Source organism: Mesocricetus auratus, unplaced genomic scaffold (genome assembly GCF_017639785.1).
Source record: "Mesocricetus auratus isolate SY011 unplaced genomic scaffold, BCM_Maur_2.0 Super-Scaffold_100676, whole genome shotgun sequence".
NCBI lineage: Eukaryota > Metazoa > Chordata > Mammalia > Rodentia > Cricetidae > Mesocricetus > Mesocricetus auratus.
The window spans coordinates 69,339,965-69,411,054 of record NW_024429266.1 but is presented as its reverse complement, the minus strand read 5'-3'; the positions used below and the strand labels follow the sequence as shown (position 1 = coordinate 69,411,054).

At 50.6% G+C, this 71,090-nt stretch overlaps 1 protein-coding gene and 1 long non-coding RNA gene across 3 annotated transcripts; both read right to left on the bottom strand.

Annotated features, from left to right (window-relative positions):
• Positions 1-19,776: 19,776 nt before the first annotated feature.
• Positions 19,777-53,040, bottom strand: Ralb (RAS like proto-oncogene B). 2 transcript variants are annotated; one of them, XM_040737781.1, is made up of 5 exons: positions 52,869-53,040; positions 33,216-33,378; positions 27,897-28,105; positions 25,158-25,335; positions 19,777-21,192 (listed from the first exon to the last, which is right to left on the bottom strand). In XM_040737781.1, exons 2-5 carry the CDS (start codon positions 33,327-33,329, stop codon positions 21,073-21,075), a joined length of 621 nt encoding a protein of 206 aa, XP_040593715.1. In that variant the 5' UTR covers positions 33,330-33,378; positions 52,869-53,040; the 3' UTR covers positions 19,777-21,072. The 2 variants fall into 2 exon arrangements, with proteins under 2 accessions (XP_040593715.1, XP_040593716.1); XM_040737782.1 differs by lacking the exon at positions 52,869-53,040 and adding an exon at positions 52,501-52,648.
• A 1,674-nt stretch (positions 53,041-54,714) lies between these two features.
• Positions 54,715-62,795, bottom strand: LOC110340910. The gene is made up of 4 exons (XR_002382741.2): positions 62,521-62,795; positions 62,154-62,381; positions 55,351-55,689; positions 54,715-54,774 (listed from the first exon to the last, which is right to left on the bottom strand). It is a non-coding gene; the product is annotated as an uncharacterized LOC110340910 (long non-coding RNA).
• Between the last annotated feature and the right edge of the window lie 8,295 nt (positions 62,796-71,090).

The following is a 71,090-nucleotide window of genomic DNA, read 5'->3' as shown; positions in this document are numbered from 1 at the left end:
GAAAAGGTTGGCCAGTCCTCAAAATCATGCCCCTCAACCTTAGCGGGACGAGCGGCTGGCAGTGCCCCGGCATGAACTTAGCCACAAGTGGCTGTGAGCTACAAGAAATTGTTAAAGTCTGTTATTAAACTAGGTGTGGACAACTTTAGGTCATACTGAGTGACTTTGTCTCTGATACTGTCTGTTTTCTGAAACCATCAGCCTGATTCTCTTTGAACCTTTCTTGCCTCCTCCCATGAGGGGCTGGAATGGAGGCTGGAGAGATTGCCCAATGGTTAGCACCTGCTGTTCTTGCAGAGAATAGAAGTACAGTTCTCAGGACCCATGAAGGGTAGCTTACACTCACGGCCACCTGCAGCTCCAGCCCCAGGGCGTTTGAAACCCTTGTCTGGCCTCTGCAGGAACCCATGAAAATGTACACACAAACACACATGGACACAACACATACACATGATTTAAAAAAAAAAAACAAACAAACAGGAGAGAAAGCCTACTTTGGGGCTCTGTGTGGGACCAACAAGGCCCTCGAAAAAGAAGACAACTTAATGGCCATAAAGTTGTGGTCATTTTCTATATCCATCTACATTCGGTACAGGATAAGGGGGCAGCGAACCCTGCAGGGCTCTGCCCAGAAGGGTGGGAGCCATCCACTGGACACCTGCCCTGTGCGACGGGGGTGTCACATACATCCTTCACTTAGTATTCACAGCCCTGTTAAAGTAGGTGTTATCATATTTTACATGTACAGCCTGAGCCTCAGAAAGATTAAATCGTTGCCAACGTCAACAGTTCCTGGGTGGCACAGCCAGGACAGAAATCCAGATCTGCCCCAGCCCACGCTCTTCCCATCTGGGTGCTCCGTCCAGGCACGCGACATGTCCACCTGCCCGCGCTCCTGGCCTGGGTCAGCCAGCTCCCACTGGGGAGGCCAGGAGAGAAAGGTGGGCTGGAACACGGTGAGGGACAGGGAGGCAGTGGATTGGTCCCATTTAAGCCCAGTAAAGTAGAGACAATGGGTGCTTGAAGCTCCAGAGAGACTCCCTAAACACAGGAGGGACTTGGCATAGCTAGTGAGACAACAGAGCTGACAGCTGCCAAGTTACACTTGTCATTCCAACACCCCAAGCAGCAAGGCTGGGGGGAGGGCAGGAGGAGAAGGACCAGACCCAACGGGCACAGGAGTGCTGTTTTCTGGCATCAAAGCAGAAGCTGGAAGATACAGACTGTGTTTTGGGAGAAGGGACTGGAGGGCAGGGGTTCCTTTCCAATCTTTCCAACCCTGAGCCAGGAGGGTGAGAAAGGGGAGAGTCACCAGAAAGCCAGGAAATCTCTGACAAGGGCCAGCCCCATCCAAAGGGAGGGCCGGGCTGCCGGAGGGAGACTGAGCGTGGGAACTGCAAAGACACTCTTGAATGGAACCACTGAGGTGGCTTCTGTACAGGTCATGAACCGAAGGCAGTGGGAAGCAAGCTGATTGCGATCTCGGAGAGAGGGAGGAGAGGAGAAGGAGGGGAGGCCTAGGAGGCATCAGGCTTCAAGGGTGTGGTAGCTCATGCCCATAATCCCAGCATTTGGGAAGCAGAGGCCGAAGGAGCACCTATGAGTTCCAGGCCAACCTGGTCTACATAGTGGATTCCAAGGCAGCCCAGGCTAGACCGTCTCAAAAAATATAACAAGGCAAAGCAATATTACACACACACACACATCTATACATATGCATTTATATGAGTAACAATGTTGGGGAGGTTTTTGTTTCTTTCTTTTAAAGAAGTACTTATATTTGAGCCGGGCAGTGGTGGCACACGCCTTTAATCCCAGCACTCGGGAGGCAGAGGCGGGCAGATCTCTGTGAGTTTGAGGCTGGGCTGGACCGACAGCCTTGAAAACAATACAGAGAAACCCTGTCTTGTAAAAACCAAAAAAAAAAAAAAAAGAAGTACTTATATTTGTATTCATGTGTCTGTGTCTGCACCACTTGTGAGCAGGTGCCTGGGGAGGCCAGAAGAGAGTGTTGGATCCCTAAAGCCCGGGTTAAAGGCAGCTGTGAGTGGTCCTCATGGGTACTGGGAACCAAACTCTATTCCCTGCAAGTGTTCTTCTCCCCTGAGCCTGGTGAGTCTCCAGATGTCTGTCTGTCTGTGTGTCTGTCTGTTTGTAAGACGGGGATGACTGAGCTGGTCTGAAAACTCAGTTGGTAAGGTGCTAGCTTTTGCAAGCATGACTACCTGTGTCAAACCTCCAGACCCATTTTTAAAAAAAGCTGGATGTGATTGTTCCCACTTATAACTCTGGCACAGGAAGCACAGAGACGAGGTCCCTGGGACTCACTCACCGGCCAGCTAGCATACTTGTCCCCCAGTCCCAAACCAGTGAGAGAGTTGTATCAAGGGGCGGATGGCACCTGAGGAACACCAGGCATTGTTTTCTGGCCTCCACACACACATGTGCAAGCACACTCACATACACAGGTTCACAAATGCACATACACACAGAAAGGTAGGGCACTTGGAACATACATGCCAGCAGTCATGGAAACTTGAAGATTTAAACTATCTGCAGGGTCAAGTACTTCGGAGATAGAGATGGCAGCATGTAAAGTTGGGCGGGGCCAGGATCTACAGCACGGTGTATAACATCCGTGATAAAGGAAAAGATGCTTTGTCCTGTAACACAGAAGGGGGTGGGAGAGGAGGGAGCTGGAAACACACGCTGAAGGAAACAGCCTGAACCCATACTAAGGACTCTTAGCAGCCCTGGAAAAAGAAGAGACAGGGCACCATGGAATCCAGGCAAGGAGCAGCCTGGGAATGTCTGGTCAGTGTGTATTAGTAGAACAACCAGTATTTGCTGCTATAACAAACAGGCCCCCAGGGGCTTTACCTAAAGAACCTTCCTTCCTTTCTTCTTTCCCTTCCTCCTTCCTTATTTCTCTTAATCCCCCTCCCCTTCCTTTCTTCTTTTTTCTTTTTGAAATAGGGTCGTCCTAGGTAACCAAGCTGTCCTGAAACTCACTATGTAGCCCAGGCTGGCTTTGAATTTGTACAAGATACTCCTGCCTTGGCCTTCTGAGTGCTAGGGTTACAAGCGTGCACTACTGCACCTGGCTTGAGAGTTTAAAAACAAGTGACAGTTTTCTTGTGTAGACTAAACTTTGAATTTAGCCAAGGATGACCTTGAACTTCTGATCTTTCTTCCTAGTGCTGAGGTTTTAGGTCACCACTATACCTGGTTTATGCAATACAGTAGATCAAACTCAGTGTCTTGTCCGTGCCAAACAAGTGCTCCACCAACTAAGCTATAGCCACAGCCCCTGAGAAATTATTTTTTTTTTATTCTTTAGAAGTTTAATGCTGCCTAAGTAGTGGCATGCACACCTTTAATCCCAGCACTCAGGAGGCAGAGGTAGGTGGATCTCTGTGAGTTCGAGAACAACCTGGTCTGCATAGAGAGTTCCAGGACAGGCAGGGCTACACAGAGAAACCTGTATCAAAAAAAAAAAAAAAAAAAAAAAGCACACACAAAAAAAACAGTGCAGTACCAGTGTAGGGGGCACAAGCCTTCCACACAGTAGCCAGGGCCCCAAGCCCTTTCCTGTGATGGCTGCACTATCTCTCCCCTCCCCCCACCCCCCAGAGGTGGGGACATTAGGGAGCCATGTTAGAAACTCCAGGCAGGCCTGGAAGCAGCACACACTCCCACGCCAGGCCGGTCTCAGAACCACACCCAATGGGAAGCCAGCAATAGTAGTCTTGTTGGGTGCCTGGGAGGAAAAAGAAATGATTTTGTTGGGGAAAGAATAAGCATTTCCAGGGGTTAGTCTGTGGCTAGGTAGGTAGAGTGCCCAGCATTGCAGGAGGTCCTGGGTTCCCTCCTTAGGTCCACAGGAAACTGGAGGAAGTGGTTGAGTCTTTAATCCCAGGGGTAGGAAAGGGGGGGTGAGAATTAACAGTTCAAGGTAATCCTTCACTTTGTAGCAAGTTCAAGGCTAGCCAAACCCACATGAGACTGTGTCTCAAAATGGGGAGGGGACTGCGAAACAGTTCAGCATGTGCTACCAAACCTCACCATCCGAATTCAAACCCGGAAGCCACTCAGAGGAAAGAGAGAACCAGTTCCGGAAGCTGTCCTCTGGCCTCCAAGTGTGTGCATGGTACTCACACAAACACGTTTGAGGGATCGGGGGCTATGGCTGGGGAAATGACTATCAGCGAAGTACCCTCCACACAAACATGAGGGCCTGAGTGTGGATGCCCAGCACCCCCCCCCAAGAAGCCAGAAATGGGCTCATCACATCTGTAAGCCTGGTACTGATGGGGAGGGGCAAACAGGTGGGTCCCCGCCCCCCATCATTGACAGTCATCCTCTTTGTGTGTGTAGACAGTTCGAGGCTAGCCTGGCTTATGTGAGACCCCAGCTCCAAACCTTAGAAAGTGAGTAAGAACCCACGCAGGGCTCTCATGCCAGCTGGAGATTGTCTGTCTGAGCATCCTAACACCCTGTGAGAACTCCCAAGTCTGGCCTGCCCAGAGGGCTGGCCCATTGCTCACTCCCTCCCACTGTTTTGTCCTGAGCACCTGTTGAACACCATCACCCTCTGAGACAGCTAAAGCAACCAGGACTGATGGATCCGGAGGACTTAGCAGAAATGGATCCATCAGCGTGTGTGCTCTGTAGATATTGCAAAATCTGTATCTGTGGGGAGGGAGGGGCCGGCAAGAGGAAGAAAACAATCCAGCCCTAGGGGCGTCTGGAAATGAATGCTACCCTGTGTTGGGGTTGCTCAACAGTAACAGCCTTCCCAGGGGCTGTGCCAGGTCTGCTGAGGGCGCATTTCATGCTGGCTGGGAGGCGCGAGGGCAGCCGCTTCAGAGTTACAAGTGGCCTTAAGCGGCAGTGCTCTGGCGATGCCAGGGCAGAAGGAGGGCATCTCTCCCAAGCTAGTGAGAGTGGCAGGCAAGTGCCTACCTGCACAGGTGCGTTTACAGGCGTGAAGTGAGGCCTCTGTCTCCAACGCATGTGGTTGGGCTTGAGAACAGACACTCATTCATTCTCTATTTAACCCAAAGCCTAACCCTGCTCCTTGGGTTACTTAACTGAGAAGCTACCGCTTGGCAAGATACACAGGGTTCTACCGCAGCCCCCCCTTTACGTGTGGGAGCCCTGGGACAGGGCAGATGAGACCCCCAATACCACCCTCCCGCCCCCCCCCACACACATAGCCAGATGTCCATCGCCCGTGATACTGGTCTGTAAAGTTCACCCCAAAACATCCACCGCCCACCATTCCAGTTCCTGCAGCCCACGCAAAACCTGGCAGAGGGAGAGGTGAGGAGGCTGGGTGAGAGCTGAGGAGTCAGGCAGCCTGGCTTTTGGCAGACCCTGGGGATCTAATGAGGCTGTAAATGGGAGACTGGAGGTGTGCAGGGAATGGCTTTGAACTCCTTGGAGCTGCTCAGAAGGATCCCACAGGGCTGAGCCTCCTTCGGCTTCTCAAACCAGCCACAGGGAACGCTTCCTGCCAGCCCTGCTGGCGTCACCAGAGTCCGATGACTATTCATCCAGGGCAGAACGAAGGGACACAAGCCCAGCTGTGCAAGAGTGGTCACACGCCCAACACTGAGACAGGCCAGCCTTGCTTTACCCCTGACAGGGTCGAGGACGCTGAGTGACTTACTTCACTGTGGCTGTTTCTTGGTTGGGCTGGCCTGAGGAGGAGTTCTGAAGCCTTACCGGGCTGACAGCACAGGGAAAGTACCCATCACGGGCTGGCAAGGTGGCTCAGGGGGAAAAGGTGCTTGCTGCCAGGCCTGAGGGCCTAGGTTCAGTTCCCAGAACATACGGGTAGAAGGGGAGAATCAGCTCTCTTTTGACTTTCCCATGTACACGCACTGAGGCAGGTGCGGCCCCCACATCAATACACAAAGCAGTCTTTAAAGTTTTAAAAATAAAGGAGAGGCTGAAAAAATGACTCGGTTCTTAAGAGTACTGCTGCTCTTCTGGGGGACCCAGGTTCAGTTCCCAGCCCCCACAGGATGCAGCCTGTAACTACAGGTCCAGAGGACCCAATACCCTATTCTGGTTTCCCCATGCACCTGAACACACACACACACACACACACACACACACACACACACACACACACACATTCACACATTCACATAGAGACAAACATATACACTTAATTATAAAATAAAATTTAAGGAATAAAAATAAAGATCACCTGTATCCATGCACCAGGTGATACTCTGCCCAGAATAGCAAGAAGTCCAAGCCAGTGAGTTGGGGTTTTTGTTTGTTTGGTGTGTGTGTGTGTGTGTTCATCTATGTGTGCACCTGTGTACTTGCATGGAGAGACCAAAAGTTGACCTCTGGTGTTGTCCTCCATCCCTCACCCTGGTTTTTGAGACAGGATCTCTCACTGAACCTGGAGTTCTCATTAATTAAGCTAGGTTGGCTAGTAAGCGCAGAGAGCGTCCTGTCTCCAGTCCCCCGGTACTGGGGTTACAGGCACGGCCTGTCATGCCCCACTTTCCATGGGTGCTGGCGTCTGAAGCAGGTCCATGCTTGCTCTGTTTACCCATCGGGCATCTGCCCCCCCCCCAACCACAGTTTGCTAGCTGCCTGATCCTCCTACCCTGTGACCTGAGAGCTCACCTTTCAAGCCCTCAGGACATCCCCAACACCTGCCAGGGAGCAGAGGACAGTTGAAGCATGGCAGTAGCTATCTGGAGGACTCCAAAGAACCCTAGCTCATGTCCAGCCACAGAGTGAGTGAGTGGCTGGGAAGCAGTGGCTGGGCTTTGGTCCTTCCTCAGAGCTGAGGTCTGGTCTTAATCTGGCCCCTGCAGAGCTTCTTTCCCTACTAAACAGCTAATGCCTGCAGCTGGGGAAATGCCTTGGAAGTAGGAGCCCTTGTTTCCCAAACACGGAGACCTGAGTTCAAATCTTAGCATCCAGGTAAAGAGCGAGCATGGCTGCACATGTACACCTGTAACCCCAGCATTGAATCGCCTGCCTCCAGGTTCAATGAGAGACTCAAATGAATAAGGCAGAGTTTGATGGAGCGAGACACACAACATCCTCCCTGGTTTCCACATCTGGCTACCGGCACAAGTTCCCACACACACATGTGTAGGTATGTATATACCACTCAAATAAATACACACACCAAAAACAACCCAAAAAAACCCAAAACACCTCAGCACTCACCCATCCCCCGCCCCTTACCTGCTAGTGTCCCTCCCCCAAACGAGCCCATCAATAGGCCTTTGTTTCGGGCTCTGTTCCTACACACCCTTCCCCTGTGCTTGAGAACCGCTTCCCATCTCCGCTGACTTTTCTCAGCTGCTTTTGAAGCACCATAATAAGAAGCCCCAGGCTAGGGTGGATGGAGGGCGTGTGCCAAGAACAGGGTTTGGCATGAGGCCCCCGGCTTTTGAGGCTGGCCAGTCACTGGAGGAGAAGTTAGAGGGACAGCAGGGAGAGAGGCCTTATGTCTTTTGATCCCCTCAACCAACTTCCCTGCTGCTCAGGGACCCCGTGTGACCCTGGCCTACTCTCGGGCCCCTTCATCAGCCCTCCAGAACTACCCAACCCTGCCTCCGACACATCAAAAGATAGCTTCCCGTGCGCAGACGCAGTCCCTTTTCCTGTTCCCCAGAAGTAGAGATGTATAGTTGGTACCCCAGGCAGAACATACTACCAGAGTTGTTGGGCTCAGAGTTTGGGTCCCAGCAGCCTTGACAAGTCAAGCTCAGCTGATATCTTCAGTAAGACTGACAGAAGAGACCAGCAATAGAGAAAAACAGAGACTGATTAGTTCTCCCCACCCCCTCCACCCCCGGGTCTATCTTCAGGGTCCTGACATGGAGTTGAAATGTAAGTCGAGAGCGAGGTGTGTTCAGCTAAGCAGTCCCGGTCAAGGCAGGGTCCCACTCATCACTGACCCATCACCCTCCGGACTCCAGTCTCTACAGCAAGACTGACTGATGAACTGTCAGAACTCTGTGAGGTCTTCCCTGTGAACTGAATTCCTCAGCTGGTCAGCACCAGGCACCAGCTTTTTCCTAATCCCAGCACAAGGCTCCTGGGGGAATGCTAATTTCCCCAGTCCACTGTCTTAGTGCCTCTCCCCATTGATTACAAATATGCTGCAAGGATGGGCACAGCAGGGCATTCACAAGAAGGGGCCTGGGCTCCACCCTTTCCTTCAGCAAACCACTTAACATATAGCTGGCATTTCTCGTCCACCCCTAGCACAAAGAACACAAGAACTCAATGGGGCTGGGTGGGTTGCTCCCTTGAAGAGCTCTGAATGGGTTCTTAGGAGCTGGTCTCGCATCTTCTGTGGCAGAGTGTTATCCACCCTAACAAGGGTCACCACAGATCAGCTTTAACCCCACAAGGAAGCAGGAGAACCATTGCCATCTCCCTTGTTAGGTACATGGGGCAGATATTTCAGTGATGGGAAAGGACCGGCCGTTTCCCTCGGTGGTCACCTACCAGGTTGTCTGGCTGGGGTGATAGGTAGAGGGTCATCGCAGCACAGGAAGAAACGGGAACTACAGACCAGCCTCACTGTTTGTTATGTTTGCTACTGCATCTCAAACAGCTTAAGCTGGCCTTGAACTCAAGGCATAGCTGAGGATGACCCTAAATTTATCATCCTCCTCCTCTGCTCCGTAGTGCTAGGGTCACAGCTACGCTCCAGGACACCCGACTCCCGCATCTCTTAATAGAAGAAGGATGCAGGATACTCAACAGGCATTGTTCAAGAGGTCTCTAAGGGAAGGAAGGGAGAGGTGGGGGCGGGACCAGAAGAGAGGAGGGAGGGGAAACTGGGATAGGGATGTAAAATAAGTGAAAAGAGTTCATTTAAAAAAGATGTCTCTAGCTGGGCGGTGGTGGCGCACGCCTTTAATCCCAGCACTCGGGAGGCAGAGGCAGGTGGATCTCTGCGAGTTCGAGGCCGGGCTGGGCCGACAGCCTCCAAAACAATACAGAGAAACCTTGTCTCGTAAAAAAAAAAAAAAAAAAAAAAGAAGTCTCTAGAAAAAACAAGTGTTGAATGAATGTGAAGGGAGTAGGGTAGGAAGAGTAGAGCAGAGAGAGAGAGAGAGAGAGAATGAGAGAGAGAATGAGAGAGAGAGAATGAGAGAGAGGTGTCTGTATATACCGTAGGAGGTACATGTGTGTGTTTTGTTTTCTTCTCCAAGACAGGGTTTTTAAATGCAGTCCTGCCTGTCCTGGAACTCACTCACAGAGATGGGTCTGCCCCACCTCCTGAGTGCTGGATTAAAGCCGTGTACCATGCCCAGTTAGAGACAGGATTTCATATTCTCTGCTGCACAGACCAGGCTAACCAGCCCCCTTCCAGGGGTCTTCCTGCATCTTTCTACATCATTCTGCAGGTGAGCACAATGCTTGCAGTACAGTCACTTTATCCGTGAGCCGTCTCCCTGCCTGTATTCTGACTCCCGTGTATGTATGTGTGTGTGTGTGTGTGTGTGTGTGTGTGTGTGTATGTATGTATGCATGCATGCATGTCCTCTCTCTGGAGATGGGGTCTCTCACTGGCCTGAACTTACCAAGCTGACTGGGCTACTTTGCCAGTGCGATGCCCCAAGCAGCTGCGCCTTGCCTCGAAGCGCTAGGATAACAAGCACATGCCACCAATCCTGGCTCTCCTGCCTGGGTTCTATGGATTGACCGCAGATCCTTGTGCTTGTAAGGCAAATGCTTTACTTGACTGAGCCATTTCCCCATCCCCTGAGCCAACCTTAGTCATACTCTCTGCAAAACAACTAGGAAGGTGCCAATACCAAGCCAGTGGCTTGCAGAGCCCTGTGACCACCATAGCCCTCTGGAACCAACTGGTATTGGGTCAGTCAAGTTCCTGGCTGCTTCTGTAGAGGGGATGCTCCCTGGTCCCCAGGCTGCCATCCACAGTGTCACTCTCTGTGTCTGTAACAGGATGCAGGCAGGACAGAGCCCACAGCTGGGTGGTGTGTGCCTTTGGTCAAAACTGTGTGCCTTTTCCCAGGGAAACCCAAACAGAGGTAAGCCAGGATCCCTTACTGACCCCTTAGAGTCGACCCCTGGCCCGTGCCCTTGGCAGTGCCAGCCTCGTTGTATGGAAATCTGGAAGCTGGGTGTCCAGCGGGGGCCACAGAGATAGAACATACTTGAGAGTGGACAAGAAAGACACATGTTGGTGGCGCCAAGTCACCAGGGGCCAGGCCAAGTCACCAGGGGCCCGGCCAAGTCACCAGGGGCCAGGCCAAGTCACCAGGAGCCAGGCCAAGGCACCAGGGGCCAGGCCAAGGCACCAGGGGCCAGGCCAAGGCACCAGGGGCCAGGCCAAGGCACCAGGGGCCAGGCCAAGGCACCAGGGGCCAGGCCAAGGCACCAGGGGCCAGGCCAAGGGAAGAGTGTGGACCCTGTGGCATCTTCTCTGGAAGACCAGCCTCGCCAACAGTGGGAGGACACCTCATCCAGCCCATGAGAGTCCACTGCAGAAGTATGGGGGGGGGGAGGTGTTGTTCACACACTCTCTGTGGGGCCAAGTGGGCAGCTCAAAGGGGTCTGCAAGATGGCACACTGGTAAAGACACTTGCCACCAAGGCTGGTGCCCCGAGTTTGATCCTCAGGTAGAAGAGACCTGACTCCCGGAAGTTGCCCTCTGACTCCCAGGTGCATTCTGTGACATGTCTAGATGCACACACAAATACACCACTACAATGCAATTAAGACGAAACGAACAGAACAAAACAGGACTCCCAGGGACAGACAGCAGCAGTACTACAAGTCACCTGGGAGCACAGACAGAGGTGGAGAAGCCTGGGGCTAGGAAGGCCCAGCACAAACCAGCCAGCAAAGATGGAGAAGGCTAGGAAAACACTGCCGTAGGTCACGCGCCTCCTCCACAGTGCAGGTATTCGCAGGACTGGGAGCTGGCAGGGAGCCCCAGCTTCTCTCATTAGGTTAGCCGCACCGACTCTCAGGGTTTTTATTGCCTCTGTGCTGCCTCCGAAGAGCTCAGCCCCATCTGGCTGTGGCTGTTAAAAATGTGCTTGGCTTTCTTCTTTAAAATAAAACCCCAATCAAGGGATAAAAGAAAGTGCTTTGGAGCCCGGCCAGGGAACCACTGGCTGCTTACAGGTGGGGAAAGATGGCGGGCTGGGGAGGAACCCGGGTGGAGGGAGCAATCCGCTGACATAGCACCTGTGCCGGTGAACGGCAGAATCTAAGAGAGGGTTGTTTTTTTTTTTAATGCTTAAACTCAAGGAAGATGGGTAATTTAGAGAGCATAGAACAAATGATCCAGGACAAGGGAGAAGAGGTGTGAACGCGCCGCAAGAAGCGCACAGCTACTTTTAGCTAGGTAACACGAAACTGCTATTAAAAGTCTGCTTTGAAACTGAAAGCAACATATGGTTACAATCCCATCACACGCAAGCCGCTTCCCCCTGCCAGCTATGCCCTGAACCTCCGAAGGCAGGCAAGGCTGAGTTGCAGGGCTTCAAGGTGAGCCTGTTTCCCAGGGCTTACACCCCCCCTTCCCCCAGCCTCTGTGGGACAGTCACTACAGCTCTAAATCACACACGCGGGGCTCGGGTGTTGCAAAAGAATAAGACATGCCTGAGGCAAGATAGTTTGTCGTGACCTGCCACCCACCCAAGTAGAACTTGCTCAAAGTGCCCCGTGGTCACGGTCAACATTCAGCCCAGGCCTGTGGGAGCACCAAGTCCACGGGACTGGCTGGCCCCTGGCCTCTGCAGTCAGCTTGTTTGGGCTAAAAGAGAGCAGTCCTTGAAGCAAAGGCTATCTCCTGTGATGGTAGCCAAAATGACAGAGCAGCTACTGCAGGGACTGATGCCCCCGAGGGAATGTGTCTTCAAAACCAAGGTCTGGGTGCTCTCTGGGGTGGGGAGTGGGGGGTGAGGGGTGGGGGTGGGGAATGTGACTAGGACGGCTTACCGAGACTTTTCTGTGGGCTGCTGGTTTGCACCCGTGGGGAAAGGAGCCTGCCTGGATAGCAGGGAGGACCTCGGGCTCCCCTGTTACTTTCCCAATCTCTCTCAGTAAACAAAACTCACTGTGGGAACAGGCTTCCTATGTTCTGCAATACAAATTGATTAATGCAATAAAAATGCGAGTGAAACCACCAGCCCTCACAGACAGTGGGCTTATGTTGTCTGCCCGTCTCTGCCATAGTGTTTTTCCTTAAGAGTTTGTGTATTGTTCATGCTTTGGCTTGGCACACACACAAAACCCAAAGCCCATAATAACTCAGGTCATTAAACCCAACAACTATGTTTGGACCTTTTTCAAGGGAGTGATTCAGGCAGGAGCTCTGCTCAGGGAGTTACCAAAGCTACCCTCACTAAGCAGGGGCAAGGGACCAACAACCTGATGAGCTCTCCCAGGAAAGCTGACCCTCCTACAGCCACTAGGTGGCGCTAGTTGTTTGCAAATAGCGAAGGATGAGCCTGGTGTGGCAAAGAAATGGTTGTGTGTGTGTGTGTGTGTGTGTGTGTGTGTGTGTGTGTGTGTGTGTGTACGTGAAACACCCTGTCCAAATAAAGACGAATTGGGAATGTGGCTCAGTTGGTAGAGTGCTTGTCTAGTATGCATGAAGTACTGAGTTCTACCCCCAACACCACATAAACCAGGAATGGTAGCAAGTTACACAAGATAGTATCAAAAACTAGTAAGTGAAGAGGGTCTGGGTGTGGTAGTTCACGTCCTAATCCTAGAACAGGGGAGTCTGGGGCAGGAGTACCGACTAAGAAGTCTAGACTACATAGTGAACGTGTGGTGGTTTGGATAAAAAAAAACCAGTCTCCATAGGCCCACAGGAAGCAGCGCTGTTAGGAGGTGTGGCCTTGGAGTGGGCGTGGCTTTGTTGGAGGAGGTGTGTCACTAGCCGGTGGGCTTTAAGGTCTCAGACGCTCAAGCCAGGGCTAGTGGATCAGTCTCTTCCTGCTTCCTGTGGATCCAGATGTAGAACTCAGCACCATGTCTGCGGGCATGCCACCATGGAGACAATTAACTAAACCTCTGGACTGTAGCCCCAATCAAATGTTTCCCTTTATGACAGTTGCTGTGGTCCTGGTGTCTCTTCAAAGCAACAGAAACCCCAAAGCAGAAAGGGCTACACTAGCTGGACTCACATAAAGAATTAGAGATGTGTGTGGGTAGAGAGACACAGACAGAGGGAAGGGAGAGGGAGAGGGAGAACAAACCAGAGTCTCATGTAGCTCAGGCTAGCCTCAAACTGGCTACCCAGCTGAGGATGATCTTGAACATTCCCTGTGCTGAGTTGCTGTTCTGTGCCCCGTTTGCCAGACAAGCACTCAGCCCTCTGAGAATGTTAAAAAGGGGTTTGTTTTTAGCATAGAAACAGTCATGTGTCTTGTTTAAAGAAGCTCAGAAAAATGCGAATTAAGAGTGATAGGCAGCCAGGTGGTGATGGCGCATGCCTTTAACCCCAGCACTTGGGAGGCAGAAGCAGGCAGATCTCTGTGAGTTCGAAACCAGCCTGGTCTACAAGAGCTAGTTCCAGGATAGCCTCCCAAGCCACAGAGAAACCATGTCTCAAACTCCCCATCCAAAAAAAAAAAAAAAAAAAAAAGAATGTTGGACTCCTGCTTGGAGCTGTAACTCAGTGTTGGAATGTTTGCATAGCGTGGCAGCCCCGTGCCTCAAGCAAGCAAACAGAGCCTATCCTATAAGCACATTGAGGTTCTGAATGGTACAATCTAACCTGAAGTGTTTTGTGAGTACATGTCTTCCTTACTTTAAAAAAAAAAAAGCCAGTACTTTGAGCAGTATCAGAGTAATACAGCACCAACCGAAAGGACACTCAAGCTAGTGTTGACCAGGGCTCTGGGTCTGGCTGTGGTACCAATGATTTCCTGGTACCACTGGACTGGATAGAGAAACTTGTAGAGTGTGTGTGTGTGTGTGTGTGTGTGTGTGTGTGTGTGTGCGTGTGTGTGTGTGTGTGTGTGTGTGTGTTTAGAAAGGTTCTCTGGTCACCCAGGCTGGCCTTGAAGTCAATAAGCAGCAGAAGGAGACCTAGAACTTCTGATCCTCCTGTGTCTACCTCCTGAGTACTAGGAATACAGACATGCACGAGGGAGATAGAGATTGTACTTGGCCTTCCTCATGCTAAGCTAGTGTTTTACGCCACAGCCCTAGAGATCAGTTGAAACTGTTTAGTAAGACAAGGATATTACCAACACGACAAAGACACGGGAAAGTCTGCAGATTCCACACCAAGTGTAGAGTCAGGAGTTCACATTCAGATTTAGTTACAGAACCATGGCTGCAATTTAGCCAGGTTTAGGGCGTAACTGGTGTGTTGGAATCTCTTCCTACAAAATAGACTTCCTCCCTCCTTCCCTTCCTGCCTCCCTCCTTCCGTCCTTCTTTGCTTTGAGTCAGTCTCACGTGTCCTCGGCTGGCCTCACATTGACTTCCTGCCTCCATCTCTTCAGCACTTGGATTACAGGCATGTATCGCCATGCCCATTTATGCCATGCTGGGAACGGAGCCCATGTTAGGGGAGACCCTACTAACTGAGCCTTGTTTCAGTCTGCATAGAACAAGCTTCTGAAAAGCCATTCGGAAATAGAAGCTTACAAAACAAGTAAATTTCAAATCCTAGAGAAGATGTGATATTTAAAAGGGGCTATGGACCATGGATGGCTAACGACCCGAGTTTGCTCTCCATGACCCACACGGTGGAAGGAGAGAACCAGTAGTCTTCTGACCTCCACATGTGGCCTGAGACAGGCAGATGTCACCCCAGGAAGCAAAGAAAGAAAATGTGAAAAACAAAAAACCAAAACAACAGAAACGAGCTGAAGCAAAGCAATAGAACCCTGCTGTGTCCATGCTGGGGCCTTCTTCCCTTCCCTTTGCTCCCCATGAGCCTGGGGCGGGCAGCCCAGGAGGTCAGAGGATAGCTTCCTGCCTCTTCCTCCCCTCCTCCTCCACAGATGGCATCATCGGGTGCAACACACACACCATCTCACACACACACACACACACACACACCACCATCACACACACACAAACACACCATCACACACACCACACACCACACACCACACACACACCACACACACACCATCACATACACACCATCATACACACACTATCACACACACACCATCACATACACACTATCACACACACACAGCATCACGCACACATACACACACCATCATACACACACACACCATCTCACATACACACCATCATACACACACACACAACATCACACATACCATCACACACACACACCATCATACACACACACCATCACACACACACAATCACACACACACAATCACACACACACCATCACACACACACCATCACACACACACACCATCACACACATACACACACCATCATACACACACACCATCTCACACATACACCATCTCACACACACACCATCACACACACACACACCATCACACACACTGTGTGTGCAGGACAGGGACCAGGGTTCAGGAGTAAGTTCTCTCTTTCTGTCTTACAGGTCCCAGGGAGGGAACTCAGGTTGCTGGGCCTGGCAGCAAGAGCAGTGGCTCGAGAGAAAGAGGCCATGTGACAGAGCTTGGGTGGAGAGGGTTTTTATGGGGGAAGTGAAGGGGAAAGGGGGAGGGGAGGGGGAAGACTAGCCTCTAGGGACAGGAGCAAAAGAGAAGAGGGAAAGAGAGAGGGGGAAGGGAGAGAGAGGGGGGAGGGAGAGAGATAGAGAGGAGGTGGGCGGGGCACGTTTAAAAAGGGAATAAACATGCACAGGTGGTGGGTGCTCTTAGTGGCTGCAGCTGAGGGCGTATCCTGTCAGAACCCCAAGGACAGGCCCGGTGCAGGTGCCTGAATACTAACAGTCAGTGTATCTTTAAATTACTTTTATATTCCCTCTTACCTTCTGGCACACACACACACACACACACACACACACACACATACACACACACACACACACACACTATTGCTTTTCAGTAAGAGATGATTTTGAAGAAAAAAATCCAGGCTGGTGTTGGACAAAGGCCATGCAAGAACGTGACATACCAGCAAGTCTCCTCTCTAGACAGGAGCCTCCGAGGACCCTGTCCCGGTTTTCACTGCCTTGTTCCTCTGTGTATTGTGTTGACCGCTCATTTTTCTGAGGTACAGCAGAGATGGAAACACAGAGGTTGGGCTTGCTTCCTTGGAGGAGTGCTTACCACGCATGCATAGGTCCCATCCCATGAGCCCTGGGTCCCATCCCAGCACCACACAAGCCAGGTGGAAGGAGCAAAAGAGTCAGGCCAGCCTCGGCTACTCATGGAATTCTTAGGTCAACCTGGGCTACATGAAACCTTGTCTCACAAAGGGAGGTGGGGAGTAATTCCACTTCTACATAGACTTACCAGACTCGCTTTCTCATTGCATTATCGAAGGGTTAAGTTCCTAGTGGCCTTCAGACATAAGCGCCACTCCTGCGACTGCCTGTTAGAGCTGTAAGACCAGGGCTCTGAAAACACGGAAGGCCCTCTTCCCGGGCATAGAGCATCCTGCTCCAGTAAGCGCCTGCTTTGCTGCAGCCGGGCTCTGTCATCTGCTGCAGGTGCAGCCCGAGTTAGGATCCCAGTCCCACCAAATACGGAGCCTGGGGAAGATGCTCCGACTCGTCTGCCCTCTGAATTCCACACCTCCAAAGTCCTTAGGAACCTACCTAGCCAGCAGGTCTGCGGGCCACAGCTGGAGGCAACACATGATGTCTCCAGGTTCTCGTGACGGGCAACTTTCACGTGAAGACAAGCGCTCTTTCTGCATCTCATGTGGGCTCTCTGCTGCTTGTGCTTCCAAACCTTGCACACACAGCCCTCTGCTGGCTGGCGTGTTCTTGTGATGAAACAAGTACACTTTCTATGTATTTCAAGACAGCACTTGAAGCTTCACCTTTGGGCTCCAGAGATGTTGGCTTGCTGGGTGAAAGCCCTTGCTGGGCAGGGACTAGACCTCCCCAGCTGAGCTTGGGTCCCCAGCACTGACACAAACCCTCAGTGGGGCCACCCAGGAGCCTGGAGTCCCGGTGCTGTGACGGTGGGGACAGGAGAATGACTGGGTTTGCTGGATGCTAGCGCAGCTCCGAGTTCAGAGAGAGATCTCATAAGAGTGAGGAGAGAATGACAGAGCAGGACGCCCGCTGTCTTACACTAGTGCCTGCATACACACACACACGCGGGCGCGCGCACACACACACACACACACACTTAAACAAAAAAGAAATACCACTTTTTAAAGCTGTCAGCCACAGTAAATTAGTCACTCTGGAAGATAAAGAACTTCTATTAAACAGGAAAGAAAGAAGGAACGAAAGGGATAGAGGGAGGGAGGGAGGGACGGAGGGACGGAGGGAGGAAGGGAAGGAGGGAGGGAGGGAGAGCCATCTCGATGGCTCAGAGCCACTTGCAGGCCCCTGACAGCCTGTTCAATCTCATGTCTACAATAAAACCTTCCCCTTAACCACACCATGGAGTGATCCTGTCATCAGTTTATGTATAAATGAGGCCCGGTGGAAGTCCCCACCCCAGAAGTGTGGCTAAAACGGGCTGCTCTTCCCGAAGACTCAGTTAATTCCCTGCACCCCCATGTAGGTTCACAACCTTAACTCCAGCTCCAGGGCATCCGAAGCCCCCTTCTGGCGTCTGCCGGCATTGCATCCAGGTGGTGCACAGACAGACAAACAGGAAAAACACCATTCATAGAAAAAGGGGAAAGGATGCTTAGGGGAAAAGGTGCTTGCCACCAAGCCAGATGACCTGAGTTGGAGCCCATATGGTTGGAGGAGAGAACCAGCTCTGCAAGCTGTCTTCTGGTCCTCCAAAGGCATGCCATAGCACATACCTCTCCCCCAGTAAATAAGTCAATGTAGCTTTAAAACATTAAAAATAAAACGAGGTGGAGGAAGACAGCCACCTTCCACCTGTGGCCCCCAGGTGCAGGACGATACCCGTGCACATGCATGGGGCCGGGACTGGAGGCTGGCGAAGGGTCAGGCTGGCAAGAAGCTGCTGGCAGAGGTGGGCTTGCACCAAAAGGGGCACTGTCAGTCTCTCTGGAGCATGAGGCCCTCTTCCTGTGTCCTAGGAAGCAATTGTGTCTACTCTCAGGAAACAAACAGGGAGAAGGGATACTATTTTCTTTACCTATGTGCATATAACCCCTATACACACACAAAGTAAACTTTAAAACTTACTAGTGTGTGTACACATGACTATAGCAGAGAACGACTTCAGAAATCTGTTCTCTTCCACATGGGTCCCAGGGACAGAACTGAGGGCACCGGGCTTGTGTGGCAAGTGTTACATAGATGCTAGCCGCTAAGTGGCTATGTTGCTTTACTCCAGAACAGCTCCTCTACCAGCACAAGAACTGTGTCTTTAAATGATCGTCATTTCACTTAACATTTATTCTTTTTAATTGTATTTACTTGTATGTATTTTTACTTATTTAGTGTGGGTATCTATGTGTGAGCACATGTATGCCACAGCACCTGTGTAGAGGGTCAGAGGGCAACATGCAGGAATCAGTTCTGTCCTTCATGCATGTAGACGGCAGAGACTGAGCTCAGGCTGCCGGGTTTGGTGGCAAACTCCTCTACTCAGTGAAGCCATCTTGCTCCCTGAATTCAATTTGCTTTTGGCCAATGAGATGGTTCAGTATGTAAAAGTGCTTGACAAACAAGCCCGATGGCCCAAGTTTGATTCCTGGAACCCATATAAAGGTGGAAGGAGAGAACCAACTCTACAAAGTGCCTGTCCTTTGACCTCCACATGTACATGGTGGCACTTGTGCCCACACACACCTATCATGCACACCTATACACACAAATGAAGTGAATTTACACACCACAATTCATCTAGCTTAGTAAGTACATTTCTGTCAGTGAAATCAACATGGATTCATTTAATAGGCAGTGTTTGCCTTTGATGCTGTGTGTGTGTGTGTGTGTGTGTGTGTGTGTGTGTGTGTGTGTATGTGTGTGACTATGTTTACAAGACCAGAGACCAGAGGAAGAAGTAGGGTATCCTGCTCCACCACCCCCACCTCATTCCTTTGAGACAGGGGATTGGCTAGCAACCACCAGCAAGGCTCAGCGAGCCTCCTGTCTCTACCCCCTGGCACTATGGTTACAGACCTGCACACAGCCACACCTGGCTTTTTATATCTGTGTGGGGATTCAAACCCAGGTCCTCGTGATTTTGTAGCATGTGCTCTTAATTTTTTTAAAATTACCTATTTATTCTTATTTTATATGCATTGGCGTTTTGCCTGCATGTTTGTCTGTGTCAGATCTCCTGAACTGGAGTTATAGTTGTGAGCTGACATGTGGGTGCTGGGAATTGAACCCGGGTCCGCTGGAAGAGCAGCGGGTATTCTTAACTGCTGAGCTATCTCTCCAGCCTCATGTGCATGCTTTTATGTCAGCAAAATCTTTAACAGACAGGGCTTCCTGTTAGCACTCGAGTGTAATTATCTTCAAGGTTTTATATTTTATGGAGGATGGAGATGCCTCCCAAAGGAGAGATGAAGTTACAATTATTGCATATATTTATAGTTGTGTTTCCCAGCCCATGGGATTCACTGAAGTTTGTCTGACACCGAGGCATATCTGCTAAAAATAGCGACTACCTGCTAATTTCTTCCCATGAAAGCATTCCGTGTGGCGGCACGCAGGCAAAAGGGCAAAATCCTGAAAAGTGTATTTTGCTTTTTTTTTTATTATTCAAAAAAGCCCATGATTCTTTGGAAGTGATACAAGATCAGTTTCCAGGCATCGGATCTCATTCTCCCAACCTCTGCAAAACCGTCCATGCGAAGGGCTCCTGCTCTCCCCACCCAGATTCACATTCGGCACCTGAACATGAAACATTCACTTCTGAAAAATGGGAGGAATGTGTGTGCTCAGTGGCAGCCTGCGGTGCCAGTGTCCCCTTCCCCGTGACGAAAGAGTGGGCTTATCTCAGTGCCACCAGAACCAGCCGGCTGCTAGGGAGGGACAGGTGATGGCCGTTCCACTTGTAAATTGGGAGTTACCGGGTGTCTGGAGAGGAAGCAGACCGGCCGGTGCTGCTACCGGCTTTACGTTCTGGGACATAATTCGAGCTGGTCACATCTCTCAGAAGAAAGAAAAAGAGTTAAGAGAATAGGACTGTCGGGCATGGAGTGATACGAAAATGGCCCAGCCAGAAAAAGCAAGCCCACAGGCCTGCATCTCCCCCAAAGAAAGATCCCTCACCAAGTAGGGTGCTGGGGAGAGGAAGCCCACAGCCAGCACCTGGCTGGCATTTAAACAGAAGAGAACAACACCCCACTTTCACTTCAAACGCCAGGGAGCTTGTTCATGTCTGGCCCAAGCGAGGTCCACCCTTCTAGTTCGGCTTCTACTCCCCGGTTTTCACTGTTACCAGGGCTTAGATTTCTCCATGTACTTCTAAACCGGTAAGAACTGACAAGGGGTCTTACCAGAGACCCTTTTCTAAAACCTAAGAAAATAAGACATTAATTTTTTTTTCTTTTAGAGACAGGGTCTTGTTGGGTAGCCCAGGCTGGCCTGGAACTGGAGCTACCCTCCCTGCCTACTCTCCAAAGTGCTGGGGCTATAGGCGTGCACCACCGTGCCCAGCTAAGACGAGGCATTTAAATTTTCAGACAAAAGATGGTGATGTCTAAAACTAGGGAGAGTAAGACGCTGTGACAATACTTTTCTTGTCATCCCAACTCAGTTGTCTGGGATCTGCAGCACTAGGTCCCTAGAGCTGGAGGCTGTCAGGATTCAGGGAGGGCGGGAGGGGGGGCAGAGTCTCAGAGCTCCTGCCGGAAGTTAACACATCTACTGCGCGAAGGTGTCCTCCTTCTGCCAGGCACCGGCACACAGGCATCGTCCCATTTAAAGAAGTGACGGTGAATGTGGCTGTGGAGAGCGAAGCCAGGCTGGAGGCCGCCTCTGGCCTCACGGTCTGCAGCTCGGCCCTCTCTGTGTTCTGGTTGCCCAGCTCACAGCAGGCAGCACCGCTCCTTGAAGCTCTTCTTGCTCTTGCTGCTCTTCCTGCCGTTCCTGTCCTTGTTTTCCGACATCTTCTTTGCTCGGATTTCTCTCATCAGGTCAAAGAACACCTGGCCGTGGGGAGGAAGGGAGAAAGGGACACAGAGGGAGTCACTGACAAGCAGCTCAACTGGCAGGAAACGCACTTAGATTTTATGGCATAATGCCCAAATGTACGTTCGTTCATTCATTTATTCATTCATTCATGCATTCGAAGCAGGGGCTCCTGTAGCCCCAAGCTGGCCTCCAATTGATGGTGTGTGGCCAGGAGCTCCTGGTCCTCCCTGGGCGTGGCACTGTCGATGGAACTCCAGGGCGATAGAGTCTATCCCCAGCCCCCTGCTTACTTTTATGAGCCCGGCCCATTGAAAACAAGGTGTCAACAATAAACAAATAGATAAACAAGGCAGCTACAGCAATAGGAGTCCACTTTAGTGAAACGGCCCTCCTCCCAAGTTAGCAGCTCTGCCATTCCACACGGCTGTCAACACGGACAGGGTGAGCCTGTCACTGCCCGTCAGATCTTAACGACGGAAGGTTAAAATGAGCTTTTGCAGAGCACAGTTCTAGAATGGTGTGTGAAACTCAAACATGTGGAGGTCAGCGGGCACCTGTGAGTCTACACTTCCCATTTCCAAAGAGCTCACAGGCAGGCGAGATGGCTCATCGGGTAGAGTCCCTTGTCACCAAACCTGACGGTCTCAGTTCAAGAGCTGAGACACACATGGTAAGGGAAGGAACCGGCTCCCACATGTGTCCTCAGACTCCACACATATGTGATGGTATGAACGAGTACACGCATGCACATACACATGCACACACACACATGCACACACACACACACAGACACGCACACACACACACACACACACACACACAAGGGTGAATCTTTGCTTTGTTCCACATCACCACGCCATGTTTGACTACGAGGGCTAGAGTGCCATTGTAAATAATAGCCCCCTCCCCAAACCTTACTTAAAAAGCCACCAGTAGCAAATCTGGGAAGGCAAGGAATGGGGAGTAGGAAGGCAGGTTCCTGCAGTCAGTGGAGAGCTGCACTCAGCCCCACACCTCCCCACCCCCACCCCACCCCTTCACCCCCAGCCCCGCTCCATTGCCAAGAGGAATTTTATCAAGAAAGATGAGCTGCTGTGTGCTATCTGGACAGGCGTTATCGTTCGTCAATGAGGTTTGGGTTTTGCCCTCCGCTAGCAGCAATCACCAAAGGACTGATTACTCTCTAGCAGACAAAATAAGCCCCCTGCAGACACACTAGAGATTCCCCACAGAAACTGGACGAGTGACAAGGAACACAGGCTTTATCTCCGCCAGCTCCAAGATGTAGTTCTCAGACACAGACCAAGGTGAAAGGCAAGCCTGAGGGCTGGGATGTGGCTCAGCCGGTGCGGCACCCGCCTGGCATGTACAAGACCCTGGGAACCATCCCCAGCATCGCACAAACCAGGCGGTGCACACCTGTAATCCGAGCACTCAGGGGCCAGAGACCGCAAGCTCAAGTCCTTCTCAGCTACATATTGAGCTGGAGGCTAGCCTAGGGTAGATGAAACCCTGTCGGTTTTTTGTTCTTGTTTTTAAATAAAGAGAAAACAAACAAGAAAAAAAGAAAGACAAGTCATGTGTGATGCCACGGATCTGGAACAGTTCAAAATTCAAGGTCATCCCTGACTAAATAATAAACCGGAGGCCATCCTGGGCTACGTGAATGACTGCTTTAGAAACAAAGACAATGAGACTGATCTTCTGGCGTGGCGCTCCAGAGGAGGTTACCACAGGCACAGGGAAGGGAACCCCCGGGTGTCCAGCTGACCTCTACACCCCTTTTGCTAGCCATAGCCATAGATTCAAAATGACAGACTCTGTTTCAGACCTTTTGTGCTAAAAGGCAGGGGTGGCGTCTGGCTGCACTCATTTGAAAAGGCCTGCTCTGTTCCTGCGCTGGGCTTACCCAGGGCCTTTCTGTAGGGAGGTGTTTACTGAAGCAGACCGCGGCCTGCCCGTTAGAAGTTCCTGCTGGGTCTCGCCTGGCAGGGGAAAGCTTGTCCAGAGGAGGAGGAGGAGGAGATGGGTAACAAACACCACAAGGGACCCCAGGCTCGATTCTCATCCCCTCCAAAGCAACGCCAGTGTTTTCATGCTGAGAAAGTCTTTCTGTTTTGTTTTGTGGTTGTTGATTAGACAAGGTCTCCTTATGTGGACCAGGCTGGTCTTGAACTCACAGAGATCCACCTGCCTCTGCCTTCTGAGTGCTGGGATCAAAGGCCTATGCTGTCACGATCAGGCAGCCTGCTTGGGTTTTAAAAGATAAACGGTGTGGGAGGCAGAGGCCAGTTGGGACTACATTGTCTCAAACATGTGCCCATCTCCTCATCAGGAGACAATGGAGGTGACCTCAGCTAGGAAACTGATGGGGGGTGGGGGGAGAACAGAAGTCTGAGCATCACAAGAAGTAACAGAAGTTCAGATAAGAATATAGAGAAAACGCGTGTGTGTGGTGTGGTAGCTGCAGAGAGTGCTGTCTGGAACACTTGGAGCCCCAGGTTCGACTCTGACGCCCCATAAATCAGGTGTGATGCTCCACACCTGTAATTCTAGTACTTGTTACGTGGAGGGCTGGAGGTCAGTCTGGGGGTGGGGGGTGGGTGCAGGCCAGGGAAGATGGCTCAGAGGGTAAGGTACTGGCTGCCAAGCCTAGCAACTCCAGTTCAATTCCCTGGGACCCGCAGGATGTAAACAGAGAACCCGCAGGTCGACCTGTGACCTCCACACGTGTGCTGTGGCATGTGAGTGCACAGTTGCACACCCCCCCCAAAAAGCACACACACACAGAGAAATAAATGTAATTTCAAAAATAATAAATTAGCTAACTATGACAACCGAAAAGCAGCTGATGAGGGAACAGGAAGTGACGCTGTCCCCCGGGCTACACAGACATGGGCCATCAACACTGAACCCTGCTTAATGCCAAACCCTCCTAGTGTCCCACTGAGAGAGAGCACTCCTCCAGAACCAGCTGATGAAACAGCCCTCCCTGGGACAGCACAGAACAAGGGGGAGTGACACCCTTACAGCACCAGCCCGGGCTTTGGTGCGAACTGAGAAGAAGAGGAGACAGAGCAGGGACCTGAGGCTATGCACAGCCGGGTGGACACGGCCCTTCTGACTGTCCTGGCTCCACAGTGATTTCACAAGCAAGAGTCCACACCGTAGCACGTGAAAACAGAGAAAAGTTCAGCTGTGGGGTGCAACCTTCAGCTGTGTGGTAACAACTTGACCTCTGATGTAAAAGGGAAACACAGGGTGGCCGTGTGCTTGCATCACGCCCTGGGTTCCACCCCCAAGCACAGCATAAACAGGGTGTGGTGGCCCAGGCCTGTCATTCCCGCAAAGGAGCGTGTGCAGGCGGTGGAGGCCGGAAGTTCCAGGTCCTCTTCAGCTACGCGTGTGAGACTTTGTCAAGAAGAAAGCAGAAAGCCACAAGCCCCTGTGGTGACAGGAACCCAGGGTGGCAGCACTTAGAGACGGAGGCAGGAGGATCAGAAGCTCAAGCTCGCCTCCGGCTCCCATAACCAAGCTTGAGGCCAGACTGAGGAATTACGAGACCCTGTTAAAAAGAAAACAGAGGAGGAGGAGGAGGAGGCAGAGGAGGAGGAGAGAGAGAAGGAGGGGGATCGGTGGCAGTAGCCCCAGCAGGGGCAGCAGGAGAGGTGGCTCAGTGGTTAAGAACACCACCACTCTTGCAGAGGACCCGAGTTCACTTCCCAGTACCCACACCAGACAGCTCACAACTACCCGCAACTTCTATTCCAGGGCATTCTATGACCTCTTCTGGCCTCACCAAGCACCTTAAGTCACATGTGCACATCCTTGCACAGACACAGACACAGACACAGACACAGACACACACACACACACACACACACACACACACACACTTAAAATAAAAACCAAGAGAGATGGCTGTGTCTCAAGGCAGCGAAAGCACTTTCCAGGACCCTCCAGAACCCATGCATGCTACCTTGTCCACGTTGGCACGGGTCTTGGCTGATGTCTCCACATACTGCACACCCCACTCTTCCGCTTTGCCCCGGGCCTCATCCACAGGCACCTGCCTCCGCTCCTCCAGGTCAGACTTGTTGCCCACGACCAACAGTGGGATTTTATCTTCCTCGGCCTTGACGCGGAGGATCTGTTCCCTAGGGTGAGGCACCAAGGACAGTGAGTTAAGAAAGCTAAAGAGGAGGCAGGGAGATGCCCCGAGCAGCCTGGGGGCTTGAGTCTGAGCCCCAAGGTGAGAGGTGACAAATGACTCCTGCCAATTGCCCTCCTTCCTCTACGCGGGCACTACGGTATGTGCGCCAGTGCACATGTGTAAACACACAAATAATGATGCTTCGTTTCGTCTTGTTTTAGAGCTAGCGTAAACATAAGAATTCAGCTTTTGAGTAGCTGGCAGTGCACCCCGGTGTTTACAAGCACATCTAGAAAGCTCAGCTAAGGAACAAGAGAAAGCACTCCATTTGGGGGGAGTATCTCGAAATGGGGCTCCACTAGCGTGGGCTTTCCCAGGCTGGCCCTCAGCTTCCCTCCGCCATGACCATCTGGTCTCTCTCCATCTGCAGATTTCTCTACCCCACACTCCTACAGAAGACATGTCTACACAGGAGGCCAGGAGTCTGCATGCCAACAGGGTTCCCAATTTATGGGGGAAAAGGAAAGGGTGTAGAAGGAGAGGAGGAGGGAGAGAAGGGACCCTCTGAGAATCCCAGGAATTAGAAACAAACTAAAAGGTACTGGAGATGTGGCCCAGGGCAGGGTGCTTGCCTTGCACAGAGCCCCACTCCACCTCCAGCACTCTACAGATGGGGCATGGGGCATGGGGGTACATGCCTGTAATCCCAGGACTCGGTGGAACCAGAACTTGAGGGTCATCTTGGCTACATAGTAAGTTTAAGGCTAACCTGAGCTACATGAGATGCTGCCTAAAAAAAAAAAAAAAACAAAAACCCAGGGTCTGAGAGATGGCTCAGTGGTTAAGGGCAGCCTGGTTTGATTCCCAGCACCCACGTGGCAGCTCACAACTCTAACTCCAGTTCTAGGGATCTGATGCCCTCTTCTGGATTCTGCAGGTCCTGCATGCACATGCTGCACAGACATCCACGCAGGCAAAACACCCACGCACATAAAATAAATAAAACAAAAACCCCATCAAACTCAAAGCAACAGCTCACAAAAAATGACTAATAATTCCAATACAGGGCCAGGGGAGTAAAAACGCAGTATGTGCATGCATCCTGTTGTATCCTCAATGGCCTCAAATATCAGACTGTGAAGAGGAAACACAGTTGAGATTGCAAGAGTACTATCCGTGTAGAAACTCCATGATGAGATGGAAAACCCTATAAACAGAGGCAACTGCTCAAGTGAGGCCCCCTCTGTCCATCAGTCTCCTCCACACACACTGCAGTTGCAGGAAACCAGATCTTTGGAGATCTGAGACCACAGTACAGGAAGAGGTTCCGTCTTCATCTGCCTTCTCTACGAGATTGGCCGAGTTCAGCCCTTGATGCCTCCCTGGCTCAGAGGCCATGTTCAAATCTTGGGAAACATTTAGCTGATTCCCTTTACCTTTGGTCGGTCATCTGACTTTGTGACAAGAAAGAGCTTACTGAAGCATGGAGCCTGGGAGCTATGGAGATGACTCAGCCAGGAAGGGGGCTTGGGCACCAAGCCTGACTGCCTGAGTTCAATCCCTGGAACTCACATGGTGGGAGTTCAAGTCTTCCCAGGCCTCTGCACATTCCCTGTACACAAATACACATGCCCGTGTGTGCACAGGCACTCACACACTGAGGCACTCACACACACTCACACAGTGGTTGGAGAGATAGCTCTGTGGTCAAGAGCACTGACAGCTCTTCTAGAGGACCCGAGTTCAGTTCCCAGCAACTGCAGGGCAGCTCACAACCTTCTGTGACTCCAGTCCCAGGGGGTCCGATGCCTCTTCTAGCTTCCACAGGCATCAGGCATGCAGGAGGCACACAGATCACATGCAGATAAAACACCCACACACATAAGACAAATAACAATAAAAGTATTCTGGGTGTGGTGGCACACACCATTGATCCTAGCACTCGGGAGGCAGAGGCAGGCAGATCTCTGAGCTCAAGGCCAGCTAGGTCTACACAGGGCTACACAGAAGCCCTGTCTCAAAAAACCAAAATAAATAAATAGATCTTTGTTAAAAGATGTGTCCAGACCAGGCGGTGGTGGCACATGCCTTTAATCCCAGCACTTGGGAGGCAGAGGCAGGCGGATCTCTGTGAATTGGAGGCCGGGCTGGACCGATAGCCTCCAAAAGGATACAGAGAAACCCTGTCTCGTAAAAACAAAAACAAAAACAAAACAAAACAAACAAACAAAAGATGTGTCCAGAGCCGGGCGGTGGTGGCGCACGCCTTTAATCCCAGCACTCAGGAGGCAGAGGCAGGCGGATCTCTGTGAGTTTGAGGCCAGGCTGGACCGACAGCCTCCAAAACAATACAGAGAAACCCTGTCTCGCAAAAAAAAAAAAAAAAAAAAAAAAAAAAGATGTGTCCAGAAATCCTAAAACATGGGCGCACACAGAGGGGGAGGCTTGGTGGAAGAAAGCCCTGCGGCTTCACAGCCCCACCATCTCACGCTGCTCCACTCCGGGGACCGGAAGCCTCGGCCCCCAGGGTGGAGGTCCAGGACCCAGCTCTCCCAGCAAGCGCACCTGAACTCGGCTGTGGCAGTGAAGGACTCGTGCTCTGTGATTGAGAACACGAGCAGAAAGCCCTCTCCGCTCCGGAAGTAGTTGTCCCGGATGGCCGCGTAGTCCTCCTGGCCGGCCGTGTCCAGAATGTCTATCTGGACCTCCTCTCCATCGAGGACCACCTTCTTTCTGTAGCTGTCGGCTTTGGTGGGTTCATAGTCTTCTACAAACTGGGGAAAACAGAATTAAGGAGTACATCAGCCCCTGATTCGACATCTGAATGCTTTACGCTGGCTCTGTATTGGATGAGAGCCCGAGCTATTACATCTCGGAGGCAAGAGTACAAACAATCCGTCCTTCCTCTGATCCTCCATCCCTCCCTCCCTTCTGAGACAAGGCCACACTATGTAGCTCAGGCTGGTCTTGAACTCCGGACCTGCCAAATGCTGGAATTAGAGGCATGCCCCACCTTGCTTGGTAACCCTTCCTTTCCTGATACCTCTGAGTTCTACTTTTTTTCCCTTTTTTTCTTTAAGGCTTTCAACAATAGGGGCAGATAGGCCCATTTACAGATAAGAACACCAAGTGCCAAGCAGAAGTCTTGGTGATATTACTGTCCGTACAGTATAAAATTATAATACAAACTGGAAACGGTCAGACATGGAAACCTGTATTCATGATGAACAGAAGTATAAACAGAGAGGAAACAGAAGATTAGATTAAACCAGCTGGGGGCTGGAAGATGGTTTAGGGGGTCAAGTGCTGACCAGCAAGCATGGGGACCAACAGTGATCTCCACAGACCACGTTTAAAAACAACAAAAAAGTCAGAGGCTGGAGTGATGGCTCAGCAGTAAGAGTGCTTACTGCTGGCCTAGAGGACCCAAGTTCAGTTCCTAGCACCCTTGGGTAGTTCACAACTGCCTGTACCTCCAGCTCTAGGGAATCCAAGGCAACCTGCATGAGCAGCTGCACTCACATGCTCATATCCACAATTACACGCGGGTACACATAATTAAAAATAACAAAAATAGACCTTAAAAAAGGCAGCCACGGGAGCAGTGAATGCTTGCAATCCCAGGGCTGGGGTGTGAAGATGTGGACACTAGAGCTCACTGGTCAGTCAAGCCCACTACTCAGCGAGCCCCAGGCCAAAGAGAGACCCTGTCTCAAAAAACAAGGTGGACCATGACTGAGGAACATTACCTGGGTGTGTTCTCTGACCTCCATAGGCACACAAGTGCATGTACACACATGCATGTGCACACTCCACACACCTGCATCAGCATACACGAACATGCACACACATGTAAATTAGTAAGTAAACAAATCCAGGCAAGCACTGAAAGTAGACATGGCGAGAACCTTATTACCTTGAAGTAGAGAAGGCCTTTTTTAACTAGGACTCAAAATCCAGAAGCCATGTAAAAAAAAATTGATAAATTAGATTTCCAAAGAATGAAAGACAGCAGAGGCACAACAGAGCACAGCACAAACACAAGCACAGACAAGATCTGGATCCACAGTGCACAGAGTGTGCCCTCCTCTCCAACATATGCGGTGGTGAGGCATCAACACCAACAGAACCTCAGAACCCAAGGGCATGGCGAGGTGCTCTTCACTAGTGGGGGGGGAGGGGGATGAAGGGGGAGGGGAGGGAGGGAGGAAGAGAGGGAGGGAGGGAGGGAAGGAGAAAGGGAGGAAGGGGAAGGGGAGGGAGGGAGGAAGAGAGGGAGAGAGGGAGGGAGGGAGGGAGGGAGGGAAGGAGAAAGGGAGGAAGGGGAAGGAGGGAGGGAAGGGGAAGGAGGGAGAGATAAGGAGGGAAGAAAGTAGGAAGAAAAGAGAGCAGGAGACTGGGAGAGTGAGCTACTCTGAGACCCAGGATTTGAGGGAAGACATTTTTGCTCCTGTGGGACAAGGGCAGGACCATCCCAGAGAGGGATCTGTCACATCTGATAAAATGAGAAGTACTTTATCCTCTGCCCCCCCCCATGCTGCTTCTAGGAACCTAACCTCCAGAAACGCTGGTCCAAATACCGAGGAAGTCACTGAGGCATCACAAAAGATGAAGATCCACCCAAAAGCTCAGCAAATAGCTGGCCATACATCAAAACACTATACTGTTGCAAAAGGAAACAGGAACTATATACAGGCATGTGTGAGGCCTTAGGTTTAATAACTAGGATCACCCCATCCCAAAGAAAAAAGAATTTCTGGAAAGAACTGAAAGTCAGAACCAGAAGCCGGGCCAGCAGTAAAGATTACTCGATGCTCTTCTGCAAGGCATGAATGCGGGCTGGCTCACAATCACCTCTAACCCAGCTGCAGGTCGGAAGCCTCTCTGGCTTTCAGGGGCATGCACATTCATGTCACATACCCGAACACAGATACACATAAATAAATCAAGCTTTCTGGTTTTTTTTTTAAGTTTCATTTTGCAACCTCAGAATCAGTCTTTTAAGGAAAGAAAAAATAACAGCTAAGCAAATGACAAGAACTGGACGACACAAAGAGTGGGTGTAACTGGACTTCTTGTGCAGTGCATATAAAACATAAGGACTAACTCAAAACACAGCAATGGTCTAGATATGAGCTACAACAGAAACTCAGAAGGAAACAAGGCCACAACCCTTCGCGAGCCTGGACCTGGCCATGGGTTCTCAGGGATGATACCAAAAGCACAAGTAACAAAGAAGAAACAGACTGGGGGTGGAGGTGCTTGCCACTAAGCCTACAACCTGAACTCCATCCCTGGGGCGCACACGGCGGAAGAAGAAAACTGAGTCCTGCAAGCAGCTGTCCTCTGACCTCCACACATGCATCTCACCAGGACAAACACACACACACACACACACACACACACACACACACACACACACACACACACACACACACACACTAAAATGGATGTCACTTAAACTTAAAACTTCCAAGGCTGGAGAGAAGGCTCAGCAGATTCAATTCCCTGCACCCATACGGCCTCTCAACTTGCTGTGTACAACTCCAGTTCCAGGAGATCTGACACCCCCTTCTGGCCTCTGTGGGTACTACACACATGTGGTGCACAGATATCCATGTAGGCAAAACACCAATACACATTAAAAAAATTAATTAAATTTTCTGAAAATTTAAAACTTTGGCAAACCAAAGGGTAATGTTGGAAATGAAAAGGGCAAGGCAGAGTGTGGGCACGGAACTCGTGGTGGAACACTTGGTCCCCAGCTGGCGGCAATGTTTGGGAAGGTTGCGGAACTGCTAGGGGATGGAGACTTTCAGGAGGAAGGGGGTCACCAGAGGTGGGCCTTGGGGTTGTACAGCCTGTCCCACTTCCCATCTACTCTCTGCTTCCTGAGTGTGGTTGCGATGTGACCAGCCAGCCACCTGCTCCTGCTGCCATGCCTTCCCCAGCGTAACAGACGATATCCCCAGGAAATGTGAACCAAAATAAGTCCCCTTTTCCTTTAAGTTGCTTTCATCAAGGCTTACTGTCACAACAACAGGAACATACCCAGGACAACAATTCATTATTTTATATTTTTGTCTTTTCACACAGGGCTTTGCCATGCAGCCCAGGCAGGCCTCAAACTCATGATCCTCCTGCCTCAGCCTCTTGAGTGTTGGAATTACAGGCATATGCCATCACACCTGCTTGGACTGTACATGATGAAAGTGAATTTTGGGCCAGGAAGATGGTTTAGTGGGTGCTTGTCTCCAAGCCTGAAAAGCCCAGAACCCACGTGGTGGAAAGAGAAGCAACCCCTCCATGTTGTCCTCTGACCTCCAGTGTGCCGTGGCACGCACACAGACATAATCAACTTTTCTTTTAAAAGTATAAAACGTCTAGACAAGGCTCTCCTAGTCCCTCCCGTGTCTACAGCCGCAACGAGAACAGCTTCTAGACTTGAACAGGACTCCGGCTCTGCACGAATTGATCTCAGATTTGGCACAGTGCCTCTATGACCCAGAGAGCTACAGGAATCTTCCACCTGTTCTCCACAGCTCTGTGATTTATTTCCACCTAAACTCCAGACTGAGATCTGGTTATACGTGTTAAGACAGGTCATCTGGTAAAAGTGATTGCCTTACAACCACAAGTCCTGGGTTCAATCCCCAGAATCCCCCAAATAAAGTGGGGCATGGCCATTCTGTCTCGGTACTAGGAGATGGAGACAAGCCATCCTAGACGTTCTGGGGCAGTCAGGCTGGCCTCAGAGAGTGCCAGGACAGAGATCCTGTCTCAAAAGTCAAGGTGGACAGGACAGTTCCTGAACAATGATAATTAAGGTTGTCCTCTGAGCTTCCATGTCCATACGCACATACAAACACATACGCATGTACCCACATGTGCACGCTCACACACCACAAAATTAATGAAAGAGATAAGGTTCGTTTTTGGCTCATGGTTTCAGTTTTCACTCTATGGTTCTTAGAGGCCTGTGATGAGGCAGAGGACCATGGTGAAAGCACCCAGCAGAAACCAGGAAGCCAGGGAAAACACAGGAAGGGGCTGGGATCCCAATCTCCTTTAAGGACACTTCCAACGGCCTAACTTTCTCTGGCTGAGCCCTACTTCCTAAGGTGCTGTAGGCTAAGGGTCAGTTCTTCAACACATGACCCGTTAGGAAACTTTCAAGACTCAAACCACAGCACCTACGTCTGGGGAGTAGCTCAGTTGGTAGAGTGTTCTCCTCTCACACACAAAGCCCCTCCATCCCCAAAGCCTCAGAAACCAGGTAAGGGGGCACACGCCTATAATCCCAACAGGGGGAGGTGGGAGGATCAGAAGTTCAAGGTCATCCTTGGCTACACAGTGAGTCCCAAACCAGCCTGGGCTACATGAGACTCTGCGTTTAAAAAAAGAGCTGGAGTTGGAGAGACAGAGGGCCCAGTGGTGAGTACCTGCTGCTCCTGGAGAGGACAGGAGTTTGGTTCCCAGAACCCATACTGGGAAACTCACAACAGCCGGACTTCAGACACCCTCTTCTGGCCTCTGAAGGCAACCACACTCTTCTACACACACCCCCCACACAGAAATTAAAATAATAAAAACACTTCAAGTTATATCACCTATACAAGACTTCCCTGTCCTCTAGCTCCTGTCACCAAGAAAGCACACATAACACTGAAAAAACGGTATGCAGAGAGACAGCTCCCATTTCTACTACAGCTGAAATCAGCACTGTACCAGAGCCGGAATCGTCTGCTGAGACTTCCTCCCGCGGAAGCTATTCACACACTCTGTGGACAAAGGAGGACATGGACAGAGAACACAGCCGAATCGGACAGACACGATGACACTGCAGGCACAGTCACTTGTGGAAGGTGTGCTGGCATCTCTTACCTCGTCATACATAAACTGAAGCGTCAGGGCTGACTTGCCGACCCCTCCACTGCCAACCATGATGACCTTGTGAAGAGCCAGGGAGCCCTGACTCTTGCCCTTGTTGGCAGCCATCCTGCTGATCTGAGGTGATGACACACGGACAGATGGCCCAGATGGGGAGCTACGGACGACAGAGACAAGAACTTAAAAATGGTATGCGTTCTATCCTGTCAAAATCAAATGACATCTGCCATTCCTACGCTAAATATTTTATTTTTTAAAATTTACTTACTTTTATGTGCATTGGTGCTTTGCCTGCAGGTAAGCCTGTGTGAGAGTGTCAGATCGATCTTGGAGTTATAGATAGTTGTTAGCTGCTATGTGGGTGCTGAGATTTGAACCTGGGTCCTTTATGAGAGCAGTAAGTGCTCTTAACTGCTGCCCTGTCTTTCCAGCCCTTAAATATGTTATTTTAAATTATGTGTATGTGTGTGTGCGTGTGTGTGCCTGTGTGTGGGTTTGTGCACATGAATATAGCAACCTCAGAGACCAGAAGAGGCGTCAGATCCTCGGGGGCTGTTGTCAGGGGGCAGTCATCCGGTCTTCTTAGCCCCAAGCTGTTTCTCCAGCCCTCCCCTTTAAAAACACTTAACCCATTCCCACAGAGAGGGGCCTGGAGAGGAGACCGTGAGAGTCTCATAACTCTGAAGCCACTTGCCCACGGGGAGCCAGGATAGGGCAATGCTGAGGAGGGAGATACAGGGTGGACACCCAAGCCCGCACTGCTAGGGAGGGTGGCCTGGGGCTCTCTGGCCTCCACGGCACCAGGCAAGCACACAGATGTACAAGCCAGCAAACACCCATATGCGTACAACAAATGTAAATTTTTTTGATAAATAGATTGGAAGAACTAATATTCTAATGACAACCAAGAGGCTCCTTAATCACCAGGGCCCCTAGTGCAGGGAGTTCTCCCTAAAAAGCTGCAGTCACAGCTCTCCTCCAAAGTCAAGCAATTAACATGCAAAGCAGGCTACAGCCCAAGACACACAGAACGCCAGAGAACCTCTCTGTGGCAGCTGGCAAATGCTCCCCACTGGAGGCAGCACACACCCACCATCCCAGCCTCCAACACCAGAGGAAAAAATTGGAAGTCAGCAGACACCCAGCGGAAAACTTCTCAGACAAGTGTCATAAAAAATGACTTGATCAAGTCTAACAGAGATAAAACACCTGAGAAAAAATTGTATTACCGAAAGACCTGACGGAGGAAGCAAGAGTGATGGCCTTTAACCCCAGCACGCCAGAGGACAGGGGGAAAATAGCCGAAAATTCAAGGCCATCTTCAGTTATCTACAGCCTTCAAGGCTAGGCCGGAATACATAGACATGACCCTGTATCAAACTCCAGAAAAAAATTGAAGTCGGGTGGACTTGAAAAAGAATCACTCAGAATCACAGACTAAAACATTGTGTGTACGTATGTATAATGAGCTGTGTGTGCATGTGTGTATGTGTGCCTGCATAGTGTGTGTACGGGTATGTGCATAAATAGTATATATTTTATGCATAAATGTGTACATGCATAGTGTCTATGTATATAGTGCATATGTGTATGTGTGTATAGTATATGTATGTCTGTGTGTCTTATGTATAGTGTGTGCATGGGTGTAGGTCTATGTGTATATGTGTATGTATAGTGTGTATGTGTGCATGTGCATATGTATGTATGGAAGTATTAGTGGGTTCATGTGTAGTGTGTAAGTGGGTACATGTATGTATATGTGTGCTGTGTATGTACAGTGTTTGTGTACAGTGTATGTGTGGTATATGTACAGTATGCATACTGTATAGATATGTATGTATAGTACGTGTATATATAGTATATGTATAGTATATATGTGTGTGCATATGTGTTACAGTGCATGTATAGTTCTATGTGTGTTTCTACGTGTGTGTGTACATGTGTATGAGAGAGAGAAAGAGTGTGTGTGTGTGTGAGAGAGAGAGAGAGAGTGTGTGTGTGAGAGAGAGAGAGAGAGAGAGAGAGAGAGAGAGAGAGAGAGAGAGAGAGAGTGTGTGCGCGCGCATGCACCCTGAGAGTCCAGAAGAGGGCATTTGATCCCCTAGAGCTAAAGTTATACGCAGTTGTGAGCCACCCTACCTGGGTACTGGTAACTAAACAGGGGTCCTCTGGAAGAGCAGCACGTGCTCTTAACTGCCAAACTATCTCATTGGTTCCTCAACATTTTTTAAAATTATTTTTAAAATTTTGAGACAGGGCTTCACTCTGTAGCCCTGACTGTGTGGAACCATTATGTAGACCAGGCTGGCCTTGAACTCACAGAGATCCACCTACCACTATGTCTGTATTAGTTACTTTTCTATTCTGTGATAAAACACAATAACCAAGGCAATTTACAGAATAAATGATCTATTCGGCTCACAGTTCCTGAGGGACAACAGTCCTTCACAGCAGGGAAGTATGGCAGCAGGCAGAGGCCAGGACAGGGGGCGAGGGTTCGGAGGCCAGGACGGAAGGTGAGGGAGGGTTCGTGTCTTGAACCACAGGAGAGAGCAGAGACAGTGAAGTAGAAAAGGCACCAGGCTTTTGTTGGATCTTTGAGTTGGGGTTTCTCTGTGTAGCCTTGGCTGTCCTGGAACTTACTCTGTAGACTGGGCTGGCCTTGAACTCATAGAGATCTGCCTGCCTCTGCCTCCTGAGTGCTGGGATTAAAAGAGTGTACCACCAACATTAGGCACAAGTCTTTTAACTCTCAAAGCCCACCTCTAGTGACACACTTCCTCCCACAAGGCCACACCTCTTAAGCCTCCCCAAACAGTGCCACCAACTGGACACTAGGAACTTAAATACTGAGCCCAGAGGGGACATTTCTCATTCAAACCACCACAGCCTAGCTGTGCCCCCACGGCTGGCTACCCACCTTATCTTTTGAGACAAGGTCTCTCACTGAACATGGAGCTCATTCTTTCTACTAAGCTGGCTGATCAGAAAGCTCAAGGGAACCCATCTCCGCCATCCCAAGCATCAGAGCTGGAGGTGTGGGCTGTTGTGCCTAGCTTTTTACATGGGTTCTGGGGCTCTAAATGCTGGTCTTCACCCCTTGCACAGAAATCCTATCTGAGCCAGCTCCCAAGTGTGCTTTGCGTGCACTGTTTCATTTTGTTGGTGATGTTGGTTTTGTTTTCTTTTGTGACAGAGCTTCTCTGTGTCACTCAGGCTGATCTGGAACTCAGGCTCCACCCCACTCCACCCCACCATGCCCTCCCAGCCTCCTGAGTGCTGGGACTACAGGCCTGGTATTCACTGTTCGCCCTGCATTGCTGACTAGTATCTCCATTTATACATTCTTGCATGTACATAAAGCCTCTGAGGTCGCATGCCTAGTTTTGCAAGCTACTTTTCAGGTACTTTATCTGTTTTTGAAATCAGGTAGATTGAACTTGATTATTTCACCGGGTTCTTGATGCTATTCAGTTCCTTAGCATTGGTGTTGGCTAGAGGTATGGCCTCGGGCTGCTCAAAGTCAAGGCCGTAGACACGCCCACTTCTCCCCTTTGCCCTTCTCCAGAATTCTATCCACACCAGGCATCGCCCTACTCCCCCCCCCACCTGCGCTAATTATGTGCTTTTTAATGAGTGAGCTAAGCAATTAACTAGATAATTAAGCACAGCTGAGCAGGGATAGAAATAGAAGGAATAGGGGTCCAGGCGCCCCACAAGGCTGAGATTCGGGAACTTGAAAATACCTTTGGCCTCGTTTGCAGCCACCAACTGTCTCTTGCAGAGCTGAGGTTGGCAAATGGAGTTGGAACCCCCCATGTCGCCTAAGTGTCCCTTAACTTCTCAGTCAACCTCATTTCCGTGGACTTGATGGAAATGAACCGTCTGTCTGGATTGGGGGTTAGGGAGTAAGGTCCTTTCCAACACCTGCAGACACCAAATTATGCACTACATATATGCACTTAGTATGTATGTGTGGTATAGGTATGTGTGCACGTGTTGTATGACTTTTCAGGCAGAGTGTACACAGATACACATGCATATGTGAAGGTGAGACGCAGACATTGGGTCTCTTTCCCCAGCCATTTGCCACCTTTAATTTTAATTTTTTAATTACAGTAATTTACTTTCTCTGCGCGTGCGCGTGTGCGCGTGTGCGTGTGCACACACATGCCACAGCACATGTGTAGAAGTGAGAGAACAACTTGTGGGGGTTGATTCTCTCTTTCTACCATATGGGCTCCAGGGTCAAACTCTGGTAGACAAGCTTGGCAGGAAGCCATCCCGCCAGTCCCCACCTTATTTTCTGAGTCAGGGTTTCCTGATGAACCTGAAATGACATCAAGATGCCGGCGTCTGCATTCCCCAGCGCTGGAATTACAGGTGCACACAGCCATGCCTGACTTTCTCTGTGAGTTCTGGAGATCTGAGCTGGGGTCCTCATGCATGCATGGTAGACACTGACAAATGAGCCATTGCCCTAGCACCATTTACTCCTGGGTTTTGTTTGTTTGTGTTTTGTTTTAAATAAAGCTAATTTCTCTGTAGGAAATAATCACCAGTGAAGTGTTTTCTGCACTGAAGACCAAAACCTTTGCTCCAAGTCCAAAACGGGGACCAGGTGCTTGCCTAGTGTGCTGGGTTTGGTCCCCACACCACATAAACCTTATGTGGAGGCACACACCTAATAACCCTGGTGCTCTGTGGTGAGGCAGGATGACCAGAAGTTCAAGCTTACCTCAGCTGAGAGTCTGAGGCAGAATGGGATACATGGGATCTGGTCTTTTTTTCCCTCTCTGTCTTTTAAATTATGTGTGAGTACATGTGCATGTGTGCTGGTGCCCACAGCAGCCGGGGGCACCCGGTCCCCCGAGCTGGAGTTATGGACAGCTGTGAGTCACCCCGTGGTCACTGGGAAGACGTGGCCACTAGCCTCCCTCATCCCTCCAGCCACCAGATGTAGTTTTTGTTTATTTTGTGCAAATCAGAAGTAACCAAAGATGAGATTTCCAACCCAGGCCACAGCTGCAGCTGCCTTGCTAGGATCAGGGAAGGACCTGAGACATGGGTGGGGGCCAAGTGTCTGTCTGTCTCTCTCTCTCTCTCTCTCTCTCTCTCTCTCTTTCTCTCTCTCTCTCTCTGTCTCTCTCTCTCTCACTCTCTGTCTGCCTTTCTCTCTCTCTCTCTCTGTCTCTCTCCTGTCTCTCTCTCTGTGTCTCTGTCTCTCTGTCTCCCTCTCCCTCTCTCCCTCTCTCTCCCTCTCTCCCTCCCCCCCCTCTCTCCCTCTCTCCCTCTCTCCCTCTCTCTCCCTCTCTCCCTCTCTCCCTCTCTCCCTCTCTCTCTCTCTCTCTCTCTCTCTCTCTCTCTCTCTCTCTCTCTCTCTCTCTCTCTCTCTCTCTCTCTCTCTCTCTCTCTCACACACACACACAGGTAATAAAGAAACTGAAAAAGAAAAGACTAGTTCAGGAAAAACCAACATTGCCAGCTGCTAAGCCTACAGAGACATCTGGAAGAAGAGAATGTTATTGGGGGCTGCTAAGAGGAGCATTCGCTGCTCTCCCAGAGTTCGAGTCGCAGCACTCACGTCAGTCAGGCAGCTGTGAGCTCCAGGGAATCGAGCATCCTCTTCTGGCCCCCAGGACACCTGCGCACGTGTGTCATAAACTCACACACAAGTGTACATAAGTAAAAGTCTTTTAAAATAATAATACACGACATTTAAAAATAAAAGATACTTGCGTGGTCTCAAAGTATACCTCACAGAATCACTTTTTACAAAAATTATCACATTTTAACATGGGGGGGGTGGTAAGGAGTATGTGAGCCTTGGAGGTCAGAGGACAACTTGCAAGAGTCCGTTCTTTCTTTCCACCAGAAGGGACTTAGGGAGCAAACGCAGGTCATCAATTTTGTTTTGTTTTGTTTGTTTTTTCCAAGAACAGGGTTTCTCTGTGTAGCCCTGGATATCCTGGGACTCACTGTACACCAGGCTGGACTCGAACTCACAGAAATCCAGGTGCCTCTGCCTCCCCAGCGCTGGGATTGAAGGTGTGTGCCACCACCACCCGGCACCCATTACTTCTTGACTATAGAGGGAAAGGTAGAAAGCATGGGATGGCAAAACAGCGAACTAATAATCTGGAAAAATCACTAACTGGAAACACTTGTATAAATTATGAAAGATCCAATGTTTAGAGTGTATGCCTATTACAGAGAAGGGAACATCCCTACCTACTGTCCTGGGAAATGTCCAGAATGTAGCACTAAGTGAGAGGCGGGGTCGGGAATCAAACTGCAGGAAATATAAGCTATGATGTCATTCGTTTGAAAAAAATCTTGGGGACTGGGGCAATGTGCAGTTAAGAGTGCTTGACACTGGAGTTCAGTTCCTGGAACCCACCTTGGGCTGCTCACAATGCTAGTTCCAGGGGATCTAACAGCCCCTTCTGGTCTCCTCTGGCACCTGGACACACACACAGAGATTAAGATTGAGATAGAGAGAGAGAGAGAGAGACAGAGAGAGAGAGAGAGAGACAGAGATGCTAGAGAGACAACTGAGTCATTAAAATGCTAACCATGCAAACACGAGGCCCTGGGTCCCCAGCACCTACGAGAAAACCCGAGCTTGGTGGTATGGACCCACCCAGCACTGGGTGGGGGAAGGGCTCTGGGGCTCCCTGGGCAGTCAGCCTACCTACTCAGCAAGCCCTTGGTCTCAATGAGAGACCTTCTCTCAAAACACAAGGTGGTGGCCCCTGAGCGCCACAGAGATTGACCTCTGACTCCACACACATATGCTCTTGCACACACGAGCTGGGTGTGTAACATGAGCACCTCTAATCCTAGCCATCCTATGGGGAGACGGAAGGCAAAGAGGAAAATCCCCGAAAGCTCCAGGGCCAGCTAAGTTGAGTGCGCAGTGGGAAAAGCAGCCTCAGAAAAGTAAAAGATGTGGAAGGTGAGCACCTGTACCTACGGCTAGCCTTTGACTTCCCACACGTGTGCCGCATTCCCCCTAAAACACACAGTGCTAAATTTTAAGCAACCCTACGGTAAGTGAATGCCAAGGCAGATTTCGTGTTTGTGCCGGCTGGTTTTAGGTCAACTTGATACAAGCTAGAGTCATCTGAGAGGCAAAGCCTCAGCTGAGAAAATGTCTCATAAGATCAGGAGGTAGGCAAGCCTACAGGGTGTTCTCTTAATCAGTGACTGAACCGGAGGCCCTGGTCCATGGTAGGTGGGGCCATCCCTGGGCTGGTGGTCCTGGGATCTATAAGAAATCAGGCTGAGCCAGCCATAGGAAGCAAGCCAGTAAGCAGCTCCCCATCCATGGCCTCTGCCTTAGCTTCCCTCAATGAGCTGTGAGTCAAGGCATATAACCCTTCCTCCCCCAAGCTGCTTTTGGTGGGGTGTTGCATCACAGCAATAGCAACTCAAACTACAACAGTTTTTAAATCTTATTAGACTACTTCCTGCTATACCCAAAGTATGGACATCTCAACTGGAATGAGTCTCTCCCCTCAACAGCCTGCTCCAATATGAAACAGCACTTGGAGCCCCAGGTTTGTAAATACTGCGTGACTCAAAGTCAGACTCAGGGCTGGGGAGAAGGCCGGGCCATGCACGAGGACCTGAACTCAGATCCCCAGCAACCCCACTCCAACAACACACTTCTCTAACCTCAGCACGGGTGGGTGCAGACAGGTGGACCCCAGAGCCCACCTAGCTGAACTGGAGGGCTCTAGCTCCAGTGACAAAAAATTAGATGCAGTGTGCCAGGAGACAGTCGACTTTGGCTTCCGGCCTCCACCCGTGCACCCAGAGACATAAACCATAAACGCACACACAATAAATAAATGGGAAAAGGCAGCATCTGTTCATCACCTTGAAGGAAACAACTCCTTATTTTAAAGACTCGGGAGTCAGAAGGTGGCAAAAGGAACAGGAATTCCAGGTCAGCCCTGGAAACACAACAGGGTCCTGTACCCAACAGAAAGGGAGACAGGAAGGAAGAGGAAGGGGGAGGGGTGGAGGGGGGAGGGGAGGGAGGGAAGAGGGAGGGGAGGAAAAGAAAAGCAGGTTGGCTGGCCAGAGAGGCGGCTCATCAGGGTTGCCTGCATTGCCAGCTCCAAAACTGTTCTCTGGACTCCACTGGCACACGCAAGCACACACACACACAATTAAAACTAAAAATAACCCCCTTTTAGTTTGAAAGGAAACGTAAAATGGATGTGTTTGGGGCCACCCAGGGGAATTCATAAGGAAACACTAGTAGGGCATTGACACAAAAACAAATGAGACACACCAGCGGGAAAGCCGTCACTGACCCTGCTGTACGGTTACTCCGGCAGCGGGAGCCGGGGCCCTAGCTCCATTCACTGAGCTCCCTCAATGTGCTGACCCCGCCTGCCTCTTGACATCACTTGGTGAAATACCGCTGCCAGTCTGTAACATCTGGTGGCCTGGAATCACACTGTCCAGTGTTAAAAACATTCATTTTGAGTTCATTTTTACTGTTAAATCTGTGTATATGTGGAGAAGGGGTGAACATGAGCGTGTAGGTGCCCACAGGGGCCAGCAGAGGGTGCCCTAAAGCTGCAGTTACAGGTGGTTGTGAGCTGCTCAGTGTGGGTGCTGGGAACTGAACTCGGGTCCTTTGTTAGAGAACACATGCTCTGAACCACTGAGCCACCTCTCCAGCCCTCAAATATTTAATTACTAACATATTTTTAAAGATAATTTTCACCCAAGTTCAAATTTCACTAGAATAGTCTGTCTATCAAGTGCTGAGAAAGGCAGCTCCCAGGCCAGCGCCATGTGAGGGCAGGCCAGGCCCTGGTTCTTAAGAAGAGGCGGGTGGGGCGGGGAGATCTCTCCCTCCGAGGCTGTCCCTGTGTCCAGCAGCTGACCAGAAGCCAGTCGCCTCCTCCCTGAGCACAGCATCCACACTCCCTACACTGCTGCGTGGTCAAGCAGCCCGTGCCACCGAGCTCAGTCACAGCCTATGGAACAGGGACGTGGTCCACCTTGCTCATGCTACAGGGCACCTGGAGAAATAGAGGTAAGGGCATTCTCCGGACAGAACCAAGTACACTAGTGTTGCCATCAGCAAGGCTCATGCCTTTCCATCTCTGGAAACGATAAACTCTACGTGTGTGCGTGCGTTTCCATGGGTGCCTATGTGGATATGAGGGAACAAGGCCAAGGTTGTTTTGAGACAAGGTCTCTCCCTGGCCTAGAACTCAACAGGGAAGATAGGATCCATCTGTCTCTACCTCCCTAGCCCCATCACACCTAGCTGTCTTACATGTGTGCTGGGAATCAAAATCAGGTCCTCATGTTTGCTGAATGAACCATACCCTCAACCCTTATTTATCTACTTGAATGCCTGAATGTACTTATGGTATACCACATGCATGCAGTGCCTGCAGACACCAGAAGAAGGCATCAGATCCCTTGGAACTGGAGCTAAAGGAGGTTGTGAGCAGCCACGTGGGTGCTGGGAATGGAATCAGGGACCCTCTGAGGGAGCAGTAAGTATTCAACCTGGGAGCCACCTCTCCAGTCACCCCTATATTTGATTTTGAAATAAGGTCTCAATCTGTGTTGCCCAAGCTGGCCTCTAATTCTTAGGCTTGCAATATTCTCCTGCCTCAGCCTCCTGAGTACCAAACAGACGCACACCTCTGCACTCGGCTTGTGAGAAACGGGTTTTAGTTTGTCTATCAACGGTGACTAGCTGCCAAGGACCAACATTCCATAAATCTCCCTGCCTCCTACAACTTTTACGCAGAGGAATTCAAATCTTTCCATCTCCCCTACCTTGTAAAACTTCTGTTTACCAGCCCCACTGCCTTGTGCATTCCCAGAAGTTGACGGCCCAGAGCGGGTGACTCATGACGCCTTCCCTTCACTTTCTTTCGGCTGCCTTCTTCATGGGAGTGGACTGTGGTGTTGAACCACACCAGTGAGGAACAGTCAAGCTCCCCCTTGCCATAGGGCAAGAGACAGGGGCCACCCTGGCCACATATGTTGCTTGCTATCCTGGTTTGGGTGGTGGCATGCCCTTTTTTGCAAAAAAAAAAAAAAAAAAGAAGTTGCCCGGGGCTTGGTAGTTAAGAGCACTGACTGCTCTTTCAGAGAAGCCAGGCTTGAGTCCCAGCACCCACATGGTGGCTCACACGTCTGTAACTCTGGTCCCAGAGGATGCAATGCCCTTTTCTGGCCTATGCAGGTACTGTATGCACATGGGATACAGCCACACACACAGGCAAAACAACCATAAACATAAAAATAAATAAAATGAAACAAAGGAAGAAATTGCCTTGCTTTGTCGCTTTCACTTTGTGTGTTTATTTTTTAATACTAAGGATATCCCTCTCCCTCCCTCCCTTCCCCCTCTCCCTCCCTCCCTCCCCCTCTCCCTCCCTCCCTTCCCCCTCCCCATCCCTTCCTCCCTCCTCCTCCCCCTCCCTCCCTCTCTCTCTGGAGGCCCTCGACCCAGCTCCCAAATAGACACATGGAGACTTACTCTTATTTATGAATGTCCAGCCTTAGCTTGGCTTATTTCTAGGCAGGTTTTAACTTAAATTATCCCATCTACATTTTGCCTCTGGGCTTTTATCTTTCTCCATCTTATATGCCTTTCTTTCCTTCTTACTCCGTGGTTGGTTGTATGGCTGGGTAGCTGGCCCCTGGTGTCCTCTCTCCTCCTCCTTTTCTCAATTCTCCCTAGCTACCCTGAGCCTAGATTTCTCCTCCTCTCTACTCTCTCTGCCTGGCAGCCCCGCTATCCCTCTCCTGCCTAGCTACTGGCCATTCAGCTCTTTGTTAGAACAATCAGGTTGTCTTAGGCAGGCTCAGTAACACAGCTTCACAGAGTTAAAAAAAAATGCAACATAAAGGAACACAGCACATCTTTGCATTGTTAAGCAAGCGTTCCACAGCGTAAACAAAAGTAACACACCTTAAATTAATATCCACAATGGTTTCTGTCCTAGGTGCTCCCGCAGCTCTGAGTGCTCCAATGGTAACGTCTTTCCTCTTCCCACTAGGCAGTGTCTACAGTACTCCTCTGCCAAGGCGTGGGGGTGGAGGAGGCAGTGCTGGAAAGGGACTCACTCTGCTGGCCCCCCGCACCGCACCCGGATCGTAGCTCCCCCTCTACTGGGATGCCCATGAGGATGCCCCATGCGCATGCGCCCCACGACCACGACCGGGTCTCTCAGCTCCACACTTCCTACCCCTTGGCAACGACTGAGCCGCTGGCCCAGGCACTTGGTGAAAGCACAAATAAGAAAGGAGAAGTGGGCGCCTTTCAAAGTATTGCCTCCAAGCAAACGTGTCATGTGCAACAGACCTGTGCAAGAGGGCTACGGGGGGGCGGAGGAGAGCGAAAGGCTGTGTCAGGTCAGGGTGGGGACATAAGAGAGGCAGAGAGAACAGGGGAGAGGCGACAGGAAGAAGTGAGGCAACAGAGGAGCAAGGGGCGAGCTGCGCCTGGCGGGCACTTTTTGGGGGACACATGTCCCCTATGCGGCCTGGTGACAGCTGACGAGATAGCCGCTTCAGCGGCAGAGGCGGGCTGCTGCCACTCACAATACAGCAAGGCCTACAGGGGCATTCTTCTCATCCAAGAATGTTCCTCTACGCCTGTCCATAAGGACTTCACGACTTAAACATATGATGTGGGCCTCCCCAGCCCTGTGGGACCCAGGCAGATGGGTGACCTCCCCCCATCCCCATCCCCACCCGGCCACTTCCTGTTCACCCTCCTTAGTGACCTCCTTGTTGCAAAATTCCCATATGGCTAAGGCCTAGCCTCCCATTGTAAAGAACGTGCTGTGTGTATCGCCGCCAGACCTCCTTCCTGCTCGATTTCCTCATGGACAGAGGTCGCTAATTCTGCTTCTGACTTCACTGTCCTCGGGACCTTGTTCATGCAGGTGTAGGGAGGAAGGAGATATTCCAAGAGGGACGCATGCCCCCTTGGATCTGGGAGTATCTGGACAATGACCCCCCCCCATGAAATGGGCATTTCTCCAGGAATATCATGCTGAGAGAAGTAAACGGGCCTTGGTGGCGGTGGCCAGGCAGAGGCGGTAGGGGTGAGGCTTGTCTCCAGGAAGAGACTCACACAGTGCTGACATTCTGTCAGACAGACCACTTTGCAGCAGAGACTGGAACCCCGACAATGAAGGGTCAGTGATGGGCAGGGCCACACCTGGACCAGGACTGTTTGGCTCTGTGTACCTATTGCCCTCTGTTTAACCCTGAGCCTCATGTCAGGACCCTGAAGACAACAGACAGGGGTCACTGGGCCTCTGTTTGCTCTTCCCAAAGTGGCCACAGTGAATCACTCTCCTTTATCAGCTTCTCGCTGTAACTGGTCTGTTTAATTGGCCCATTGAGCTCGGGCTGCTGAGCCCAGGCCCTGAACCCAACAGCTCTAGCAACAGCAAGCTCCAGACTTCTTCTCCAGAACCTTTTCCTTCCCCCGACCCGACACCAACACACCACGAACCTCACCTGGTCTGGGCTCTCTTCTGGCCCTCCACTCCACCTCCATCCCTCATGTTAGCCAGAGCCACACCATGTTGTAAAGCTCTCCCACGGCTTGCTTCCTGGATTCTTGCTCTCCCACCTCCCAGGCTCCCAGCTGACTCTGCACACAAGACCTCAGGTTGGCAGGAGTCAGAGGTAGCCTGGCAGAAAACATGCACTATGACTATCAATTACATAGCATAGCGCCTTCCCCTTCCTCTAAAACATCTAAGGAGGGACACTCACTGCCCTGTGGACCTGATCTCACCTCGGAGGTCCTCGTATGTTGTTGTCTGTCTGTCCATCTACAGCACTAAGAACTCTTTTATTAAATCTCTTACCTAAAGAAAAAAAAAAACAAGACATTCTGGCTCAGTGTCTCCTCTGAGCCCTGTATTAGTTATTTTTCTGTCTCTGTGATAAAACACCACGGCCAAGGCAACTTACGGAAGAAGAGTTTATTTGGGGTTATGGTTCCAGACAGAATCCATGCGTGGGTAAGGATGCAACCACCACAGGCATGGTGACTGGAGCAGCGACTGAGCGCTCACGTCTCGAACCACAAGCACGAAGCTAACAGAGCAAACTAGAAATGGGCAACTATTTAACTCAAAAGGCTCGCGGAGGCCTTCTCCAGTGACACACTTCCTCCAGCAAGACTGTACCCCCAAACCTCCCTAAACAGCACCACCAACCCGGGACCAGGTATTCCAAAACATCTGCAGGGAGCATTGCATCCAAACACCACAGCCCCAAACCTACAATCTTTCCACTCACTTGCTCAAATTCCATCTGCCCTCCTGACACCTATAAACGCTGACCCCGGCACATTCTTTCTGGGCTCTGCTGGCTGCCACCCCAGGCTTAGGTGGTGGACACCTTACCAGGTCCTCATGCAAAGACCCCACCCTGCCTCTCACCCCCATCACCGTTTTTCCTGGTACCTGTACCAGCAAGCTGGCCAGAGAAGGAATTCAAGAGGGGGGAAAAAATCATGTAACCAGCTTCATGTAAGTACATGTCTAATGCAGTTTTAAATCCCAAACCAGACTGGCGCTCACTCGCCACTGAGGTACTACTGCTAACCTGGGTGCTGCTGCTTGGCAGCGCATTATCCCTTCTCTGAGGGTTTTTCACACTTAGGTTTTTCTCTCTGGTGCAGACTCGGGCTGCCACCCTTCTCACCTTCCACACTTTCCCCGGGATAAGCACGTCCGTTCAGGTGGCTTCCTGTCCTCCCCTGGGAAGAGCCCAGGCCTCCTGACTTCCTGTTGCCTCACCCCATTTGGCTGTCTTCCGGGAATTTCAAACTCAACAGTTCCAAAATAGATTTCTCCATTCTTCATCCTTCCACCCTTAAAATCTGCTCCTCAGGCTGGCAAGATAACTTGGCAGGGAAAAGCACTTGCTGCCAAGCCTGACAACCTGGGAACTTCGACTCCAGGGAACCAAAAGTTGGAAGGAGAGACCCCACTCCTGAAAGCTGTCCTAGTGTGCAAGTGTGTACTCAAAAGCATACGAATTAAATACACAAACACATAAATAGTATCCTAGATAGCTTTAACTGTCAACACAGCCTAGAGTCACCTGAGAAGGGAGTCTCAATTGGTCGGGTCAGATTGGCCTGTAAGCACAGCTGTAGAGGATTGTTACATTGTTACTTGATGTAGGAGGACCCAGCCCACTGTGGGTGGCTACATTCCCTAGGCAGTTGGTCCTGGGTGATACAAGAAAGCCCGCTAATCATGAGCCTGAGAATCACCAAGCAGTATCATCCATGGTTTCTGCTGTACTTCCTCAGCTGTGAGTGAATTCTTTGCTTCAAGGTGGAAGAGCAAGCAGGCCTGCTTTCAAGTTCGGTCTTGAGTTCCTGCCCTGAGGTCCCTCAGTGCAGTAAGCCAAAGAAACTCCTTCCCCTAAGCTACTTTAGTCAGGGCATTTATCACAACAAGGGAGGGAAACTAACACATACATCTTCTTGACCCACCCCACCCCCCACAACAGCAACTCAAGACCCTGGGAGTAGGGACATCAGGCATCAACCAAGCCAGACCTGAGAGTCATTCTGTTTTAATTTTTTTTTTGGTTTTTTTCGAGACAGGGTTTCTCTGTGGCTTTGGAGGCTGTCCTGGAACTTGCTTGGTAGTCCAGGCTGGTCTCGAACTCACAGAGATCTGCCTGCCTCTGCCTCCCGAGTGCTGGGATTAAAGTCATGTGCCATCAACGCCTGGCTGAGAGTCATTCTGAATCTCCATTTCTCACCACTCCTACTCACCAGTTCTCCTGATTCTGTCTCCAATGGACCTTTCCCATCCACCCCACTCTTCCAGTTTCTCCTAAAACCAGGGTGCAGGAACCAGTCACAGCTGCTAGACCCCTTGTGCCACCCAGCTCCTCTTCAAGCCACTGTCCAGAGTGTGTGTGTGTGTGTGTGTGTGAGTGAGAGAGACAGAGACAGAGACAGAGACAGAGAGACAGAGAGATCAGAGGTCAATGTCAGGTGTATTCCTCCATTGTTTCTGTCCTTTGTATTTTTTTTCCTGAGATAGGATATCATGTAGTCCAGGCTATCCTTGAACTCTGTATAGTTAAGGACTACTGTCAACTCCTGATGCTCTTGTTTGCACTACCTCAGAGCTGGGGCTGTGAATGGAACCCAGACAGGCACTCGACCAGTGGAACTACATCCCTGTACCTACACCTTATTTTTGAGACAGGGTTTGCCACTGGCCTGGAGTTCACTGCTTAGGCTAGACCAGCTGGACAAGCCCAGAGAAGCTCCTGTTTCCACCTCCCCAGCCCTGGAATTACAAACATAAGAGGCATGCCAGGTCTGTTTAGCCTTGTTTTGTTTTAGCATGGGTTCGGGGATCAAGCTCAGGGCCTTGTGCTTGCATGGCAAGCACACCTTAACAAATACATTGACTCCCCAGCCCGTGTGACTTCTCTAAACCAGCAAACAGTAATGTGTTAGCACTCTAATGGTTCACCATCGCTAAAATCTGAACCCTCTTCTAAACAGGGTCCCACCAGCCCTTCCTCTCCCAATCCTACACCCACAGCTTCCTTCCTACTGCAAATAGGGCTTAAGTAAGCAGAGTTGCATGCTTGATGTCCTGGATTCCATTCCCAGAACCACACAAAGCTGGCTCGTGGTGTGCTTCTGTAATCTCAGCTCTTGGGAGGTGGAGACAAAGAATCAGGTTGTCTTCGGTTACACAGGGAGTTCAAGGACAGTCTTAGCTACATAGACCCTGTCTCAAAAACAAAAACACAGAAGTAGCAGACAGACCTGTGTGGCTGTGCAGTAGAGAGAGGGAGAGCCTGCGTGACATGAGACCAAGCATGGGGCTGAGGAGCTGCTTCAGTGGGTGAAGCGTTCGCTGGGCAAGCTGTGATGATGTGTCTGCAATCCCAACAGAAGAGGTAGAGAGACAAGACGAATCCTTGGGGCTCACTGGCCAGCAGTCTAGCAGAGTGGGCAAGCCCCAGGTTCAATGAGAGACCATATCTCAAAAAAAAGGAAGATGGCTGTGAGTTCCAGACCAGCCTGATCCAAATAATGACTTCCAGCCAGGATTACACAAGAGGAAAAAAACATAGTGAGGTAGAGGAACTGGTGAGAAGGATCAGCAGATGAAGGTCACTTGTCACCAAGCCTGAGGACCCAAATTCTAGCTCTGGGATTCTCGAGGTTGGAAAGAGAGAATTCTAAGCTGTTCACCAAGGAGATCACTTTGTCAACAATTTTTTTTCAGTGACTTGTTTTATAGTTGATTGAAAAGAATCTCAGTGTTCCATTTAGTTTGGGGACCAGCAAGTTTTAAATTTCTAATTTTTAAAGTTACTTATATTTGTTCGATTAAGTCTAGGACCTGACAATGAAGAAAGAACATTAGGTTCCAATATGATATGGAAGTTTCTAGAACAGCAGGAACCCCAGATGTATCTTTATTCCCTACAGTACCCACGTGCTTTGGGAAGAACCCTAACAAAAATCATCTCAGTAGTGTCTAGTCTAAAACTTTTTCTTAAAAGAAGCCAGGTGTGTGCATGCCTTTAGTCCCAGCATTCGTGAGGCAGAGTCAGGGGGAGCTCTGTGAGTTCAATTCCAGCCTGGTCTACAGAGTGAGTTCCAGGACAACCTCCAAAACAATACAGAGAGACCCTGTCTCGAAAAAACAAAACAAAAACAAAAAAACAAAAAACAAATGGAAGCTAGTCTTCAAGAAGGCCAGTGGTCATTGGGATGCAACTCAGTTGTAGAGTGTGAGCCTAGCATACATGAAGTCCTGGGTTCACTTCCCAGCACAGTGTAGACCATGTATGGAGGCACACCTTTGTCAGCTCAGCACCAAGCAGGTAGAAGCAGGAGGATCAAAAGTTCACACACTTGGGACTGGAGAGATGCTTCAATGGTTAAGAGAACAGGATTGCTCTTCCAGAGGACCTGGATTCACTTCCCAGCATCCACATGGTGACTCATATCCCTACCAGGGATCTGATGCCCTGTTCTGATCTTCTGGCTCCTGCACACACAAGCTGAAGGACCTGAGTTCAATCTCCAGAACTCACGTTAAGAAACCTGGCATGGTATATTCCTGAAATCCCAGCCATGGCAGAATGGGGAGCCAAGAGGACTGGACTCCTGGAAGTCACAGACCAGGTAGCCTGGCCTACATGGCAAAGTTCAGACGAATGATAGACCCTGCCTCAAACAGGTGAAAGGTACCCTTGTTCTGTGACCTCTGAATGCACCTGCATATATGAGTGTGTGCGAGCATGCTCTCTCGTGCGCTCTCGAGCGCGTGTACACACACACACACACACACACACACCTCCTGTGCTAGGGGAATAGCTCAGTGGTAGAGACTAGCATACGCAAGGGCCCAGGCTCAGTCCTCAGCAGTATGGGAAGTGGGGTTCTAGTATTCTGTCCTCCTGCAGACAGTCCAGAGTTCCACCCCAATAGTTCCGGTTACTATTAGAGTGTCTCCAGCAAGGATGGTCCCCACATTCAGAAATGAGATGAATGCGGGTGAGATTTAGTCACAGAACCCGGAGAGGTTCGCCAGGATGGAATGAGGCAACACAAACTCCCAGGTTTCAAACTTTTTACGGAGCCTTAAGCCATCATCCCCAAGAGAAGAACCTTGAAGAACTTCAAGTCAAGAATGTACACACCTTTCTTCCATCTTTTGTATGGGAGTATACACAGATGTGTGCTTGTGTTGTAGTGCCCTGCACACACATGCACATGCATGTTGAGGCAGACACTTCCATCAGGAATCACCCTCACTTTAAGCCAGAGCTCACTGAAGGGGGAATCTCACAAACTCACCCAGGGATCCCATCTCCACCTTCCAATGCCAGAATTTCAGGCAGGCTGCTGTGCCCGCCCACTGGACATTTATTTGGGTTCTGGGGATCCTCCTAGACTGAGTCAAAATCTTTGAGGCTCCATCCCCAGCACCAAATCAGACAGGCAAAGCACAAAGAAGGGACAACACCTCTACTTCCACCACCTACCAAGAACTCTCCAGATTCCACTTGAGGTTCCAGCTCTCATTCCTACCTTTATGTGTCTAGGCCCCATTTTCCAAAAGCCATTCAGTAACCCACACCCACACCTTCCCCACACAGAAGCCTGGAAAAACATGTCCTCAGGCACAGTAAAACCTTGCTGGGATCTCAGATAAGAGCAGCCAGTAATTGGAAAGGAAGAGGAGGAACTGGGTGTCCCACTGGTGTAGTGTGTGTGCCTAGCCGTGCAAGGCCCTGACCCAACTAACTCATGGGGTAGAGGCAGGAACATCAGAAGTTCGTTCAAGGTCACTCTCGTTACAAATCAAATTGCAGGCCAGCCTGGGCTACAAAGGACCATGTTTCTCACACACACAAAGTTCCAGAACCAATGTCCAACCTTGGCTCAAGCTCCTGGTTCTTCCCAGTATTCAGCACCTCCTTTCATGGTCCCCTGAATCTCACAACATCCCCACCAGAATCCCGGCTTAAGAAGCACCGCTTTGAGGCGGGGCATTGGTGGCGCACGCCTTTAATCCCAGCACTCGGGAGGCAGAGGCAGGCGGATCTCTGTGAGTTCGAGGCCAGGCTGGACCGACAGCCTCCAAAACAATACAGAGAAACCCTGTCTCGTAAAAACCAAAAAAAAAAAAAAAAAAAAAAAGCACCGCTTTGATGTGTTCTCAGACTTGACACACAGGAATCTTGCTCTGTTTAAAGCAAGCTTCACTTGCACATCTAACACAGGCCTTCTTCCCCTCTGATAAGCCTTGTTCATTCAATAGCCCCCAAACTTATGAAAAGTGATTAGAAAATCAAGAGAGAGCAAGGGTTCTCTGTCTACAGGAGTTGAAGGCAAATCCATGAATAATCTGTCCACTGGAGACTCCAGATCCTGTCTCCAGAAGAACACCCTGATAACATCAAAGTTCCAAGGTTCTAGTATTCGCTTGGAATTGAACACAGCGGGAGGAAGGACGCTGTTGTGGGTGTGACGCTTTCTGGGGCTCCAGGTAGGAGCCATGCACCCGGAGCCAAGATGCAGGGCCAGGAAAAACCCTTCAAGCCACCGTGCTTCTAGAAGCCACCTTCGATGCTAGTCACGCTCCGAACCGCATTTGGAAGACAGGATCAAAAAGTAATTCACAACCAACCAAGCCCCTTCCAAACTTCAGGAACCCAGCCCCAGGCCACCCAAAGTACAAGTTCCTACCTTTAAGAACGAACTTTGGGCAACATTTTATCGCTCAGAAAGGCACTGAGGAAGTGGACCAACTCAAGCAGGAGGCCCGAAAAGGCAGGAAGTGGTCATTTGTGGGAAAAGGGAAGGACAGGCGGCAAAGAAAGAGAAACTGGGGCACCTCCCCCATGTCCTCAGCACCCCCAGATCCAGCTGGGAGGCCCTCCGGCTTTCCCAGGGGACACCTCCCAAGTCAAGCGGGGCGCGGCCCGGGGCGTTGTCCTTCAGGGGACATGTCCCTCCCTCCCAACGTGGAACCAGGAGGCCCGCAATCGCACACACTTCCCTATCCCAGGGCGCACCCCGCGCCTAGGGTCCCCTGCGGGGCGCAGCATCCTTACCTGGGGGACCCGTCCCACCGCCGCTCTGGCCGTGCGCACAACCAGACTCGCCGCTCTCACGCGCGCCCCGCCCCGTCCTGGGGCCGGACCCCAGCTGTCCCCAGTCGATTTGTCATTGAGCAGTCGTGAGCTCGCGTCCCCACCCCCTGAAGCTCGTTCCCGCTGTCCGCCCGGCAACCCAAGCCTCTCCAGAGCCGGCCCTCCCTTCCGCTCCCGAGGCCACGCCTACCAACCAATCCGAAGCGGTACCACCAAACTTTCGCCAATGAGAAAGCGTCTTGAGCGTAGGGGTGTGGCCCCATAGAAATGCCCCGCCCATCCCTCCTTCCTTTTGGCTTCTCCGCGGGACTAGCGCACGTGACCGCTGCTGCAGTGGCGGAGCTTGGGAACTGGTCTGGGGACGCCAGGCGTGGGCGGGTGCACTCCCAGGGAAGCCACAGCAAGGCCAGAGTAGTGAAAAAAGCCAAGAAGGACAGAGCTGATAGACAGAAACCAATGGGGAGGACGAGGTGGCCAAGTGTGACCTGCGCCCTGGTGTGGAAGGAAGCAAGCAGTTTTGGAGACCCTTGGCCAAAAGTTAGAAACTACAGGTGGCTCCGCCTCTAGCTTGGCCTATGACATTCTATTAGTAAAGGAATTACAGCTGTTAACTTGACCTAGGTCACATGCAAGGGCTGGAACCCTAGACAAGCTGCCCTGCCAACACCCTCCTACGCCCAGGAGCTTGTAATTTTCTAATACGATTTCGACTAGGGTTGATTTTCCTAGCTGAACCCTAGCCACCTCCCACCACCACTGTTGTGTGATACCCTTCCCCATTCCGTACAAACTCCATGGCGCATTTCACCGTATGGCAATTAATAATTCAATGCCTGTCTCTAATCTTTGAGGAGGGAAACAGTGATAACAGTAGCCCGCACTGTGTAATTACTCTTGTTGATAATTCTAAATTAGGATACATGTATATTATATCTGAGGCTTTGTACTTTGTTTAAATGGTTCCATACCAGCAGCTAACAGACCCAGTCCTCCCACTGACAGCATAGGGAGAAGCGGAGTCTTGGGGCAAGCCAGACAGGAGAGGGAGAAAAGTCACCTGCAGAGATGCATATAGTCTCAACCTGAGTTAGACCCCTGGGATCCACATAATGGAAAGGGAACTCAAGCTGTCCTCTGACCTCTGTCTCTCTCTGTCTCTGTCTGTCTGTCTCTCTGTCTCTGTCTCTGTCTCTCTCTCTCTCTCTCTCTCTCACACACACACACACACATACACACACGTATAGATGTAAATTTAAAAGATTGCTTAAAAAAGAAAAATACAGGACGGGACGGTGGTGGCCCACGCCTTTAATCCCAGCATTCCGGAGGCAGATGCAGGCAGATCTCTGTGAGTTCAAGGCCAGCCTGACCTAAAAGAATTAGTTCCAGGACAGCCTCCAAGGCCACAGAGAAACCCTGTCTTGAAAACCAAAACAAAAAGATACAGAATAATATATCTGGGCGGTGATGGCACACAGCTTTAATCCTAGCACTCAGGGGGCAGAAGACAGAGGCAGGTGGATCTCTGTGAGTTGAGGCCAGCCTGGTCTACAGAGTGAGTTCCAGGATAGGCTTCAGGCTTCAAAGCTACACAGAGAAACTCTGTCTCGAAAAACAAAAGAAGGAGAAGGGAAGGGAAGAGAAAGAGAGAGAGAGAGAGAGAGAGAGAGAGAGAGAGAGAGAGAGAGAGAGAGAGAGAGAGAGAGAGAGAGAGAGAGAGAGAAGGGCAGACTAGGAAGCTGCTTTTTAAAAATAACATTTATTTGCATTGCATGATGCCCACACAGGGCAGAAGAGGGTGTGGATCCTCTGGAACTGGAGTTACAGGTGGTTGCGAGGCATCATGTGGATGCTGGGAACTGAGCATCTGCAAAAGCAACAAGTGCTGTTAACCGCTGAGTCATCTCTCCAGACCCTACGGGAGGCATCTTAAAATATCGTGCAGAGTTCATAACCTGGGAGAACCACACAGAAGCCTGCCGGAGTCAGGAAGTGTAGGCTAAAGGAGTCACGGCCTCCATGTGACTAGCACCACTTGATTATAGTCACTAAGCTGCCTGCACTGCCTGTTTCCCAGCTAGGCAACTGGAGCAGTACCTCTGAGCTGTAGGGACACAGGGTTAGCGAGGTTACACACGGAGATGTCAAGACAAACACAGACAAGGACTTCCACAGTGAAGGGCAGCAAACGTTACCTCGAAGGCTCCCATGTGTGTGAAATTCTTCCTCAGGCAGGCCCCTTTGATGAGACACTAACTCAAACAGTACAGCTGTCTGCCTATCCACAAGTGAAAGGAGTAGCTCAGGAGACAGTCAGTTGCAGGGTCACAGACAGGCCAGAATTTCCCTGTGTCCAGTCCTGACTCCCATCCCCACCCGGCCCCCGCCATGTAACCTCACCGGCTCTGACCCCCGCTTTCCCGGGTCAGAGTGTGTGACTTACAAACAGGATGCACTGGGCTGTATGAAAGGCTGACTCATGCCCGGTCGCTGGGATGCGTGGATTCCACTGGGACCCCATCAGCAGAGTAATGCCAAGGTCTCGGCATGCCAGGCCCCCACAGGAGACTGACAGACACGGGGGCAGGGGCTCTCACACAGCGCATGTGCCCTGCTGTGGAAAGGGTACTGAGATGCCTCTTGCCACGTCTCAGGTGGGCCCTTGCCCTCCATGCTGCTTCTTCAGGAACTCTGACTTGTGGCGGAGCCAGGGGTCTGTCTCAGCAGCAAGAATACACGGTGCCCAGGCAGACCTGTGAGGTCCCTCTGATTTACTGATGTCCTGAAGAGAAGATGAACACACCCCCCTTCAGAAGCATTTACTGAGCACTGTGAACAACTTCTGTGCTGACTGACAAATGCTCTCCTCTCCCCAGGTCAGGTAACCTGAACCCCTTGGCTGGCTGGGGCCAACCCATGACTACTGAACACATCTGTCATTTCTAGAATGAGGGCAGTACTTCGTTCGGTAGAGTGCCACCTCTAGGGCAGGATCAGGAATGGGTCCTTCCAGGGAGGAGGAGGGGAGCTGTGCCAGTGGCGAGGACTCTTCCCTCTGGGCAACCCCAGTCCCAGGGCCTTCCTGCTGGGCAGTGGTAGCCAGTGAGTTTGCCCCTGTGCCTTCCCTCACAGGACTGTAGTGGTGACGGGTACAGGGCCTTTGGGTCCCTCCGCCTCGAGTGTGGTGACTAGGGCTGACCTTCCCATGACTCAGCAGCTCCTGCAGGGGGAGGTGTGACTGAGGGAACAGGGAGAATGCCTTCTGATGGAGGAGGCCTTGGAATGATCTAGAACCAGACTGGACAGGCCTGCTGCTTCTCCTATTGAGGGCTGGTTTACCGTGACTTTGGAGCCTCAGAGACCTGGCTTGCAGCCATCAGGCCTGGTGACTGGGATGGTGTCGTTGGTAAAGTTCTGCCTTACAAGCAGGGGCACCTAAGTTCAACCCTCAGAACCCATATGCTTTTTGTTTGTTTTTAAAGTTCGGTGTGGTGGCACACATTTGAGATTCCTGTGCGGGGGACAGAGACAGGAAGATTCTTGGGGCTCACTAAGCAGCTATGCTAGTCTACTTGGTGAGTTCTAGATGTCAGTGTCTCAAAACGAGGTGGCTCGGAGGTGAAGAGCACATGCTGCTCTTGCCGAGGACCTGGGTTCAGTTCCCAGCACCCACACGGTGAGTCACAACTCCCTGTAGATTCAGTTCCGGGGGACCAGATGCTCTCTACTGACATATTCAGACTTCTATGCACACAGAGGACAGATATACCCACATTATATATATAACGTGTGTTTGTGTGTGTGTGTGTGTGGAATGACAGCCCAGGTTGCCCTCTGGCTTGCACCCTCATGTGCATACACATGCATGCACACTCATGTATACGTATACATACACACATGCACATATACACACATGCACACTGACGTACAGGTGAATTAATTAATTTTTAAAAAAGGATGTCAACCCATGCTGTGTGACCCCAGGGAAATCTCTTCACCTCTCTGAGCTTTATCTGTATGCTCTAGTCCAGGTCCACCCTCTGTACCAGGAGAGCCCACCACCTGACTTCTACAATTTAGTGCACCACCGAGCCTCCTCCCTCCCAGCCCCGCCCTGCTTTTGAACAACTCTGCATCCCCACCCCCACACCCCACACACATTTAGATGCTGGACTAGAGGGAAACCCTTGAAGTTGAAGGACGTTGGCCCTCCACTTTCTGACCTGGGCTGGCTCACGTCTAAAGGGAAAAAACAGCCTCGTGGGCAGAAACCCCATCCTTTCTTTGTTTTCCAGCTTCCGGGGAAACACCAGGTTCCACTGTGCTTTCCTTCCTGACTCCCCCACCCTCCTTCCAGAAATCCCCCAACTGCTGCCAAGCTTTGACACAAAGAGAATGTTTAGAGCCAGGGGCCCCTGTGTGCTCACCCAGCCACAAGCCCTCCCTCCCCTGGCGACACAGGAGAGGAGTAGGCGAGACCGGGGGATAGACACTGAGGAGGGGGTCAGTGGTCACCTATGATAAGGATGCTTTTGGCATTAAGGGCCCTGGCCAGGCTGGGTCCCCCTCAGCATGGCCTTAACGGAGCATGGGGGAGCCTGTGATCCCCATGCCAGTGAGGTAGAGGCAGGGGGTCATACGTTTCAGACCTCAGCCGGAGGAAGGAGGTACAGTGGAGGCACCTGGAGACAGAGTCCGGCACCTGATGGGCACGTAGGAGCCGGTCTTTCTCTCCTTGGCAGCTGTTGGGCAATAAACCCAGGTGGGAGCCACACCCACCTGGGGCTTGGGAGGGGCGCAGAAGAGCACACCACCTGAAGGGCCCCCTCCATCTTTGCTGAACTCAAAGGCTGGTCATGCGAGACTTACCTCCACCCAATGTGGGAGTGGGGCACTTGGGGGTGAGGGCGGGAAGCAGGCTGGTGCTGGGGGTGAGCTCAGCAGAAGGGTGCCTGTGCTTTCCTCAGACCCGGCAGGGGTTCCAACCCTGGCCCCATGCAGCAAGAAACATGAGAGAGCCAGTATCAGGGGGAGAAAGACTCAAGGGAATTGGATTCCAACTGTGGAAGCCCAGAATTGGAGACACACAAGGAAATGAAAGTCCTGTCCCGTCCATCTTCTCTACGCAAACTCGAGATAATCCCAGAACAAGCCCATTCTTTCCACCTTATATCCCAGGAAAGGGCTGCAGGGACAGGGTCCAGGACAGACTGTGACTCACTCTGAGTCAGGGATGACACCACCCAGCCAGCCCTTCAACCCTCCCTGTCTGAACAACAAGTCACTGTACAGGGTGCCACCCCTTTCTCAGTGACTCTCTGAGTCCCTTAACCCCACCCTTAACCCCACCCTGACCTAGTCCCTCCTCCTCAGGCTAGATGCCAGGACTCTGAACTCACTGATGCCCCTCACTGTTGCCTCTCTTCCATGCTACCCCCTGCCTTCTGTAGCTTCTGCTGCCATTCCTGTCCTTCTACTACAGGTAAAGTAACTGTCCAGGTAGCACAAAAAGATGGACCCCTGGCACCAATCACAGGGGATCTTGTCTCCGAGGAAGAGATTTCACACAGGTCTGATGGCTAATCAGACCATCTTGTAGGCGAGAACGGAACCTAGACAGTGATGGGTCATTGATGGGCAGGCTCACACCTTGACCAGTACTGCTTAGCTGTGCACACTGTTGGCTCTCCATTTAAAATGAAACCTCATTCAGGCCTGGGATGTGGGGAGGGTGGGAGGGTGAGAGGGTGGGGATTTGGGTGGGAGGGTTATCACCAGGGCACACTGAATAAATCTTTCTCTGCTTTTCATTATGTCTTGTCTCTTTAATAGACCTGTTGAGGACCAGTGCTTGTCAGGGCTGCAAGGCCCAGGTTCTGACTCTAACAACTCCAGTAACAGAAATGGACTCTCCCATGACCTCTCTGCAACGCCTGGTCATCAGGGTCTTGCACCTCGGCCCTACTTGCTCCAAGAAGACTGTATGCAACTGTCTTCCTGTGCCTGACCAGAGCGAGAAAGGCAGGATGCCTCCATTCAGTGTCTACTGCATGCTGGCCAAGGCACACATGGCCCCTTTTACGAGGACAGAGGCAGAGGCTTCAGAAGTGGAGTTTTTACCAGCTTTGGTGCAAGGACCAAGACTTCCTGGGAGAGAGGGAATAAAGCTCACCTACTTAGACCTGAGAAGTGAAGGGATCAGAGGGAGGTTGGCCAAGGCTGAGTCCTGAGACACACAGGCTCAAGACAGGGAGCCCATGTGGTCTCAGCCCACCACGACTGACCTCAGTGGGGGCTGTTTGGAGAAGAGCAAAAGGGAAATTTCAAGAACTACACCACCAGCAGAAATCCTGGAATAACAGGAAACACCCCCCCTCCCCACCTACCTTGCAAACAGGAAGCTTCAGGACAGTTCCTGGAAGAAATCCCTATAGGCTTCCTCTGCAGAGCGAGGTCCTATGACCTCAGGGTCCAGAGACAGTTCTGTGAGACAAAGCCACTGTCCACACTGCACAATTCTTGTTTCAGGGTTTAGTGTTCCCTTGCACAGCTTCCTGCAGCTTACACTTTCCACAACCAGAGTCTGTATCAATGGTGTGTGTGTGTGCACGCTCAAGGGCACACATGCTTTTGCCATAGTAAACCAAAGATGGAACTTACCTGACTCTTTCCCTTGTCAAAGGTACACATCTGAGTCCCAGGATACCCCAGGTTCTGTGTCCCCAGACAAAGAATTGTACCAGAAACACATGGTTAGAAATAGAGCTAGGTTAGCCGAGCGTCGGTGGCGCACGCCTTTAATCCCAGCACTCGGGAGGCAGAGGCAGGCGGATCTCTGTGAGTTCGAGGCCAGGCTGGACCTACAGCCTCCAAAACAGAGAAACCCTGTCTCGTAAAACCAAAAAAAAAAAAAAAAAAAAGAAATAGAGCTAGGTGCTAGGTGGTGGCGGCACGTGTCTTTAAGCCAAGCATTTGGGAGGCAGAGGCAGGCAGGTCTCTGTAAACTAGAGGGCAGCCTGATGAACAGAGTGAGTTCCAGGACAGCCAGAGAAACTCTGTTTCAAAAATAAAGATAAAGAAAGAGAGACAGTTCGTTGATGTAAAATGCACTGAGTATTCATGGTGGTATAGCATTTGGGAAGCAGAGGCAGGAGGCAGATCTCAGAGAGTTCAAGGCAACCCTGGGCAACATAACAAGTTCCAGGCTAACAAAATGAGGCGTATGTATGCATGTGTATAGAGACCAGAGGATAACCTTCTCTGTCGTCCCTTAATGTATGTATATTTATACACGGTTTCTCATTGGCCTAAACTTGCCAAGTAAACTAGACAGCCTCTGCCTGGCTCCACTCCCCCAGCACTGGGAATATAAGCACATGCCACCATAGTTGTTTGTTTGTTTGTTTTTTAACATAGCTTTTGGGGATGGAATTCAGTCCCTGTGCTTACAAGGCAAGCACTTCATTGAATGAGTATCTTTCTAGTCCTCTACCTGCTAGCTTCTGCCACCGTGAGTCTTCCAAATTAGTTCCAGCTGGGGAACCAAGCCTTCAACATGAATTCACAGAACACATTTAATATTCAAGCCGTAACGGTCCCTAAGACCCTCTGTTCACTGAGGAGTCTGTGACAGAAAGTCCATCTTGCCTCTGGCCCCCAAGGCTCTACTAAGTGGCCAGCTCTGACTTATAGTGACACACCAGTCCTTTTCCCTTAGAGCTGACTTCCTGTTCATGAATGTTGCTGGATGCTCAAGAAAAGGCCCCATGGGGACATCTGGAGGAGGCAGGGCTGCCAAGGGGTCATCTTCACCCAAGATGCACTTCCCATCAACATGGGAAGACAGAGGCTCCAGCTAGCACCCTGGTACCCAGCCTCGATCTTCCATGTTGTAAACCATTGAAGACTGGCCAAACCATCCCCACCCAGCTTTTCCCCCACAGACACTTTAATTGCTTTCGGATTCTACAAGCCCCATTGTTAAACACAAGTCCAGGTGTTTCATAAGGGCTTACATGGGAAAGTAGCTCTGGGGTCAGCGCCCTAGTCCCAGGTTGTCAAGGCTCCACACTCAGGGTGGCCTGAAGGAAAGGCAGTTGGCCAGTCACCAGACAGTGTGATGGCTAGTGGCCAAATGTGCTCTGGGTCATCAGCCTTGCTAGTCAGCACACCTGGGCAGTCTCTGTCTTGCTCAGGAAGGCCTGACACTGCTCTAATTGCCTGAGGTGCTCACAAATGTTTGTTACCTTTCTTCCCTCCCCTCCCCTCCCCTCCCTTCTCTTCTCTTCTTTTCTCCCCCCTCTGTCTCTCTCTTCATCTCTATCGGCTTTAATTTTGCATTCCTTTACCACCCCAGGAACACAGTAGACACTCATGATGGTTAATATTATCAACTCAACAGGATCAAGAATGACCTAGAAGAAAACTCTGGGGCATATACATGATGGATTGTCTAGACTGGATTGTGTTGGGAAGACCCACTCTAAATGTGGGGGGCACTAAGCGGGGGGGGGAGCACTGGACAGAATGAAACGGAAGAAGTGAGCTGAGCACCAGCATCCATCTTGGCACCCTGATTGGGGATGCCGTGTGACCAGCCACTTCGGGTTCCTGCCTCCATGCCTTCTCAGACTGAACCAGACAAAGCCTTCCTTCAGCTCCTTTGCCAGGTATTCAGTCACGGTGGTGAGAAAAGTGACTAATCCAGTGCTCAGAGTGACTTGTCCACATCCCAACAGCTCAGAACTGGAGAATGCCGGAGCCCAGCTCTGCCACCTTAGATGTCTGAGTCCCAGGGTCCTCATAGGCATGTGTGACAGGCACACTTCAGAGCCGCGGCAGTGTCTCCCACACCAGTGACTGCTATTTTTAGCTTTTGTTTGTTTGTTTGTTTATTTAATCTTTTTTTTTTTTTTGGTTTTTCGAGACAGGGTTTCTCCGTGGCTTTTTGGAGGCTGTCCTGGAACTAGCTCTTGTAGACCAGGCTGGCCTCGAACTCACAGAGATCCACCTGCCTCGGCCTCCCAAGTGCTGGGATTAAAGGCGTGCGCCACCAAGGCCCGGCTGTTTATTTAATCTTAAGGGAACAGCGGTGATCAAATGAGGGGTTGAGACAAAAGAAATCAAATCCAGTTTGGGGACACAGGTTCTGGATTTCCCCATGAAATGTTGCAGGAATTGCCCTGGTGGCACCTTTGGTGTGAGTTTTGGCACTGACTCAATTAGGCACAGTGACGGGATATTTACCTAAGGCCTGCAGAGTGCAACCACAGGCTAAGGGAAGCGGTGGCAGAGGTGGGGCAAACAGGCTGTTATGAGAGACGTCCAGGCTTTACGCCTTGATCCTGAAAATGGAAGCAAGAAGACACCCTCGAGGGCACTCAGCGGAAGGTACAGCCCTGCCAGCGGACAGACGGCCAGCGGACAGACGGCCAGCGGACAGACGGCAGGCCAAAGGACTTGGTCCATTCAAGCCTGTGAACAGAATGAGGAGGAAGAACTGTCTCGAAGCAGCCATGGCAAGCCGTGCTTGGGGAGTTTACTCGGGGTGAAGCCAACAGCAGCTGTGCGGGAGGGGGGGAGGGGGGGAGGGCGGGGGCGGGGGGGGGCTCACCCAGCCTGGGCTCCTTCAGTCCCGTGTTTCGTAGAAGGAAGAGAACTGAGTCCATCCAGACTTCCGGACTGGAAAAGGGCGCAGAACTGGGCCACCACCAAGTCTGCTCACTGGAAGTTTGCAAAGCCTGCCGTCAGGAGGTGTGGTTTCAGTGACAGAAACACTAATAAATGTCAATGCTCAGATCTCAGGCCAAAATGGAAAAAAAGCAAAACCAAAAACCAAAACCAAACCAAACAAACAAACAAAAAACCAGGGCGGGGGCTGGAGAGCTGGCACTCCCAGGGGATCTGGTGACTATTTATCTCCGTTGATTCCATCACACACCGGATGCACAAAAACACTCAGGCATTGTGGTGGTTTCAATGAAAATAGCCCCCATAAGCAACAATTCTTCAGTTTTTCACTTTGAGCTTCCGGTCCTCCTTAGACAATAATTAAAAACAATTGCTAACCAACAGTTTAAAAGAACCCTCCAAGTTGTGTGTGTGTGTGTGTGTGTGTGTGTGTGTGTGTGTGTGTGTGTGTGTGTGTGTGTGTGTGTGAGTGTCCCAGCTCCTAGGCTCCTAGGCTCTCCTGGCCTTCCTTCCAGCTTGTCTGACTGCAACATATGTCTCCACTTCCTGTCTGCAGGGCTCCCTGGCAGACATCCTACGGGACTGGCAGTCCAACCCCCAGGGTCTCCATTTTTTTTTTTTAACAGCTTTATGTAATGACCTCCAGGCCTCCATTCAGGTACTCCAGTACCACACACCTGGCCTCAGGCAGCTCTCGCTGACTTCAGAGGAAGACACAACAACCCCTTTACTCTTGTGTCCTTCATGACTCTAAGGTCAGAACCAAGTGAATGAAGTGCACACCTAGTAAAAGTCCTACTGCCTGCCTGGTCTGGAACCTGGGTCCCTGTATGCGCTTTGGTTTACTGATGCTTTTCCTTTGTAGAACAAGCTTTACTTTGCTCTAGGAGCAGGAGACTCCTCAGGCATATCCTTTTGACCGGTTGGAAGCTTAGCTGGGTGGTCTTGCCCTGGGGGCATCACTCTCCATTCCATTTCACGTCAGGCCTTTCTTTAAAAGTCACGTCTCTGAGCAAAAGTCTTGGCCCCAGCATTGGACTCCCCAGTGCCGTTCTCCTCAAACTGTAAATTTTGTATTCTTTTTGTCCTGCTTGATCTTTTTCACTGTAGACAAGCGTAAGCGTGATCATTAGTAACTACAGGACAGAGTCAAGATTAGGTTGTTTTAAAATCTCCTCAGCCAGTGAAATTAGTCCAAAACTCTTCAACTGAGCCTTGAACAGATTCTTAGGACAAAGGCAGCCACAGCCCTTGCCAAAATATTACAAAAATGGTCTTTAGCCGAGTTGTAAATGTTATTCTCCTCTGAAACCTCTTGAGTGGGGCCTCCATAGTCCTTATTGTTTTTAGCACTATTATCTTCCAAGCTCCTGGAATGACTGTCCATTAAATCCCACTGACAGCATTTATGCTGGGTAGTTTTATGCCAACTTGACACAAACTAGAGTCATTGGAGAGAAGGAAGGAGCCTCGACTGAGAAAATGTCTCCTTATGGTCCTGCTGTAGCAAGCCTGTAGGACATTTTCTTAATTGTGGGTGATAGGAGAGGGCCCAGGTCATTGTGGGTGGTGCCTCCCCTAGCCAGGTGGTCCTGGGTTCTATAAGAAATCAGGCTAAGCAAGCCACCGGGAGAAAGTCAGTAAGCAGCTCCCCTCCATGGCCTCTACATTAGCTCCTGCCTGCAGATTGTAGTCCTGCTTGGGTTTCTGTCTTGACTCCCTTCAGTGATGGACTACAGTGTGAAGTGTTAAGCCAAATAACCCTTTCCTCCCCAACTTGACTTTGGTCATGGTGTTTCATCATAGCAATAGTACCCTAACTATGACAGCATTCAATTGCTTTCCTAGTCCAAAGTCTTGCATGTTCCTCCAAAAAACACCCTGCTCAGGCCCTTATTCTTCACAATAACTTCTTTACATATACATATTTTGCTCCTGGTACCAATTTCTGGCTTAGTTACTTTTTTATTGTTGGACGAGGACCAAGACAACTTATAAAAGCAAGTGTTTAATTTGGGACTCACAGATCCAAAGGATCAGTGCAGGACCAGCATGGCGGCAGGCAGATATGGCACTGAATCAGTAGCTGAGAACTTACATCCCATCTATAAGGGAGGAGCAACAAGTGCATGCTAAGGAGGATGCTGCGGCCTTTTGAAGCCTCAAAGCCCACCATGTGACCTCCTAACCCTTCCCAACCAGTTTTACCAACTTCCGACCAAGCAATTAAATATATGAGTCTAAGGGAGCCATTTTCATGCAAACCACCACAGCTACTTTTCTCATTGATGTAGCCAAATACCAGACAGGGAGCCCCTCAAGGGAGGCTTATTTGGACTCCAAGTCTGAGGAGCTATAGTTGATCAAGGCAGAGAGGGTTTGGCAGAATCCACGAGTTTACAGCCCAAGAAGCGGAGGCCTACCCCGGGGACCCACTTCCTCCCGTCAGGCCCCACCTCTTGGCTCCACAAGCTCCAGTCTTCTGATAGCAGGTTTTCCAATCCACCGGGCTGTGGGAGGCATTCCACACTAACCACAGCACGGGGCAGACCTCCCACTTCTGCACCGTGCTCAACGCTGCCAAGGTCCCTGCCTCCTGCGGTAACCGAAGCTCCACAGCCCGGCAAGCAAGGGCCGGGGCAGCGTTTCACCTCACCAGCTGCCCAGGTCTTACAGCTTCCCCACCTTGATTCCGTTTCACCAGAGGCTTTTACAGGACCCCAGACACACAAATCAAACAAATCATAAAGAAATTTATTTTGAAACAATTCTTTGGCAACATAATTTAGGGATGAAAGCAAATTTAGGTAGCACTGAGCTAGAAGGTCTTATTTTTACACAAAATCTAGATCCTGCCTGGATATTTATAACACAGGGTACAGAGTACCTTCATAAGTCATTTCCAGAGTTGACAGCGACTTTGATTTCATAACCTGAAGGCTGAGAACTGGGCAAAATGCATGTGCAGGGCCATTGCAGAAACTGAAAAATTCTGTCTTCTCCCCAAGCCCAAACTCACCAGTGATGTTTTTTGAAACTTAACAACTCAAACAGCAATTTTAAAGCATGTAACGCAGTTCGGTTTCAAGGTGTGCTGGCTGGTGTGGGGAAGTCAGTCTGCTTTCTGCCATTAAACCTTCATGCCTCTTGAAGAGAAGAAAACTTTGTATGTAAAATGGTAAAACTCTGCAATTCATAACACAACAACCTCAAATTGGAGCCCAGGGTTTCAGGCAACACTGGTTGGTGCTGTGTGGCTTGACACATGCGCAGTGGGAAATGTGAGTGCTATGTGTTAAGAACAAGGCTTTGATGAAGTCACAGGCTGCAACATGGGGTGGGGAGAGGCTCCACCAGATTTCCAAGTTCAAAAACCTTTTGCTACAACCAAATTACTTTTGTAACTCCCACATTCAGTGACATGAGCACATACGGGGTCAAGATCCCCAGTTTTAAAAAGCTGGGAACTTAGGGATCCTGCTGTCTCTAGGAGGGACAGAGGCACACCTCCAGAACATCCCCTGTATCACTGCACTTACCCTTGGGGGCCTCTAACCAGGTGAAACTAGCATCCACGTCTTCACTGCTGACAAGAATCCCATGACAAAGCATAGTTGGAGATGAAGACATGTTAGAGCTAGTGAGATGGCTCAGTGGGCTAGCCTTAGATTCCACAGTTGAGAGAGTAGAGTCAGTGAGATGGCTCAGTGGGCTAGCCTTGGATTCCACAGTTGACAGAGTAGAGTCAGTGAGATGGCTCAGTGGGCTAGCCCTGGATTCCACAGTTGAGAGAGCAGAGTCAGTGAGATGGCTCAGTGGGCTAGCCCTGGATTCCACAGTTGAGAGAGCAGAGTCAGTGAGATGGCTCAGTGGGCTAGCCTTGGATTCCACAGTTGAGAGAGCAGAGTCAGTGAGATGGCTCAGTGGGCTAGCCCTGGATTCCACAGTTGAGAGAGCAGAGTCAGTGAGATGGCTCAGTGGGCTAGCCCTGGATTCCACAGTTGAGAGAGCAGAGTCAGTGAGATGGCTCAGTGGGCTAGCCCTGGATTCCACAGTTGAGAGAGCAGAGTCAGTGAGATGGCTCAGTGGGCTAGCCCTGGATTCCACAGTTGAGAGAGCAGAGTCAGTGAGATGGCTCAGTGGGCTAGCCTTGGATTCCACAGTTGAGAGAGCAGAGTCAGTGAGATGGCTCAGTGGGCTAGCCTTGGATTCCACAGTTGAGAGAGCAGAGTCAGTGAGATGGCTCAGTGGGCTAGCCTTGGATTCCACAGTTGAGAGAGCAGAGTCAGTGAGATGGCTCAGTGGGCTAGCCTTGGATTCCACAGTTGAGAGAGCAGAGTCAGTGAGATGGCTCAGTGGGCTAGCCCTGGATTCCACAGTTGAGGGAGAAAACTGAATCCTGCAACATCCTGTTAGATGTCCTCTAACCTTCACACACCTCTTCCGTGACACACACACACACACACACACACACACACACACACACACACACACACACACACGCCTGTACTCATACACATGACAATAAACACCGAGGACAGGACACCCTGGAATCAACCACTAAGTGACCACTGAAGGACATCCAGTCGTGGGCTATGGAAAACTGCTCCCTCCTGTGGGATTTCATCCCATTTAGGAAACTGGTGAATGTAAGACACACCACATGTGTCGATGCAAAACGCAGCTCTCACCCCAAAGGGAAAAAGAGACAGTTGATTCCTGAGCCAAATGAGTGTCCGTGACCCCCGCAACAGGACTCGGGTTGCTCCAAAAGTATGGATTCACCATGGAGGTGGTTACATGAGATCTTATTAGTTACAGAAGAAAAAAATCAAATCGTTCATCAAACACATTGGTGGGAGCCACAGGTGAGTGGTCACAGCAGACTTTCCATGCTCTCTGGAGACATCCCTGGCTTTTTTTCTTTCTTTTTCTTTTTTTTTTTTTTTTTTTTTTTTTTTTTTGAGACAGGGTTTCTCTGTGTAGCTTTGTAGACCAGGCTGGCCTCAAACTCACAGAGATCTGCCTGACTTTGCCTCCTGAGTGCTAGGATTAAAGCTGTGTGCTTTTCTGCTAAAAATACACAGAAAAGGTTTTGATAGTCACGGGGTGTCAGGTTACACACAGGAGTATGCAATGAGTGAATTTCAAAGAGACTGAAAAGTAGCCCACTATCACTTGGCTTTCTGTGACATCTTGACTTTCTAATCAGCAAGTTAAGTCCTTTGGCCTCTTGGGATCCTTAACAGGCGTGGCCCTTCCTTCTCGGGGGAAATTCCACAACGTGTCACATGTTGTGAAAGAAGGAAATGATGCCTAGGTGGATTATAACAGTGGCCTCTAAGAGAAGCAGGGGCCCAAAGACAGCATCTTTGGTGTAAGGAGAACAGTGCGCATCAGGGGCAAGAAATGCAGTCTGGATGATGGCTCTGCAGGGCGGGGACAGAACTGTAGCTCCAGGCCAGCGTTCTCAATCTACATCAAAAGTATTAAAAACACCGCAAGCACATTCTGCCCATGAGTCTAACTTAAAGTTGGCTCAAGAGGGCTGGCTGTACCTCTGTGGGAAGACTGCTTGCCCAGCACACACAAAGTCCTGAGTTCTACCTCATGCTCTGCGTAAACTTGAGTAGAGTGGAGCACACCTAATCCCAGAGACAGGAGGATCAGAGGTTCGAGGTCACTCTAGGCTACCTGTTTAGTCCTAGGCAGCCTGGATCCTGTCTTTAAAAAAGAAAAAAAATTGCCGGGCATTGGTGGCGCAAGCCTTTAATCCCAGCACTTGGGAGGCAGAGGCAGGCAGATCTCTGTGAGTTCGAGGCCAGCCTGGTCTACAGAGTGAGTTCCATGACAGCCTCCAAAACAATACAGAGAAACCCTGTCTCGAAAAACTAAAAAAAAGAAAAAAGAAAAAGAAAAAAAGAAAAAAATTAACATCAGTTGGTACAGTATCTAGGTAACAGTCAAAGCAAACACACCTGATCTCCCTCCACTGTTGCAAGATACAGAGATGCCAAACAGAAAATAAGTGAGCCTTCGTGTTAATGCTAGGACAACAGGAGTAGCAAACAAACAGCACTCTCCTTTTTTAGGGCCAAATGGAAGGAGCAGCACCATCAAATGCCCAGGACGGTTTTTCTGTGGGTGGCAAGGGTAGAAACCTTCATTCTTTCAAGCACTGGTACTTCCCACACTTTTCTGAAGTGATTTATCAGTTAGTGAGCATATAAGAAATGGGAGAAAGAGCTGGAGAAATATCTCACTGTAGAGGAGACTAAGTAAACCTGACGGCCTGAGTTTGGATCCTCAGAACCCATGGAAGGCTGGCAGCAGCACACATCTGGAATCCCAACTCTCAAGTGAGAGAGGGTAGAGACGAGAGACCCTGGAAGCCGGAGCGCTGCCGAGTCTGGTGTATGCTGCAGCCAATAAGAGACCTTCCTCAGACAAGGAGGAGGGCGAGGACAAACACTGAGGTTGTCCTCTGGCCTCCACACATATGGTGTGGCGTATGTGCACAGGCACTCACACGTGCACAAACGGAACAGGAAAAACAAACAGGACGCAGCGTGCAGGGAGCTGACAACTTTTAGTGGCATGGTCAGGGAGGTCTTCTTGGAAGAGGAGACACACACTAGAACTGGGAAGAGGCCGGCACAGGAGAAGCCACGGGAAGAGTTCGATGCTGCACCTGTGTCTAGGGCAGGGCTGGGTCACAGGGCAGATGTTTGGACTGTATTTGCCTAGTTAATGCACAAGCTAAGGAATGAATGCATACAGGAAAAGCTTCTAGGGCCCAAGACTAAGTTTCAAAGGTCCTGATGAAGCTTGGCTCCCTTGATCTGTACCTGGGACAGTACTCAGATGCCAGGGGAACACCAGCAAAGAGCAAAGAGCAAAGCCTTTCTTTCTTTTTTTTTTTAAGATTTATTTATTTATTACATATACAGTGTTCTGCCTACATGCCAGAAGAGGACACCAGATTGAATTGTAGATGGTTGTGAGCCAACATGTGGTTGCTGGGAATTGAACTCAGGACCCCTGGAAGAGCAGTCAGTGCTCTTAACCTCTGAGCCATCTCTCCAGCCCGAGCAGAGCCTTTCAAGTCGGCTCCAGGTGACATCATAATCTGAAACATGTGCCCCCCCCAGCACCTACGCTGCATGTGCCACACTCTGCTGCTCAGCCGTGTGTGTGTGTGTGTGTGTGTGTGTGTGTGTGTGTGTGTGTGTGTATGAGTGAGTGTGTGTGAGAGAGAGAGAGAGAGAGAGAGAGAGAGAGAGAGAGAGAGAGAGAGAGAGAGAGAGAGAGAGATATCAGACATCTCCACCCCACCAGCGCTGTCCAGTCCAGTGTTTCCTCACACAGGCCTGTGTGAGCATGGGGATGACAAATGACAAGGTCACAGCAGCAGGATTGCCGTGGAAGCCCTAGGACAGTGGTTCCTGTCCTTGGGAGAGGGGACATCTAATTTGATGCAGAGACAACAAGTGACAATAGCCACCAGTGCTGGGACCCTGACATCAGGTTTTCATACACTGTCTCCTTTGTCCTCACTTTGAGGAGCTTATCTTTCTGTCACAGATAGGGCAGGCGGAGGCTTGGTAGCTTGCCACATGGGGCCTCCTCCACCTCCACAATACAATATGTGGAGGAGCTGCAGGGAGCTGGACCCTGCTGTTGAAGGCAGAGGTGGGAATGTGCTCTGTTTGGGCACAGGGGCTGACAGAAAACCACCAAATGAACCATGACTTCTCTGTAACAAAGCAGGTATGACTAAACCTTATGGGTATGAAAAGGAACTTCCTAGGTTTGCAGAATTAACCCTGAGCACATTCAGCAAGGGCCAGGTGTCACCTGAGGGTTGGGGGCTGGGAAGAGGGCTTTGGGCTTACTGAGGGCAAATCCCAAGCAGCCTCCTAAGAAGCTGTAACTCCAATGCTGGAGGTCAGGGATCGAGGTAGACAGGGATGCTGGGCTTGTTGGTCACCCGACCTAAGGTGACGAGTGACAACAGGGCACGTGACATCATTCTTTGTCCTCTGCACACACATCCTCTCCCCCACACAGGGTGTCAGCAGGTGACCAGGTGAGGTCAGGAGAGACTCTAGTTAGACAGAGGCTCAGACTGAAGCCGCTCAACAGGGGTGGAGGGGGGACACTGGGGACAGGCCACAGCTCAGGGCCTCCCCACCCTTTAGAATACACTAGGTCCTGACTCCTGGGCTCTGTCAACCAAAGTCAGAAAAGGCAGGCCCAAGTTGGTGATATGAAGCAATGCACCCCACACACTCCCAGAAATGGGCAATTTTTTTTGTTTGTTTTAGGAGACAGGGTTTCTCTGTATTGTTTTGGAGGCTGTCTGTCCAGCCCGGCCTCGAACTCACAGAGGCCTGCCTCTGCCTCCCGAGTGCTGGGATTAAAAGCGTGCACCACCACCCCCGGCAGAAATGGGCAATTTTAAGGTTAAGTTTGTGTACTAGCCTTAGGCTC

Bases quoted from the DNA above. Each gene is read 5' to 3' on its own strand.
- Ralb (XM_040737781.1), bottom strand. From the start codon at position 33,329: ATGGCTGCCAACAAGGGCAAGAGTCAGGGCTCCCTGGCTCTTCACAAG. The intron at 28,106-33,215 runs GTAAGAGATGCC...TGTTTTCCCCAG, and splicing joins TTCAGTTTATGTATGACGAG to TTTGTAGAAGACTATGAACC. The intron at 25,336-27,896 runs GTGCGCTTGCTG...GCCTCACCCTAG, and splicing joins ACTGCCACAGCCGAGTTCAG to GGAACAGATCCTCCGCGTCA.